At 38.6% G+C, this 72,089-nt stretch overlaps 1 protein-coding gene, 1 long non-coding RNA gene and 1 pseudogene across 2 annotated transcripts; 2 read left to right on the forward strand and 1 right to left on the reverse strand.

Annotated features, from left to right (window-relative positions):
* Nucleotides 1-1,024: 1,024 nt before the first annotated feature.
* Nucleotides 1,025-53,271, reverse strand: lgr4 (leucine-rich repeat containing G protein-coupled receptor 4). The gene is made up of 18 exons (XM_088333701.1): nucleotides 52,533-53,271; nucleotides 28,690-28,761; nucleotides 27,084-27,155; nucleotides 25,833-25,904; nucleotides 21,094-21,309; nucleotides 18,058-18,129; nucleotides 16,892-16,960; nucleotides 15,796-15,867; nucleotides 15,614-15,685; nucleotides 13,519-13,587; nucleotides 13,374-13,445; nucleotides 13,210-13,275; nucleotides 12,974-13,045; nucleotides 10,584-10,655; nucleotides 10,371-10,496; nucleotides 10,140-10,231; nucleotides 8,919-8,972; nucleotides 1,025-6,992 (listed from the first exon to the last, which is right to left on the reverse strand). Exons 1-18 carry the CDS (start codon nucleotides 52,715-52,717, stop codon nucleotides 5,596-5,598), a joined length of 2,922 nt encoding a protein of 973 aa, XP_088189827.1. The 5' UTR covers nucleotides 52,718-53,271; the 3' UTR covers nucleotides 1,025-5,595.
* LOC148366881 (uncharacterized) lies at nucleotides 14,267-16,395 on the forward strand. The gene is made up of 3 exons (XR_015850248.1): nucleotides 14,267-14,411; nucleotides 15,807-15,951; nucleotides 16,017-16,395. It is a non-coding gene; the product is annotated as an uncharacterized LOC148366881 (long non-coding RNA).
* Nucleotides 21,712-21,849, forward strand: LOC148366882 (U2 spliceosomal RNA; annotated as a pseudogene).
* Nucleotides 53,272-72,089: the final 18,818 nt, after the last annotated feature.

A 72,089-nucleotide genomic window follows, 5' to 3' on the forward strand; every position in this document is an offset into this window, starting at 1 on the left:
ATGTCTAATCTCTTTGCACACAATGTTGTTATGAAATGTTAGTTATTGGTCCATCTAAATTCCTTTGACTTGTTCTCAAAACTGCTCTGAATATTGACAAATGCAAGATCACCCAGAGTGACTCGGTCTAAAATTTAGGTGATATTTTTGACCGCAAGCTGTCCTTTCAAACCCACGTAAAGAATATTACTAGAACAGCTTTTTTCCATCTTCGCAACATTGCTAAAATTTGCCCTATTCTGTCAGTCAGATGCGGGGATTATAATTCAATCATTTACCTCACGTCTCGTACTGTAATGCACTTCTCTCCGGTCTCCCAAAGTCCAAAATCAAGAGCCTGCAGCTGGTACAAAATGCTGCAGCGAGGCTTTTAACCAAAGACAAGAAAGTTTGATCACATTACCCTGATTTTAGCTAACTTGCATTGGCTCCCTGTAAGCTTAAGATGTGATTTTAAGGTTCTTTTGGCATTATACAAACTCATGCATGGGCTTTCTCCCTCATATCTTTCAGGTTTAATTTCCACCTATGTTCCGGTCCGGAGCCTTCGCTCTGAAATTGCTGGTCTACTCGTGATCCCAAGAGCCAAGAAGAAATGCGTAGGTTCGAGAGCGTTATCTATTCGGGCTCCGGTGCTATGGAATGCTCTTCCCCCCCGAGATTCGATCTGCAACCTCAGCGGAAATGTTTAAATCTAGGCTTAAAACACACTTCTACTCTATAGCATATGAATAACCTATATTTTATGTTGACAATATCTGTGTAGTATTTTTATTGCAACATTCATTGCAGCCTGGTCATCCTTCTCAAGGTTTCTTCATTTTCCTCATGTTGAGGTTTTTTGAGATTTTCCCCTGCCCTCATGTATGTTTTAGATCAGGTAATGGTGTAATAATAGTGTTGTTTGCGATAGTCTATGGTCTGTGCAGCCCTTTGAGACTCTTTATGATTAAGGGCTAGACAAATAAACATGACTTGACGATGTTTCACATTGTTGATATCAATTACAATAAACACAATTCAATTCAATTCCCATTTCTTTGCAGATTTATTCACAAGTTTTGTTTATGAAGAGATCAAACATTACAGCCTGCAAAACAATGGATGGAAAAAAATAATCAAATCGAAAATATACATCTGCACATTTATCTATAAAACTAATTATAGGGTATACCTTAGGGGAGGGGGGTAAATCACAGTATACAATCCTGATTCCTCTCACAAATTGCATTGAACCGTATTGTCCGTATACAGGGCTCAACATAAAACCAAGAAGAGACAAATGAAGGGGCATAGGGCTCATTTGATAAGTACTGCTGCAAACATACACTGAGGTATCTTACTAGATTAGCATCCCAGTTTTGCTAGTTGTATTCAAATAATTAAGTCAGCTATAAAAAAAATAGAAATGAACAATCCTTACTACACATAAGACTTAACTACGAAAGACCTATACATTTTCACCACTTGTGATGTATGACAAACAAAAAGGACATTCCGGCAGTTGCGATAGACAACAAAATCATTCCAATGCTTACATGTGAAACTAAGGGAGAAAAACAAGATTCAATCAAAGACACAAGAAGGTCACAATGGTTGATACAACGTTCCATTGGCTACATTCCTGAGGACTTGCACGTACATGCTCATAAGGAGGAAATTTTCAGACCGTCAGGCAAGTCCTTAGCGAATGTCGGTCACGTTTAAAGTTTGAAAGAATGCACTTGCAGGTGAGACTAATGGGTAATAAGACCAAATTGCGTAGTAGAGCCTTGTTTGCCTTAATGTAGATACTGTTCATTTTCATCTGTAGCCCAGATATATTTCAAGAAGCCTTTTCAGTGTTAACTGCAATTGCTAACCATTTAAAGGATTAACTGCTTTTCTGTAGCTCAGCTTGAATGGCTGATCTTTGCACGCACTTATGTTTGATTAAATGCTCGTGTTTTTCACAAGGGACAGCGTGTATTATTTAGTACCTATTGGTGGTAAAAAGATGTTTAATGAAATCATTATTAGTTTAAATAATAAGTATTATATGAAATAGGAGGGTTCACACACCTTTTTCATGGCCAAATTCAAGCACTTTTAAGGACTTTCAAAGCCAATGTTACAATTTCTCCAGTACTGTCACGGTTGCCATGGCGCCCAATTGGCCCCGCCCATGTGGCACCCGCTGCAGCTCGTTGATAGATTGGTTTTCTGTCTATTTTAAACTCATCGCTCTCACGCTTCCTTTGTCAGCTGGTCTACCAACTTCTGCCCCGCAAGACGTGGGTTTCGACTCGGTCCTGTTCCTGTTGGTATTTCCTGTTCGGTATTGTTCCCGTTTATTTTGTCATGTTTAATTTCGGTTTCCAGTTTTGTTTCAGTCTATTTTTGTCCTGTTTATTATTTTCTCCAGTTTTCGTTCCAGTCTAGTTTGTCCTGTTAATTTTCGATATACTGTTTCATCATCTATCCTGTCTGTCCCGTCCCGTCCGCTATCGACCCCATCTGTCTGATATCAACTCGGGCAATTGGTATCGATTTCGTCGTCTCTGGCTTCCTGTCTTTCCACGCCAGACCGCTGCTTAACATAAATGACTCCCCATTTCCCGTAAAATAAAAGGCTTGTGTGAGTACATCACGCGTTTGGGTCCTGATTCTGTTCTGGTTCTTGACAAGTACCATTAAAAGAAAATATGCGGAGTCAACCTGCGATTTACATGTATGCATTTATCAAGACATATGACTTATATTTTGTTTAAATTGTGAAAATGTGTGTTTTTGACACACATCCCTCCCTATATAGGTGTAGGGCAGGGGTGGGCAACTATTTGGAGTTAGGGGTCGTATTGGGTTCAAAAACTTGGCCAAGGGGCCGAAAATGGAGCCCTATCCATTCTTTTGCATTTATGAATAAATATTCATGCAGATATCCACATGACATATTTCTTTTGACATAGATTACTCTCATCAAGCTGTTTTTGAAAGAATCGCAATTAAGAAAATTAATATATTGGGTCCATGTTTTAAACATTTAATTTCAGGCGCTTCATTAGGCTTACAAACTAATAATGACAGCCACCGTTAACCACAAGGGAAGAAATGGTAAGACAAAGAGAAGTCATCAGAGAGTAGTCATTTTAAGCAGACTTGTTGAGAAACATGGCAACAATTTTAAGCTTTTACAAGCACTTTACACCCAAAATCAAGCAATTTTCAATCCTTGAAAACATGTTAAAAATCTAGAATTTATAGGCATTTCAAGCACCTGTATGAACCCTGTATCAGCATTTTTTTAAAAATTGAGATTTGCATTTATTTTACCAAACCAAATTCCTACTGGAACCTGACATAATTGTCGTCTTGCTGGTATGGGTACCACCAAAAATTGTGGAAGGTTAAGCAAAAAAAAAACGGAGTCTCCATAGTTAGAATTCTGTTTTGTGCTCGGTAGCACGCGTTTTAGGTTGCACTACAAAACACAGTGACATTTAGTGGTCAGTTAATACAATGTCCATGTGCTACAAAGCACGAGAGAGAACACAAACTTCAGAGACTTTGTGACAAAAATGCACCATTTGACTTGTTTTGAGACACCTTTTGTCAGGTTTTTTTCTTTTTTGGGAGGTACCCGTAGCAGCATGATGGCCGACAACCATGTCAGCTCCTCGTAGGTGAGCCTAACATTTTGTAAAATAAACACACATTTCACAACCTATGAGCATTTTAAAAGAACTTATGTATTTTTGCTAATTATTCAAATTAATGTTGTTTTTATTGCCATGAGGCTTTTTACCTCTGGAAGACGCTAAATAATACCTACTGTCCCTTTAAGTGCCGATTTAGTTGAAATTAATAGTGCACGGTCATCGGCAGTTGACCAAGCAATGAAACGTCCGTCATTAAACCAAGCTGAGTGCAGACGACATCAACAAACGCAAAACAAACCCCCCTTTCGGGGACCAATCGTTGTATATTCCGTTTCGTAGTGAGTGACCGAGATGAGCGTCCTAGCGCAGGACACACATCCCAACATTCCTGCTGCTCAAACAATAAATAAGGCCGGCGCTTCGAATGAGCTAGCGAAGCAGCCGCTCAAAACAGTGATATCTGCTACTTGATCACATTCTTTGTGTCTGACTTAAAACAAGCGAGTGTTGCGAAGAGATCCACAAACCTCTTGTACCATTTTCACACTGTAATGGCGAATGGCACGTTCCAGACATTTTTCACTTTTAAGGTGGAGACCACCAAACGTATACATTCAAAAACTATTATTCTTGGCTCCGTTGATATAGAAAACGAAACAATCGTATAAAACGAACACTGCAGAGCGGCTTTGACATCTGCAAGGGATGAGAATGACTAGATTCTCTAGAATATAAGTCACTTTTTTCCCCATATTTTTAACTTGAGACAAATGATTAGGTACACCCCGGTTGAATCTAGACCTTTTTCATATTGTAGACCAGTGGTGGGCCAGGGGCTTGAAAGGCCTTCACTGTTGCTCTAAAATTATATGAATCATGTGATGTTAATAAAAAAAAAAGAAATCATGAATAGTTTTTAAACAATTCCAAGTTGTCCGTCTGCTTACCCCCTAGTTGCGCCGTTTCCAGATGTTTGCTATCATATTCAAGCATTTAACCCGCTACCACTTGTTGCAAAGGTCAGAAGTCTACCAGAGGCCTTCACAATCAATTATGCAGGCCCTGGGGCATTTAATAAGTGACAATCAAGCAGTTGGTTTAGCCAACCAGATTCCGAGTTGGCACAAAGGGTTTTCTAGTAGACGTGAAGAAACTTGAGTGGTTTCACAAACCATGAATAGCTAAGGGGGTGTAAACGGAGGCATAACAGGTGGGGCAAAATATCGCCCTGTTCACTGCTTCTGTCGAACGGACATTTTTGGCCCTAAATCGAATAAAATGTATGCCAGAAATACGAAAGGACAGGCTGTACTTTCATCATCAACCTTGATGGCCATAGAAAATATACTCTTGATGGATCTGAAACGCACAGAAAATCTGTACTATAGAGTAATTGAAACGTTTTCGAGGAACGATAGGGGGAAAGACTTTCTGCACAAATAAAAAGTAAAATGTGGCTGTATTCCTAAATATTGTAATTGAGGTTACTGATGTTTTTTTTTCAATGTTTCTATCTTATTGAGGGTTGATTCAGATGTAGCACTACTAAAGGCATAGGGGTGAAATGAACAGCCCACCACTGGTCTGGACGTTATTTGTGGACAAAGCAAAAAAATGTTTTTCCTTCTGGACAATTATGAGCTAAAACCCTGTTTTCTTGTAGCCTTTTTTTCAGGTTTCAGATAGCTAAGGGGCCGATTGGGGAGACTTTGACAGAGGGTTTGTCGTTAATGTATGCTTTTTATACCTTTTGGCCACGTTTGACTTATACTCCAGAGACATTCAGTGGGACAAAAGCCCGTATTCAAAAGCTCACAAGTGAGTAGCATCGTACAAAGCAAGAAGCAGGCACTTTTGTCATGAAAGTCAATGTTCCCTTTAAATGATCGCCTGTGTCCGTTTACACATCGAAGACAGACCTAAGTGCTTGCTGTCATCTTTCACTCCCGTAACTCTTTCAATCTTTGGCGCGGGGCATGCTATATGAGTAGTGTACTAAGGGAAAGCCTCGGCTCTGACAGAAGCAGGCCCGGCCGCACGCCTGTACTTGATCTGAGCTGTCAGAAACGAACGAGTCCCCCTCGTCGGCGTACTCGGACTGAGCGGACGGCGTGGCGCTCTCTGGCCAGAATCCCTCGGCGCGCTGGCAGGCCGTGGCTTCTGTCAAAAGGGTGGGGCAGCTGTGGGACTTCACAAAATGTCTGCAGGCCGCCGAGAATGAACAGGTCTTGGCATGCAGCGTTGCCTCGCACTCTTCGCACACGAGCATCTCTCCGCAAAGCTGAGTGTAAACGCCGCAGTCAACATTGAATTGGGCGGATGAACTGGCGCCCGTCAGCTCAGAGTCTGCGTCTTCTTCATGACTCTGGCCTTCGGTTTGTTTCGGGTCCCTGGCCCGACGTCTGCAGCTGCCTAACCTCAGCCAGTCCTCCCTGAAGGTCGGGCTAAAGAAAACGTACAGGACCGGATTGAGGCAGGCGGGCAGGGGAAAGAAAATAAGTGTGATAGACTTGGCGATCTCTGGGCCGCGGGCGGTGGAGCCTGTTAAAAGTGGGGCGAAGGAAAATGCGGCCACGGGGCAAAAGAAAATACAGTTGGTAAAGATGAGCCAGGCAACGTGGCGCAGGGCGCCCGTTTGCATCGGGTCCACTAGCTCCGTTCTCCCCAGGTGACAGTATAGTTGAGTGTACACGGCTGCAGTGAACAGATAGACCAGCGCGTTGAGTAGCACCAGGACCACAGTCACGCTCATGGCTGGACTCTCAGCCCCAGCGAAGGGCAGGCAGAGAGGAGACGCCGACTGTTGGCCAAACCTCACCAGAGGCAGGCAGGCGGCACAGGCAGCGAACAGCCCCAAAAGGCCCGCGGCCAAGCCGAAGCGCCGCTCCCGTCTCCAGCATCCTCCCCAGCCCAGGCTGCTACTCCGGGGCGTTGACCTCACTTTGCCCAAGATTTCCCGGACGGCCATGCTTCGTTCCACTGCTGCCAGTAGGAGCAACAAAACTGCCCACTCTGACGAAAAGACCGCCAGGGAGCCAGCGAACTGGCAACCGGGGCCAGTTTCCCACCACATGCCGAACTCCGCGAAGGATCCCCATGTGGCCGAATCCAGGACAGTCAACACGCCAACGTACAGGCCTGTGAGCAGGTTGGCCAAGGCCAGAAGACCCATTAGGAGCCGGGCTGGAGGAATGGACGGAGCCCAACGGTGGGAGTGGCCAAAGGTGCAGCGTGTCGGAGTGAAAGTGGCAACCAGTACTAGACTATTAAAAACCAGTGCCACCAGGCAGATGAACCAGACCGTCAGGCGAATCATCCAGTTGCCTAAAAGATGCTCACAAGGCTTAAAGGCACCTGAAAATGATAAACGGGAAAACAATTGTCGGATTTAAAAAAAAACAATTAAATTGGAAAACAACTCAAAGGTGTATACAATATTATGCATATGTGACATGTATGGCACAGTTCCACCCTTTAAAGCAGTGTTTCTCAACTGGTGGGTCGGGACCCAAAATTAGGTCGCAGATCTGTTTTTGAGTGGGTCTTGGGCCTTTGCCTTGGCAAAATAATGCTTAAGGAAAAATAAGTAGCTAAGAATGAATTACATTCCTTAAAGATGGATGCAGGGGTTCATAGCAAAATTCAAGAGCTTTTAAAGGACTTTCAAAGCAAAATTTCAAATTTCTCCAATACCATTAAAAGAAAAAAATCCAATGTGAATCATGTATTTTGCAGAGCTACAACTATAGCTGGGATTTACATATGGGATTTTGGATCTTAAGTTACTTGAAAATATATTTGCTTTTGAGAGAAATCTTTTTCCATATGCGTAAAAATGACATATCATATGTAGCTTACATTTTCAGTTGCAGAAAGTTCTTCCCGTTATTATTTACCACAATGGAAACACTACCGTAATGTTTGCATGGTCCCTAATAAAAGCTCAGAATTGATACGTAATCCTTGCACTAATAGACATTTAATAATTCCCTGTTTAGGTGTGTCATGCACCCGTCCTCTTGGATCCGACTCTAGGGGGGCGATGACGCTTCATAGGGCAATGTCATACAAACTAATGCTGGCTGCAGTTAATCTCAACGGAAGAAGACATGCAATGGCGTAGCGAATCCACCAGAGATATGTGTCAGCGTAAGATAATTATTTCAATTGTTGGCAAGCACTTCCCCCAAAATTCAAGCACTTTTTAATCATTGAAAAAAAAACATTAAAATTCAAGCATTTTCAATGATTTCAAGCACCTGAACAAACCCTTCATAAAATATGTATGGCACATTTTGCCTTGTTAAATAATGCCAAAAGGGGAAAAAAAGTGACTGAGGGTCAATTACACTCCTTAACAGTAGATAGCGATAATGGCCTGCAAAATCAGTTATTGCCATTATCAGCCATTATCGCTTTTGATACCATACAAATTACGATTAAGTTTGTCTACATATGTGGAGAATGGCCAAACGCAGAAACATTAGATATAGATCGTATTCATTTGAAGACAAAGCCACTGAAGTGAAGAGCTTTGAAATTCATTAAACCAACATTGTGTATTTTTTAGCAACTCGTTGTGGTAAAAAAACGTAAATCAAGAACAATTCTTTTGAATAATAAGTAAAATATGGGAATTATAATATAACTGTGCATTGTTTTCAAGAAATTTTGGGAGCTGCATGGCATTTTTTTCATTTTAATGTAGTTTTCTTTCTTTCTATTTCTAATGTTTTTTTTCCTTCTTTTGTCTTATTTTTTTTTCTTTACATTCATTTTCTTTTATCTTCTTTTCTTTCATTTTGATTGTCTAGCATGGTGCTGCTAAGGGTACACCCACAAATCTTAAGAAAGGAGAAAACAGAAGCAAATGTTGCTTTTTGGTCACTTTGTAGTTTGTATTTGTGTGTTTTGTGGCGTTCATTTTCGGTATAAACCGGAATCTAGTGGGCAAAGGACACATACTGTCCCTTTAAAATTGCAGCTAATTGAAAGTTGAAGGGAATATGACGATTTGAAGTCGTTTTGGGTTTTTTTTGCTCGTCATTTTGTTTTTTGAAGACGTCAATTAGTTATACTATCTCGTCTTTAAATTGCACATTCCTGTTAATTCAATAAATTTGAGATGCAGATTTTGTTTTGATCGCCGCTTGCAATTAGGGTGGGACGTTGGGTCCTCAAGTCAGACCAGTTGAGAGCCACTGCTTTAAAGTGCTTTGAAATAAATGTGAGGAAAAATATAATCTTTGCCCTTGTTACGTTAAGAAAATTACATCTTACCTGGTGTAGGAGAGCAATGCATGGTCATTGAAATGCGTTCCACCTCCTCTCCATCTGAAAAGAAGAGACATGTTACAAATGAAACACACAAAGGAGAGTTAAACATAGCTCAATGACTTATTTATTTATTTTTTTGCGTTTTCAGTTGTGGAAACTTAACCTTCGTCTCTGGTAGTTAGCTGATGTTAGCGTTTGCTTTTTAGCTGATTAATGACTGCGCGCTTCACGTTGAGAAAGAGACATCATGCATGTCACAGCAAGCAGCTGTCATCGCTGAGATCCTCATTGACATGCTCACATTTAGGCATTGCAATGAAAAGTTCTCAAAGAAAGGAGAGTGAGTGAGCAAAGGCTATAGGGGTTACTTTTTACCTGTTATTGTTGAAAATCATGTTACTTGGGTTTTCTCATTTGCATTTATTTCATGTTCCAAAAGCTTATGTCCCTTTAAACAACAAAAGTACAGTTTTTTTGCACTTTCTAAAAGACTATCCTATTCATTTACAGGTGTATACAATTGATTTGTATGCAGTTTTGTTTATTGTTATGTTATCTGACAAACACTTGGAATGTTTATGTTGAAACCGGAGTGCCCGAGTAAAACCTTGCAAGCACAGGGAGAACATTCAAAGTCCACACAGGAAGGTTCGATCTCTTAACCTCAGAACTGTGCTCACCCACCGTGCTGCGTAGAAAAAACTGATTTTACTATTGTTAAAAATTTTAGAATATTTTTTTTGTGCACTATTTCCTTATTTGTCCACAAAATTAAAAAAAAATTAAATAAAGAAGAGGAACTTATTAATGCAACATTTTTTTTAATCTGATAATTGTCGGATTAATCGATTATTGAAAGAATCGTTAGTTGCAGCCCTACTTCATATTGTCACAAAGTAATTTTATAACTCGCCAAAAAGAACAAAGTTCAGATTTAAGTTTTGTACTTAAAAGGATGAATGATGTTTGCCCATAAAGATGATTCTGAGGAGTTGAGTTTTGGTAACTTGTTCTTTGAAACAAAAAAAAAAAACAAAACAAAAAAAAAACAAAATAAATATCAATGTTTAAAAACACTTGAGATTACCTCTGTAATGGTATTGTCCATCCCTACTTAGAAATGCCATTAAATTAAGTTGAGCAGTTTGTATCAAAACACAAGACCAAATTTTCAGTTTACATGAAACATTTGAGGGCAACATGGGTGACTGCAGTGATACTCACCTGATCGTTTGACGTCACTTTCCTCACAATTGGTCACTGAGTCGCACCCCACAAATGCACAGCATTGGTAGGCATAAGGGACAGAAAGGGATCTTCAAGCAGAAGGGGTAAAATGTGTTTAATGTGTGTCCGAACACGTTTCGTACAATTATTTTCATCCATGCTAGGGTGAATAACATTGTGACATTTTGACAATACAGGCAAAGTATGGTAAATGGAGCGTTGCCTCACCTGAGTTTTGGTAGCTGGCTGACAGTCAGCACAGTTTTCATCTGTGGGTTTCCTGAGAGTTTCAATTGATTGAGGGCATTCAGGCCAGACGTTGGGAGTGCCGTCAGATAGTTCATGCTCAGGTCTCTGTGGGGTACGCACACAAGCAAGCTAATTAAAACATACTTTTAACCATTGCAATTTGTGCGTTTTAATCTCATCATAGTTACTTACAGGTTAGAGAGAGCAGTGAGGGTGAGAAAAGCATCACTGTGAACCGACTGGATTTGATTTCTACTCAGGTCCCTGTGGAAACCAAAGCAATGCAGGTATGAAAAATTACAGGCCGTCTACAAAAGTGGAAAGGAGGAGAGTAGAGCAGGAAGGAAGAAAAAAAGAAAGAAGAAAAGAAATGAAAAAAGAAAAAAAGAAAAATAGAAAATTAGAAAGAAGGAAAGAAAAAGAGCTTTCAATTTTACCCTGTTATCTATCAAAGCGCGTTGACAAAGAGAGTAAGAAAGCCTGAATCCTCCGCAAAGCAGAGAATAAGGTGGAACAGTAAGGGACAGAAACCTCTTTTCACAGACTCAGCTAAGGAGTTAACCAAGTATATGTGTTTATGCTGTGTTATAAAACGTATATTCCTGAGACAAGCAAAAGCATAGGGCACAGAAGAGGTGGTTGCTGTGAAGATCAGCAAAAATAAGAGTGAAGTACTTGTCTGGTGATTGATTCACTTTGCAAGTTTGTAAACACTCTAATGTTACAGTAACTGTGGAGTGAAATAAAAATAAAAGCTTTTTTTTTAATTAGAATGGAACAATTGGTGCATATTTCAGTCATTGGAAATCCTTTTGGGAACCGTTGATAAATTATTTGTTGTTTGGATCAGCAATTTCAGTTAAATATATTCCACAGCAAACAATGATGTTTGACAAGTAAAATGAACTTTAAAGGATTTACAGAAAGAAAATTTCCACTTTAAGTGCTTCATAAAAACATTTAGCGTACAAAGAGACAAAACGCTTTCTATAGCTTTCAATGGAGGTTTGGATTCTGGTTGAGGATATTTTGACTATTCTTCTTTACACTCACATCCAGTCATGTTTGATGGTTTCCAAGCGTGGACAGCCAGCTTTGAATCACACCTCAGGATTTCAATAATATTCAGGTCTGAGGACGGAGATGGCCATTCTAAAACGTTGTACTCGTTCCTCTGCATGAATGCCTTATTGGAATTTAAGCAGTGTTTAGGGTCGTTGTCCTGCTGAGGCAACCAGTGCCTCAACTTTGCTGTTGACTCTTGAACATTTTTTGTAAGTATGTGCCGATTGGCCCTTGTTATGTCCAATATAACAAAATTCAGTTTCATCACTCCACAGTACCTGATTCCAAAATTAAGTCGGCTTGTCCAAATTTGATTCAGCATACCTCAAAACGGATTGATGAAACTAAAATTGATGTGTTTTTTTTAAACATAACAAGGCACACTGCCCATTGCAGGTGAGGAACAGAGCATTGAATAAAATTGTGGCGGTATCATAATGGTTGGGGCAGAGTGGGCAGTGCAGGTACTGGCAATATTGTTCAATTTGAAGGCCGCATGAATACGAGACAGTATCAGCAAGAAGACACTTATCTAATGACAAAAATGAAGTTATGCCAGGGGCTGGATACTTCAACAAGACAGCAACTCTAAACTGTTCAAATTCTACTAAGGCATTCATGCAGAGGAACAAGTATAACATCCTGGAGTGGCCAGTTTAGTGCCTGCCCAGACCTGAGTATTATTAAATATCTCAGTCGTGAATTAAAGTGGGCTGTACATGCTTGGAATTTATCGAACCTGACTGAACTAGATATGTTTTCTAAAGAACAGTCAAAATACCATCAACCAGAATTAAGACATACATTGGAAGAAGATAAAGCATTTAGAAGCTGTAAGTTCTGAAAAATAAGTATCTACGAATAATGAATGTTTTTTTTGGGGGGGGGGGGGTAATGTATGCACCTGCTTACTTTTGTTATTTTTGTACACATTCTGAGAATCCTATAAACTTTGTTTCACTTCCCAGATATGAAAATGATCATGGGTGCCCAAACCTTTTCATACGACTGTATGTTATGCCGCAAAACGCTCAGCGGCTCTTAGAGAGGAATTGTTCCCTTGCCCTCACCAAAGAAGTGGAAGGGGGCCAAAAAATATAGTGAAAGAGGAAGAAGTTAGAACGAACAAAAGACATAAAGAAAGAGGCAAAGAAATAGACAAAAAGAGAAAGAAGGAACAAAAGGTTTAACCAAGAGTGAGAGAGATAAAGAATGAAAGACTGAGGAAAAACAGAAAAGCAGAAAAAGAGAAGCAGAGTGATGGAAAAGGTGGGTTTTAAGAGAGGGATAAAAGCCCAATAAAGATAGAAAAAAGGAGGGGGAAAAAAACAATACAAAGAGGGAAAGGGAGATAGAAAGCCAAAGATAAAAAAAATAGGTAAGGACAGGGACAGGGAAAGAGGAGTCTAGCAAGAAAGCGAGATAAACCAAGATAAAGATAAAAAAAAAACTAAGTGACAAAAGAAATAAGGAAACACAAAGAAAGAGAGAGAAAGTAAGACCTTAAGCTAACTTACAGTAAACGCAGAGCAGTAAGACCTTGAAAATGTTCTCTTCCTATTTGCTTTATTTGGTTGTGCTGAAAGCTTCTGTTGATTGAATAAGAGAAGCAAGTAAGACAAACATTGTTTTAACAAGAAGGGAATTAATTTGTCCATTTTTTAGAATGTTCTCAAGCTCCAGAGTTCTTGTTAATAAACAAAATAATAATAATGATGATCAAAAAAAAAAAAAAAAAAAAAAAGAAACTCACATCTCTTGCAGTTGGACGCAGCCCTGCAGGGATGGTAGCTCCTTGATCTCATTGTAGGACAAATCTCTAATGAGAGCAACACAGGCAGCTAATTAGTTCACTGGAAAACATCTGAAATGAAAATGTGACATTAAAGTCGGTAGTGGAAAATGAATGTTTCTCACAGCGTCTTAAGTAGCTTGAGATCGTCACACAGATCAGCGGGGACGGACGATATCTTGGTGCCCGACAGTGTCCTGGGAATGCAAATAAACTCATCAGTTGCCGCTGTGACGCACACCATCCAATTATTCATTCAGGATTTCTCACAGGCTCTCAATGTTGTTTGTCCACGTAAGGATTGGGAAGTCATGCATCATGCCGGCCCCACGCAACATCCTGGGGAAAAAAGTGAGAAAATATAAAAGGAAGTAACGTCATCGCCATGCCTTTTGTTTTTCAACAAAAATACGAAAGCAACAAGTTATGCAATGTGTATTGTGCAATGTGATTTGGTACAAGATAGTTTTTTCAGTGATTTAAATCTAGTATCAGTATTGTCAATGCTAAGGTCTGGCTCATCTCTGAAGAGCGGGATGACAACCAGATGTTGAAGGTACTGATCAGGAGGCTTCTCCTGCGACCGAAAACCATCGAAACCAGTACATTCTGTTTCATGCAGGGCAGAAAACCCCCTACCTATAATAATGGCCTAAAAAGGGGATGGGCGCCACGAAGCTGTTTTTGCCCAAGACACCCCACAGGAAGTGGTAGCCCAATGACCCTGGCGATCAAGTGATCCGGAAAATGTGCATCTAATTTTAAAAGAACCATTTTCTTGATATATTTATTTACGTAATTATATACCTTATTTTAAATCATTTATTTTCCATTGTTGAAGGAACCATTTTATTCCTTTTTTACATCTAGTGAAACTATTCATACATACAAAAATACTCACAAAAATATGCAAAATAAAGAGTCCATTACCGGACTAAGATCCTTTAATACGTCACAAAGGCAAAGAACGTCATTGCGACAAAATTTAGTTTTCGACATAAATATTATGGCCACGAGGAATGCAATGCATATTATAGGGTGTGATACTATGAAAAAAAGTTTTCACAGTGATTTAGGATATGGTAACAGTATATGTCATGTGCCGCTACCCGTCAATGCCAAGCGGAATGCTTTATATAGGAAAACAACAGCGACCAGATGAGGTAGGTGCTATACCTGACTCACAGGGTTCCCCTAGGATTTTTAGATTCAGATTTAAGACGTTTTAAGGACTTTTCAAGACAACATTGAATCAAATTTAAGACCAATTCTTGCACCTATTCTGGCATAGAGACGAAGAAGGTGGGCGGCAAGTCGTTACAGACGCTTGCGCCTGACGCCACTGGGCCGCTAACCGCGGGGAAGGTATTGCCTACCCGGTGGCCAAGATTTGGTTTGTAAGGGCTAAGTCTGGACTAAAAGTGGGACTAAGGCTGCCGTGAGCAAGACCACGTGGGCGCTGGCGCGACTCTGCCGCCGCCGTCAACGCGGCGGTAGGGGCCGGGCAGTCAGCTGGGAACCCCCCCCTCTCATTCCCTGGTACACCATGAACCCAGTTATAATTTAATCAACCACAATGGGTTGAACTAACACAGCGGGTTAGACTGACTAAAAGTAAAGCTCCAACTAAATGCTGCGTTTTCAAAAACGCAAAAAGCTGGATTTTATGAACGACACATTGCATTTATCGATCAGAGATCGATTAAGTCGGGGGGAAATTAAAAATAATTCCACAACACAACGTTCCATACTTTTGTTAGTTTACTCACTATACAAGTTTTAGATCTATCACACAGATAAGATCAAGAAAAATTAAGACATTTGAGAGTTATATTTAAGACTTGCAAAAAAATGTAAGACCTTTTCAAGGCTTTTATTAGGGGTTATCAAACTTTTTCAAATTTTTAGGACCTTGGGGGAACTCAGAGACTTCTACCAATTGTAGCCATTGGAAGCAGTACTATCTGTTTCATGTGGGGGATCAATCCCCTACCGAAAAATCCGGCCCGGAAAGGGATGGGTGCCGCCAGGCACACCACAGGCACAGGTAGTTGTGCCTTAATGACCTTAATGGTTAAGGGATTCGTGAACATGATTATAATTCAGCATTACAGCATTATGTGAGTTCACTTTTGAAACTGCTTTAGATATTTAATTTCACGTTTTTTGGGGAAAATGATAAAGAAATGATTAACACAATTCGCAGTCACACTAACACGAATACATACAGTGTATATCTTTTGATCACCCAAAATATCTCATGATCCTTAAAAAAAAAAATAATAATAAAGTGCTCATTTTAGCAAGGTTTTTAAGAGCCCTGACTGCATTTGACAGGACATTGTCAGAAACAAGTGCGACTTACAAGGAATGGAGGTCTGATAAATTCTGGAAAGCCGTGGCACCCACAAAGGACAGTGGGTTGTCGTAAAAATGTCTGAAATGAAACACAACTTTTTATTTCATCATGAAAGGTTCCCTCTTTTAGATGGTGTGAATACAATTTATTAGGTTTATTTCTTCTGATCAGTTTATTTTTGATCTTACATTGTTCTCAGATGGGGGTTGTTATGAAACGCTCCTTCAGGTATGGAAGCAATATCGTTGCTGTGGAACCCCCTACAAAGAAAACAAAATACACATCACTCATAAATGTCTGGTAACGTAATCCCTCATCTCACAAGGATTACGCTCCAAAAATAGGTGAGATCCATGAAAGTGATATATATTATTTTTACAATTACAATAAAATACACATTTGTTTTCAGACTGGAGAATTTAACAAATAAAAGCAGTGTCTGATTCTACACCAACAAAACAAGAGCAGCCAGATGATGAAGGTCCTGTATCTGAGTCGGACCCAAGAAGCTATTCCTGCTTTTCGTATCCTAGCATGAACGTAAAAATACACTGTACATGTAAACCATTTACTATTGTTTTTGTTTTCAAACAGATTGCAAAACAGATAAAAAAATGCAAAGCACTTTTCAGGCAAGGATTTCAACTTAATGCTCCACAAAAGCATTGTGTGCAATAAGAAAATGTAAAAAGTGCACTTGGACTGTTTAGTCAATCAGAATGCAGCAATTTGAGTTGTACTTCGATGTATGTAAAGCGCATAACCAGTTCATTGAATTTAATTAGAGAAATCAAAATTTGGCAGTTGAACAGTTTATTTTTTGCAGTGCTGATGGTATTCATTAAAAAAAACAAAACATTTTCATTTTCTGATTCAAAAAAACTCCCCAAAAAATCATTTGTGTTCACACTAGTGTTGCTGATATCCTGGCAGGATTACCTCATGTGCAGTCCCTTTCTCAAGGTTTCTTCAATTTCCTCATGTTGAGGTTTTTGAGTTTTTCCTTGCCCTCATGTAGGTTTTGGATCAGGGGATGGTGCAATAATAGTCTGTGGTTTGCAATATTCTGTGGTCTGTGCAGCCCTTTGAGAACCTTTGTGATTAAGGGCTATACAAATAAACATGACTTGACTTGGCATGTCCATGTTCATAAGTAGAGTAGCATATCAACTATGAAAAACATTTTTTGACTGAGTTGGTTTATAAGAACGTTAAAAAAAAATCTATCATAGCTAAAGGCAAGAACAAATCAGAATGTTAATAGGGCAAAGGAATTATACTTACAGTTCTTTTAGCTTGGGCAAAGCTTCTATTGCTTGGGGAAAAATATGCAGATTGTTGAAGTTGAGGTCCCTTCGATAAAATAAGACACGCAAACAGTTATCCAACATATTGTAGTCAACATATTGTAGACAAATACAAATCTCAAAACTGTAAATATTCTGTTATACAATATTAAAAACTAATATTAAGACTGCAATTAACACATATTGTATCCCTTTGGCAAAACATAAGGCTTATTTCAAGTGTCGTTTTTCAATCTAAAAACCCATGGTAAAACCAATGTAATATACACTTTAAACTTACCTGTTTTTTTTGTTCCCAAGTATTGTCTTGGTCAGTGGTATATACCTTCAAACGGGTCTAGTTTTAATGGGTTAAGATATTTTAAATATATTTTTGATAGTAAAATTTAAATGAGAATTAGCCAAATTGGCTTATCAAGTCAATGTTAGTTTATTACTAATTTTAAATATCTTCTCCTAACCATAATATTAAAATGAGCAAACCTATTTACCGTTAAAGATAAAATATATAAATCCTACTTTAAGAATTATTTTTGTTTTTAACTGGAGAAACGAGATCAACGATACTTAGAACGAGCAACATTTTCACATGGGGTAAAACTTCATTTTTTGCAATGTGGTATCAATATCCACAGCAGCTAGCAGAGTGACAATACCATAATTGTTGTGGGCACAGAGCTGGACTGTCTGACAACTGTAGCTGAGGGACGGGCACTGAGCGAGCTGCGGTCAATCATGGACAATTCACTACATCCACTACACAGCATCATCTCCAAACAGAAGAGCAGCTACAGGCTATTTTTTAATACATTAATATACACGAAAATGCAGTTGGCATTAATTTAACCATAATATCTGTGACTTCCATCTCCTTTCAAATAAAGGAGTTTTCCATGCAGTGCAACTATGGCAGTCATTAAAGGATTTCATTGCAGTGTGGCAGGAAGAAGTAAACGTTAGGAGGGCATATTTGATAAGAATCATGTACTTTGCTCTATTTATCCTCAGCAATTACAAGAGGAAGTGAAGACAATGATGTCTGGGGGACAGAGCAAAAGTGGGGGTCTGGGTCATGGGTATTAAGTTGTTAACACATGCAGACACATATACACTCCCTTGCATAAATATTAACTTGGAACTTACAGTGTTTCCAGATTCACAAGGCCACTAAAGCATTTGTTGCTTATCTCCTTAATTCTGTTATTGTGAAGATGTCTGAAAGACAAAAAAGGAATCCTGTTAGCAATGTATGTGTTTTTGCCTTTGGGCCTTTTCTGTTCCCTACTTAGTGGACTTGCTCTTGAAGCATGACTGTTTAAAATTAACATTAGAAGAATCAGGAAATGCATCAGGGAATCTAAATATGCCAAGTTTAATTTCTCTACTTGGCAAAACTTAATACAAACATGTTTTTTTCTCTGCGGTAACTCACAGACATGCATCCTTTATCTGCCTGAGGTTACTTTGGTAAAGCATAGAATGTTCTTAGGCACTCGTCCCCTTAATTACCCAACGTCTTCAAACAGGTTGATCCAGTTGCATGTCTTTAAAAACATTTTAAAAACATTATCCCTTCAATTAAATGTGCTGTGCTGTCCTTTATTTACCTTGAAGGGTTGTAGTGTGTGAAATGAAATGATCTGCATTTATATAGCGCTTTTCAAGCCAAGACTTCCCAAAGCGCTTTACAGTGTGCTTCACATTTCCCAATAGCCTTGCATCCATGTAAGGCGCTAACCTGCTGATTTGGGGTTTTAGGGGTTCAGTGTCTTACCCAAGGACACTTCGACACGTAACACGAAGGAGCCGGGATTCGAACTACGATCTTAGATCCCAAGACGAGCGCTCTACCTCCTGAGCCACTGCCGCCCCGCAGAGTTTGTACACCTTTTTATGGCCAAATTCAAGTATTTTTTTAAGGACTTTCAAAGCTAAGTTCCTAATGTATCCAGTACGTTTTAAAGGAGAAATCTGGTGTAAATCATTCTATAGCCCTGTTGTTTGAGGTCACTGAGCGTTGCCTGTATGAAAAAAAAAAAACAGGAAATGTAATAAATCCTAAGTCAAACATTAAACCATCCGTTATCAATTTACTGAATGGGCATATAAGTTGTAAATTAAACTCAGTATTTGTGCCCCATTTCATCGTTTGCTGCCTTCTCTGAAGCGTCTGTGTTGAAACAAATTTCTTGTTATTTATCTTACTAACAGCACTTGACGATGTCAAACTGCATAGAAAGGAAAATCAATGCTTCTAAGTTAAACTTATGTGTAAACTGAGCTACAGTAAATATGATCTAGTCATCTGAACGGTGATTTTTGTCTATTTTTATTGCCATACTAAAGTGTTTGCCTCCTTCTGGAATTCTGTGTTTTTTGCATATTAATCACTCACAAAGGTTATAGGATTGTCAATTTTTATAGCACACATTTACAACCCACAGAAATAAAAAACACCATTTTTGAAATGTTGATTCTATTTATTTAGGCACAACAAATATGTAGGCCTATCTAGCCCGTATGCGAAAAATGAATAGCCCCTCTTTGTTAAATCACAAAGTAACTGAGACTAACCAGTTTTTAAGACAGCTGAGTTGATTTCCACAGGCAACATCGAAAATTGATTGCCACTACATGTGTTGAATGAAGAAATCACTTAAATGGAAGGTCTAAGTAGGCTACAAAATTTCAAGAAAACAATCCAGGATCCAAAGAAATTCCAGAAGAAATAAGAAAAAAAGTCAGTCCGGAAAAGGTCACAAAGCCATTTCTAAGCCTGTTGGGCTATCAGTGCCATTATCCAAAAATGGAGAAAACTGGGAACAGTGGAAACCTTCCCATGAGAGGTCGACCAATCCAGACCACTCAAAGAGTGTGACAACGCTCATCCAGGAGGTTACAAAAGAACCTCGAAAAACATCCAAGGAACTGCTGGCTTCAGTTAAGGTCAGAGTATTTGATTCCACTATAAGAAAGACACATGGAAGAGTTCCCAGGCGAAAACCACTGCTGTCACAAAAGAACACAAAGAGTCATTTCACATTTGGTAAAAAGTGTCTTGAGTATCCTCAAAACCTTTGGCGAAACATTCTGTGGATTGACGAGTCAAAAATTGAACTTTTTGGAAGGCTGTGCAGCCCCTTGAATTTGGTGTAAAAAGGGCGCAGGATTTGAGAAAAAGAACATGATGAAGTTTAGAGTTGTTCCTTGCCCGCATGTTGGTTTAAGATCAGGTAATTGTGTCATTGTAATCCTGTGCAGTCCTTTGAGACATTTTTGTGATTAAGGGCTATATAAATAAATGTGACTTGACTTGACATGATGTCAACAGTAAAGCATGGCGGTGACAGTGTGATGGTCATGGGCTTCTTTGCTGCCACAAGACCAGGACAAATTGCTGTGCTTGACCGAAGAATGAATTTTGGTATTGACAAGATGATCCTGAATGAGAATGCCTGGCCTTCAGTTCGTGCCCTCAAATTCAAGTGGTCTTGAATCATGCAGCAGGACAACGATCAAAAACACACCATCAAGTCCACCTCTGATTGGCAAAAACCCTTCAATATGTCAGTTATGCAACAATTTTGCAAAGAAGAGTGGTCAAAAGTTCCTCCACGTTTTGAAAAACTCATTACCAATTATCGTAAATATTTGATATCTGTTATTCCTACCTAAGGTGGCTCAACTCAGGGGACAATTACTTTTTCACAAGGGTTTTGATTTTTTGTGTGCCTTAATAAATGGAACATTTCAAAACTGCATTTTGTATTTATTTGGGATGTGCAATATTAAAATTGGTTTAATGTTTTGAAACCTTTGTGAGTTAAATGTAAAAAAAAAAAAAACACATCGGAAAGGTTTCAAATACTTTTTCACGGCACTGTAACTTGATGGTATAAAATGGTATTTTACCTGTTGCTAAACGTTACTAAAACATGTTCTTGTGCAATTTTTGGGGGAGTGTAATAGTACAGTAAAGCAAGTAGCATTTGCGCCTTGTACATGGTTATGTACTCTGACATGGTAAATACAGAAATAGAACCAGCTACAAAGACTGCGCCCAATCACACGGAGCGCCCTATGGTCGTGAAAATACGGTAAACCGCCGTGGTGTTCAAAAACCAATTTACTAAACTAAATTTATCATGGCAGTTTCAACATTAGCGTGATAACACTTACAGTACAACTAGACTGGTGAGGTTTACAAAGGCGTTGTCTGGTATGTACAAGATGCGGTTCAGTGCCAATGTCAACGCTTGTAAGTTTGTCTGGTGCCGTAGAGAAGCGACAGGGACCTCCGAAAGGTTGTTGTCATCCAACCAGAGATGGCGCAATTGCTGAAGATCCTCGAAGCTGTCGTCTGGAACTGTGGTAATATGGTTTGCATCTAGTCGACTAAACAAAAAAAAAGAAAATGCAGGACAATAATTAAGAGACAGAAATTAAACTCAATACTCGGTATAAATGTTGATTTCGCACAGTGGAGGTTAGTATTTACATAATAATAACATACTTTAACTCTTTGGTCATGATCTGATCGTACCAGGATACTAAGGTGACAATTCGATTTATATAACGATTCTTGATAATTGCTTTTCTACAAGTATTGTGATTCAATGATGATGATTTCTTAAAAAAACAAGCAACTTAAATCATACACTTCTGGGACAATAAACCATGAATGAAGTTAAACAATGCACACCAAGATGTGTCCATACTTTGGATTTAAAATTTATGGGCGCCAGCCTTAGTTCTTGTTGCTCACTTTCTTTTTGGTGACTTTGATGTGCTAGGTCCTTAGCTTGGCCCTTTTGTGTACTTTCTATGAAGTCACCATCTTTGATTTTTGCATTTCGGAGATGGAATATGAGCTTGCTCTGTCCACTCCACGCATCGGCCCGGTATTGCAGTACCTCCGGGAACGGTGCATTCGCAATGATCGCAGCATGGCTTTAGGACTAGGACCTTAGCTTGGCCTTTTGGCTGAGAGTAAGTGTCCCGGCTCCTAGGCTTTGTAGCGTATTATGAACTGACCGATAACGGATAATGGATAATGAATAACGAAGATAGATCAATAACCCTTAAAAACCCCAAACCCCCCCCTCCATTTTCTATTTTCGTTTACATTTTTACGAACCGGATATGACTTCACAAAATCGATTATGGGGAGAAACATTGATTTTAAGAAACCCCCAAAAATTAAATCAATATATACATATATACGTGAATTGATATTTTTGTCCCAGTCCTAACACATATACATATACACACACATACATACATGTACACAGACAAACACATATATACATATATATATACATATATACATATATACATATATACATATATACATATATACATATATACATATATACATACATATATATATACATATATACATATATATACATATATATACATATATATACATATATATATATACATATATATATATATACATATATACATATATATATATACATATATACATATATATATATATATACATATATACATATATATATATACATATATACATATATATATATACATATATACATATATATATATATATACATATATATATATATATATATACATATATACATATATATACATATATACATATATATATATATATATATATATATATATATATATATATAAATATATATATATATTATATATGACAAAAAATATTTAGTTAAAGATTTCTGAACAGACAAATTCAACCTAAGCGGTTGAATTGCGCTTTGTTTGATTTCTTGAGTGAAGCACAGAGCTTTTACATTTTCGAAAGTAACTATTTTGTATTGAATGTTTGGAGGGTACAGTAAGTGTTTTAACATCATCACCAAACAGTTTTCTTCCTTATACCCCTCCCTCTCAAATGTGTCTCACTCTCCCTCTAAATTCCGCAACTGTCTGGACGGGAGAAAAAAAAAACTCTTGATTGACCTTTTCCTCACCGAAGCTTTATACTAAGTGGGGCCCGGGTCAACAAGAGCATTTCACTTCAACAAGAGATGCTTACTGTGACAGAATCATAAAGTAAATAGAGGGAAAACAATAATGGGATCATGTAGAGGTAATGGCAAAGTGTGAGATTATTTTTCTTTTCACATTTCTCTTAATGCAGCGAGTCACTTTGTACTTTATTCTGTGTCAAACACAGAAACGTGAAAGATACATTTTATAAGGGACGAACACAAATCAAGTACTCATTGCCAGGTTGCAATATGGCAGCAGAGCCATCAACGGTATAAAGGACTCTTCCCACACTGGCTACTACCGCTTTTACCTGTTGCCCTGGTATGCACTAAAGGGCTTGGTGACAGCTTCTTGGCCAGAAGACATCACAACAATTTCAAACATTTACAAGCAAAATTAAATCAACTTTCAAATCTTGAAAACATCAAATTCAAGCATTTTCAAGGATTTTAAGCACCCATAGGAACCCTGTTGATGGTCCACAGTTACTTTTATTGCTAGGTCAAGCTTGGGTTTTAAGTCCAGGGCTCTACAGCTACACTAAAATCACCACTCATAGCACCAGTGCTGGTTAGTTAGGACTGGGAACTTCACAATTGAAGGAATTGATTTAATAGTTTCCTCTTGTCAATGATTCCTACACATATTGCGGATGTGGTTGGCGGGCTGATCGAAGCAGGGCTTTTAAATATGAATTACTCAAAGTTCGTGCTATTTATAAAATAATAGTTACAAACTAGTCAGCTGTTGCATTCAAGCAAGTAAGTCACAAAATAAAAGTAGCTGATGGTTTTTTTTTTTCATTTTAGTTTTTTTTTCACTAGACAGCGTTTAATTTGCGTTAATTGTTTTGTTTTTTTACTACAGTAATTGTTGGGTGAGGTTTATTTGGTATGTTGACATGCAGGGACTGGTCTGAATGACATCCTTATTGCGATTTCGGACAAATCTGAATCATCCCTTGACATGACAAGAGTAAGGTTTTTTTTAGCATAATGGAATAGTTTACGTTTTTAATTGCATGGATTTCCGATTTTTTTATTTTAACTAAAGTGAACCAACCAGTTCTTATCTTTTTTTTGAAGCAGTCCTTCTTTTAACCATGACTTGTTATGTTTTGCTAGCCCTCTTTCAGGATTTTCTAATTCCTAGGGCTGCGGCAAATGACATATTTGTCTAAATACAGCATTTTTTTTCTACCACCTTTGAAATTTGAAAGAAAAATTCTCATCCGTGCACCTAATTTTTGCACTTGATTCAATTTTATTACTGAAATGTTAAGTCAAAGACCTAACGAACTATTAGCTTACCTGTGCATTGTTCAACAGGTTCTAACCTAAGAGACTGAAATCAAACTTTGTTGCGGTTGTTTTACCCCCTTAACGTTCCAATAAAATTCGCCTAAAAACCTACTCTAAGACGTACCCAAAGTAAATCGAATGCCGTTCTTGAACTGTTTGGAGAATATGGACGGCTTTGGTCTCTTTTGATTGGTAACAACTTGAAGTAGCGTCCCACGCTGAGACAATCACAGCAAGTGCTACTAACATTGAGTAATCTGAGTTGGAAATAGAAGGTGTTTATTCTCGCCTTTTTTTTTTTTTTTGCAATGAAATGCCTGCAGATTTGTGTAGCATGGGCATCTTAGCTGGAAAACAGGTGAGACCATAGCTTGAAGCCTTACGTGGTAGTCTATCAAATTTGATTAAAATCTAAGGGTAAGTTTAGGCATTTCCTAAAGTGGCCATTTGGAGACGACTCGTTTGCAGCACTAAAACCTTTGCAAATGTGTATTTTACTTTGGCCAATTTTTTGAACATCATCAGTTGTAAATAATCGACTTCTCTTTCCAGATGTCAATCAATGATTGTTCACACTTGCGTGTAATAATGGTGCGTGAAAATGAATCACAAGTGGCTGTACGAACGTTTATTTTGGGGTCTAATTTGAATACACGACACTGCTCATCATTCTTTTACAAATATCATTAGCTAACCAATGTGTCATTCATCACTTGAATCGGTTTCTACTTGACAAAATATATTTATCAGTACAGGCCATTATAGGCTAATGCGGGCTGTGGACCGTAAAAAAAAGCCTGCAATTGGGCGAAAGTGGTGTCAACTAATAGGTCAGACACTAACAGCTAAATAGGTAATAATAATAAGTATTTTACAAGTCTGTCTCTTAGTAGTAAACGGAAATTATGTGGCGAAACAGACAGATTGCAGCAAAGAACATCCAAAGATGCAGAAATCCTTCTAAGCGGATTTTTATACCTGTTGGCGTTATCGTGTGTTTTGGAGTAAATATCTTACATGGTTGAATTCAATTGATGGTCCTGGATGTAACGAGTCTGTATTTGCAGACAACCATATAATGAGCTGACTAACAAGGGACTTATTGGTTAGATATGGCTTTATAGTTTCAGAGTTTAAGCTTTCCAATGATGATTCAGTGACTAGTGACATCGTGAAATCACGTCTTTGTTTGTAAACAGGCGGCGTTAAGGGGTTAATAAAGGGAATAAAATGTTAATTTAATCATGATTTCTTGATTAATTCATGACCTGATTTCTTGACCATTAAATTATTCTTTAATAACGTGTACACTGGACAATATATGTAATATTAAGCTCATATAATCATAGTTGCATAAAATGCCAAGGGGAATAAAATTGACGATATATTTGTCCATCACGATTATTTGTGTGACAATTGTCTCCAGAGATTTCTAATCATGACAGCCCTACTAATTCCAATTTTTTTTCCAGAAATAAGTAGAAATAATAGACCAGAAGAAGCCACAAAATTAAGTTGTGTATTTTAAAACATCATGACACTCATCATAAAGAGTAAGAAAACAAATAATTTAATACCTATTGTAATTGATTACTAAAATCGGTGAGCTATTCGTTAGCAACTCACAGAGACTGGAGGAAATGGAGATTCTTCAGGGCACCACTAGGTACGGTCTTAAGTTGATTATTCTGAAGCATCCTGATGACAAAACAAAAATATATCAAATTTAGTCAAACATATGATTAAACCAACTATGCAGGTTTAACACAAACATTGCAACCAAATTTAGCTTTGTTAAAAAGTCTTATAAGATCTCTTCAAACTGTTGAGGAACAGTACCTACTTGAAATATGAAACGAATCACAAACTAAACAGAAGAATAGATGCAACCAAAAAGTGTATATATGTTTTGCTTTGTATTCCGGATACAGTATACAGCTCTGACATAATATTGCAGGGGTGTGCCAAGTACATCCCACGGGCCACAAGTGGCTGCCAGGGTTTTTTCACCCGGCCCGCCAAACAAAATGGTCAAACTATAAAGGCAATATTTATAATACTAAATAAAAAAAAATTGGAAATACTATAATAGAAAAATACTACTACATGGATATTACAAAAATAGCAGATTATTACTCCAAAAATTCGACAGCAGAAATAAACCAAAAATATTAAAAAAACAAAACTAAAGTAATGCCACAAAACCAAATATCAAATTTGGTACTTAAAACAGGGAGCTAATATATTATTTTGTTTTACTGTCGTCGTTTGATGAAACTAATCAAATAGAAATAAATGTGTAAATGTCTGCATGTATTCATTCATTAATGAACAAAATTGGCTAAGTCTCCAGGACCCACCAGTAATTTTGTAGGGCGGCATTACACAAACATGTGCCAACATGGGAAATAAGTTTGTGTCTACGTCAATAAGCAATTGTTATTTTAAAGTGATTTGACTCCAATATGCAATGCATTATGTTTAAATAATAACGATCTTTAGTGTCTTCAACAAAGACTCACTTCAATTTCTACTGGGCTTTGAATATCATAGATGCAGTAGTGTACTGCAATATTATGTGCCTTTCACTCTTGAGTCTTTGGAAAAAAATACTACAATGTGTAGCCAAATATGAAATGTGCAAAACTTATCTTTGCACAAGCAGTTAAAAAAAACGTTGTTGGAACAGGGTTATGTCACTAAATGAATGCTATGGGAAATCACTAACTAACTAAGTACCACAAAGTTGCACCACAACATAGTGAAATATTTACTTGCCCCACCCCCGTTAGTGTAAAACTTCACACTGTGGCAGAGTGTGTTTGTATCTACATAAGAGTGTTGACAGTGGTGGCTGCATAGAGGGTGCATGCTTACAGGACTTTGAGCTGATGCAGTCCAGACAGGGCCTCTGGGTGGATGAAGGACAAGTCATTCCCTGCAAGTCTCCTAACACAACAAAATAAACATCAATCTAGAGTAATGTCAAATACCATTTTTTTATTAGTGAATGCTGTTTGTCGTCTGAGGGTAAAAAATAAGTGCTTTTACAATTCTCTCTGGGCACCCCAGACAGGGTTCAAGCTCTCACACTAAAGTTGGGGCAAGGGGTGTCAAAGACGCATCTGTCACGGTCTGTTGTCACTTTGTCTAACACCCACACAAGATTAGAACTACTTCCAGATATCCCCATCCCCCCACATTTCTTTCCGAGTCTCACAACAAGAGTCATTCATTGGTTTTAGACACTTAAACAGTTGAATATCCTTTAAAGATTACTGGGCCATATTGCAAATATATAGAAGCAATTCATTTCTCTTTCAACAGACTTTTTCCAAATTATTCTCTGTGTACCTATAAAAGTCTGTTGAGACACCTCCGTTTCCCGCTGCCAATAGACGTTCTTCAGAAAGTGTGTGAGTATGTGCAAGGGTGACTGTGACACACAGTCAAAGTACACCATCAGGCCTGAGAGATTAGCAACAGATTTATCACCTTGCAATATGAGTCCTACAGGACTAAAACCTCTGAAACAAGAGCTGAAGGGTGTGAGCTCCAGAATCAAGGCCGACTGTGTTAAAGGAACACATGCATGTCTAACGTCCCGAAGGAGAGGAACAGTCAAAACAAGTTATTTTCCAAGACACGTTTTTCATTGGAAATACAATGGAATATCACATTTTTAAATGTTGTCCAAGTACTAATACTTCGTCCTGCAACTGTATAATCATACATTTGGAACTATTTTTTCCTAGAGGTCCAATCTTTTATTTCTTAGCAACACCATCATGTAAGATCATGGCTTTCGGCGACACAGACGCAATAGCAAAGCCGAATTTGCATTTTGATTATCTAAGAATAACAGGCAACCAGTTCAGGGTGTACCCTGCCCACTGCCCGATGATTGCTGGGATGGGCTCCAGCACCCCCGCGACCCTACTGAGGATAAGCGGTGCAGCTGATGAGATGAGATGAACATTCATTTTATTTAATAAAAGACAATGTTGTTCCCTCAACAACACATGTATGCAAAATATACTGTTCACAGATCCATTAACCACTGGGGTCGCCAGGGCACCACTTCCTGTGGTGTGTCTTGAGCAAGTACAGTCTGGTGGCACCGATACAAAAGGGATATAGAGGTACCATTTGCGGAGCGGGTGATCATGGCCTAAGATCTGTACCGCTTGTTGTAAGTGTACAAAATTCTGAACTTTGGTGAGTAGGGAGTTTTGTATACAGGTTCTATGGATACCTTCCCTGACTAAATCTTTGCATTTTATATGCTTAGCTTTACTCATCGAAGAACATATTTTAAACATGTTTTTCCTCAACAAGGCGAAAAAAAAAGAATGGCTCTTGCGCTATACAACTTTGCAGCATCAACTCAAATAAACAAGTCCATACTTTGAGATCCAAGCCTCATGTCTGCTTTGTGCCTTAATCAATTTGACACAAACAAAAGAATAATCTTTTTACTCACAGCTCCTCCAGATAAGGAAAGTTGTTGAAAACATTTGCTGGAAGCTCGGTGATGTTGTTCATGCTTAGATCACTGTAAAGATGAAATGAAAACAACAACAGCTTTATTAGAATCGTATACAGATACATTCTGTTAAATTAAGAGAAGAGATGTACAGTTTCCCATACCATATAAAAACGCCGGCGGGCCGCTACGGTGTAATTGGTCCCCACCAGAGTTTCATAAATCAGTATTACTTAAAAATAGAATCATATTTTTGTTTATTATATATATATATATATATATATATATATATATATATATATATGTATATATAAATGCGAAATCAATCCAAATAACTTTGATATACCTCTTTGTACAAAAGAGCAAATGCGCTGGTGTGCTTACTTGCAGGCTTTATTGTACTCTCCCTTGCTGTTTGAGTTAATATTAATTAACATGTTTCATCTCTGCCGCTGCTCGCACATTTTTATTGTCCTCTTATATTTTTTGGGTTTATTGGAAAATAAACATGGTTTTGTCTCCACGTCTACCTTTTTACATTCGCTTTGGGTGACATAGAGTGGGGGGCACCTGAATGATCGCAATCTCTTTGGTAGTACCTGTCAACCATTTTTAGCTTATTTAAACCCTCAAGTTTTTCATCATAAGCAACTTTAAAGTAAAAAACTGCATCGCTGAAAAACAAACGACACAACAAAATGTTAAGTACAAATATTTACTTTTCAGTGCAACAAGAAATGCAGTATAACATAAAAGCAAACTTAGTTTTTAGTCATAGGACATATAAAGGATTCCCAAACAACGTTATATATATATATATATATATATATATATATATATATATATATATATAATGTATTTGCAGATCTACAAAAATATTGTAAAATACAATATATTTGAGCTTTTTATACACTGAACAGATGTAAAGTGAAAAACAAAACTGAATCACTGAAAATAACGCAAAACAAAACATTAAGTGCAGTGCTGTGGGGACTCAAAGTGACCAAAATTCACAATTTTATCTCCCAATTTCTTGCCCAGCCTGTTTGAGGTTTTTTGGTTACCCTTAGCAGCCAGATGGCTGACAATTAGCTTATGTTATTGTAAAATAAATTCAAATTTCTCAGGCAACAAGTACTGTTTCTTAAATAAAAGTTTATAACATAGTTCTTTTTAAAAAAATATTTTTTCTACCACTAGGAGGAGCTTAATAATACAGCTGTCCCCTTGTAGCCATTAAACGAACCCTTCCTTGACTGAAAACAGTAATAAAAGTAAAGCACAATGTCACTAGCAGACAGAAATTAAAAGGTTTCAATGCAAAAAAAAAACAGAACTGTCAATTTCTGCATATTAAAGTTTTAATTATTTATTGCATTTATGTGCAGTACAATTTTGCCATGCACTAAAGTATTAAAAATAAAAAATAAAAACCGATGAATGAGCCCAAGTTGTCATTGAAAACTGCCATCAATCAACCTATGTACTGAATCTATATCCCCCTAGTGGGAATATGCCAACAATATTTAATTTTATTACTGCTCTTAATGATTGTGTACTGACCAAATATACTAAAACAGAGAAGGTCGCGGGTGCCGGAGCTTATCGATATCTCAATATGCAACAGCAAGAAAAGTCTTATGAGCTTTCGCTTTGGAGTCCCTTAAGGGTCTGTGTTAGGACCTTTATTATTTTTATTAGATATGACTTGTGTAATCTATCATCAAAATTAAGACATTTTGTATTTGCTGACCACGCCCCAATACTGGAATTGAGTACAAATATACATGAATTGCAGGCAGAAATTACCATAGCACTTAACAAAGTCAAGGAATGGTTTGATTCAAAAGGAATTATCAATACATTTATAATAAAAATTTATGGTATTTGGAAAATACAAAAAATACATTGGAATACAAATAAAGATAGGTAATGTTAAAATAACAAAAGTTATAAAGTTTAAGTTGTTGGAGTGATCATTAGCCTTGATATTTGATGAACACCCCAAATATGCAGACATATATTTGACCAAAAAAAACCCTCACATAATGAGCAGTTAATTTGACCTTATTTAAGTGTGATTCCCCAAATTTCGTCAAGGTGTAAAATTCACGTATAACATTGAAAAGCCATTGTGTCACCCGAAAAAATATTAATTTATCAAATGATTTAGATGATGACCTTAAAAATATCTGTAATTTATATCTATTTTAAAAAATATATACAGAATGTATTTTAGATAAGTATGCTAAAGTGGTGGTGGCATGGTGAATGAGTGGTTAGCACCTTTGCGCCACAGTTTAGAGGTTGAGGGTTCAATTCCTGTTATTGCTGCCCCTGAAAAGAGTTTTCATGTTCTCTCCATGCCTGCATGGGTTTCCTCTGGGCACGCCGGTTTCCTCCCACATTCTTAAAAACATCAATGTCTGGTTGATTCGCAGGTCAAAATTGTTACAAAGTGTATCATAGATACAAAGTGAGCGAGTGTCTGTCTCTGTGTGCCCTCCACCTGGCTGGCAGCCAGTTCAGGGTGTCCCCTGCCAACGTCTGAATACATTTGGCATGCACCCCAGCACCCCGCGACCCTAGTGAGAATAAGCGGGTTAGAAAAAGGATTGATGCTAAAGAGGATTAATATACCACAAGCTCCTTTGGGTATAATATGTTCTTTGTCTTCTAATTTCCCTTTTGTGGGGTAAGATTCCATTTTCTTGTTTCGATTTTGAACATGTCTTCCCAGCAAGGAAAATAATGGAATGGATGTAGGCACCTAAAATGCTTCATCTTCAGCCTTGCTTTGGGGACGTATTTATTATATTATTGTATTGTTAATGGTTTGTTTGCCTTTGTTAGTTAGTTGATGTGTTTTTTTTCTGCAGTGCCTCAATAGAAAGCAAAAACATGACTTTGATAGTCTGTGCAAAAAGGAATATCTGCTTCTTAACTATAGGAATTTAGCACCAGAATGTTTTGTACTTAAGGCTGCAACTAACCGCTATTTGAATAAACGATTCTTACGATTAATCAATGGATTGGATTTTTAGAAAACACATTTTTAATTTTATCCTATATTCAGATCTTATAAGTTTTGGACGGATAGAAAAACAGTGTACAACACAACAAAATACTCTATTATATGAAACAATAATAAAAAAATACTTAAAAGGAAACAAAAGTATGCGCAAAGTAAATGTATGTTATAAATCCGCAAATGTGTAAGATACTTTTTTACTACCACCTTATGCAAAGATATTACTATATTTAGACTTATCACGCATAAAAAAATGAGAAAGTGCACAAAATTTTATTTGTATGTGTAGCAAAGAATATAAAAAATGTAAACCCCCTTAAAAACTGTTATCAACAAATTTGTTTTTTGGGGTAAATCTTTGAATATGATCGACATTGCGCAAATAATATACAATATGCTTAAAATGCCGCCCCTTGTGTTGAGATAATAATGTCATCATTATTATTTTACTTTTGAATTTATATATTTAATTAATTTGCGTTCGTTTTCTTTCTCTGTATTTCTGCACCACTTTCTGCTCCCTTGTTAAATTTGTAATGTTTGACCGTTTCATTCCAATTTTGTTTGCGATGATGTGATGTTCAAAAAAATAAAGAAAAAGGTAAGCTACTTCCATAAAAACGGTCTCAAGGCGCCTTCTGCCGGACCAAAGTAGTACAACAAATTTACAACTTAACAATGAGGTCCAGTACACTTACCGGCATTTGCATTGATTATCGTGCTTAGTGGCTCATGGATTGTGCAACGCGACGAATCGATAAGGTAACTAGTTGCCACGCTTTTAATAGTCGATTTATCGATTCTTTGTTGCGGCCCCAGTTGTACTGTGAATGGGTCTTGTAAACCACCCATCAAGCATTTTGCCACATGTGCAAAAGCTTTTAATAAGGCCTGGCTTAAAGTGGATCAACTCTGAAAATACTTGCCTAGATTTCGCAATTGATAATTTGAAGAAATTGTTCATTCTTAAAATGGACAAATAATCTAATTAAATTGAATTCTTATCCACACCTAAATGTTTGGCTTTGCAACTAACATTTGCCTGACCTACTTTTATGCAATGGCTTCAAAACAGTTGTGCTTGATTATTTTACCGCTGGATAATACTAAATAGTACACACTAAAACTTTTTTTTGCTTCACTAAGGCCCGAAGGATCTTTCCCTTTTCAATCCATCTGCAAGATAAGCATGTAGCAGCATGACAAACATGCACTCAGGAATGTATTTGTTTCCATACAGAAATTAATATCACGTGTGTTTTGCTACAAGTATTGAATCTAGACACTGAAAAAAATCCATCCAATTTTTTTTATATCAAAGCCATTGTTGTGTATGAAATCCCAGACAAAATAATACAGGTTACACAAAAAAAGTACAATATTTTCACATGAAAATTTGAAGACAGGTGAGAACGCCAAATAATAATTTTGATGAAGGATCCATTACGCTTCAAAAGAGAAGTAACCATGAATTTCAAATACATTTTGAAATAAAGCAGCTGCCTGCACAACTTTATCCCTTCAATTGGTTGTCTTGAATTCCATTCTCAGCTCTCTAGGACCTTTGTGGGCCCCCGAAATCCAGCAAGGATCATTTTGCCCTTCCTTCGCAGTCCCGATTAAACAGTACTCATATACCGACGGAAGCATTACATAGATATCCATCCTAGAATATCTAGCATCTCTACAAACCACGTTCTGCTCAGATTTACCCAACAATCTAGTGACTTTGTAGACAACAGCCTGATTGTAATGTTTTTTCTACTCAGGTAGAGAGTAACCATTACTGTGGAATGAATCTGAAACCACTTGTAATTGTTCAGGCACATTCCTTAACTCATTTCTTGTACGTTCAGATTTTTGTGATTACACACAGAAAACTATTGTGCGAGAGATCCAGATGACTGTCCCACTTCCTCCATCCTTGACTGTCTAGCTGCTTTACTCATCAAGGTATTTGGCCCGTGTCTTATAAGTTAGATTGGAGAGGATACTCAAAATCCAGCCAGGTTTAATAATGACAATTTCAAATGATATTACAACATGGTAATGGGAAATATCAATCCCATGTGCATTTTATGTGAGAGAGGAAGTTGAAAAACTAAAAATTGAAAGACCTCTTTGGAAAAATAGAATTGTCACATTCATCTCAAAACTAATTTATTATATTTGGTTATCAAAGCTAGTTTAAGTGTGATAACTCTGAAAACAAACTCACATACAATAAAGCTGACACTTTGTAATGGGAAAATATGCTTATAACCTAATTCCTAGCAGTTACTTTGTTGAATGGACTGTGGCACTCATAGTCCTGTCAAACACATTCCATTGTTCTTGATAACAAAAGCAAGCACTGTGTGATCCGTACAGTATTAAATATTAAAAATAAAACCTACTCAGCCGTTCTAAAATTGCTTGAATGAAGTATTCCCTTCAAAAAGTGTTAAAGCATACAGTTGCATTCTGCTAAAATTAGACTAGGATTTTAAAACTGTTTTTGTTCAGTAACTGAAATGTGTTCATCATAAGGGGGGTAATCCAACATGTAAAACCAAATTAAATGTAAAACCACAGAATCTACATATTCATGGTTTGTACATCTTTTTCATGGCCAAATTCAAGCGCTTTTTGAAGAATTTCGAAGCGTATTTTTCCCCATTTCTCCAGTACCATTTAAAGAAAAATATGTGGTGTCCATCTATCTATCTATCTTTCTATCTACCCTGGGCATATCCCTCAAGAGGGGTGACCGACAGCAGGACAAACACATACACAAAAAAGGGAATTTGGGCGGGCCACAAATAAATCTGTAATTTATTCATGAGATTTTTAATTTTACAAAGATATTGGTGAAATTGCGAAAATATGTGTTATTTAAACAAATTTCTCCCTATATACTGTAGGTGCTGGGTAAAAATGACAGTAATATGTAGCTTACTTACATTTACATGGCGCGAAGCTCTTCCAATTACAATATACCACTGGGAAACACCATCTTCATTATTTGCACAGCCAATAATGAAAATACATAATAGTCACATAATCCATGCACTAATACACATGTCAGAGCGCCACGTTTAGGTGTAGGATCCACCCGTCTTCTTGGGTCGACCCGTAAGGGGCGATGGCGCTTCGTAGGTCAATGCCATACAAACTAACGAGGGCTGCCGTTAATCACGAGGGAAGAAATGGAATGGCAAAACAAAACCAACAGAAAGCAGTGTTGGTGTAATTTTAAAGCAGACTCGTTGTAAAACATGGCAACAATTTCAAGCACTTACAAGCACTTCTCCCCAAATTTAAGCACTTTTCAATCCTTGAAAACAATAAAATTCAAACATTTTCAAGGATTTCAAGCACCCGTACAAACCCTGCATATTGTAAAAGCATTTAAGGGTGAATAACGATACAGGTCAAATGTCTAGTCGTGTTTATTTCTATTGCCCTAAATCACAAGAAGTCTCAAAGGCTACCAAAATGCTATTACACAATCCCCTGATCTGAAACTACATGAGGGCAAAGAAAAACTCAAAAATCTCCACATGAGGAAAATGAAGAAACTTTGTGAGGGGGCTGTACATGAGGTAATCCCCCTTCCAGGATATCACAAAATGCCAAAAAAAATGAAGTATGAATATCTCAACGAGGAAATTCAAATGACTAGTCATAAGAGAATGTTGTTTAAAATATAAAAAACAGATAGAACACAAATTTTCATGACTCACTTACGTGACATGAAAAGTGTTTGGGATAAATATTGTTGTGTCAACTTTTGCTGAGTAAAAAAATTGTATTCCAAATATTAAAAAAGTACAACGTTGATGCATTTATTTATATGTTCATTTGTTATTTTTAATTATTTGGATAATTCTACATTTTGTTTGATTGAAGAGATTTTTTTGTCAATGTATCCTCTTCAATGTGTGTTTTGTGACTGAATTAAGATAAATTCTATAAAAACTTTGCTTTAAAACAACCGGGATTCAATAGGTTCAATATATTTGTTTCTGTTATTAGAATGTATTTTCTTTAATATAGTGTGAAAGGTATCAAAGTTGTTAAAGGGACAGGACAAAGATAAGCTTTGGCTTTTTTTTTTTTTTACCCGGTTTTCATTTCAACTGTTTTTTTTTAGTTTGTTGGGTATTGAATTAATAGCAACCTTTTTACTGAAATGAAAAGAGGGAGAACAAATAGAATGTCAACAAACAGTTTGAGCGGCCAAGGCACAAAATACCCTGCTGTTCGTCCTCGGCTCACAAGGCCATGTTAGCTCACATTTTGGATGACTAACACACAATACCAATACAAATTTTGCAACCGTGCTCATACTTGGAAGAGAAAAGTAACACACTAAGGTTCAGAAGTGCAAGGTAACACACTAAAAAAGGTGAATACGATGAGAATTAAATATACAGGGTTAGGGCAAGAAGACACAGAGACAGAGAGGCTCTGGCCATCCACCAGTTACTCGTTAATAGTGTGGGCATCGCTAATGCTAACCAAATTAGCGACGTAAAAACGAGACCCAATGACAAAGAGATATGTGTGGTTACCGTGGAATGGACAGGCATTATTGTTTTGGACTTTACATGAAAGTATGGGTACACAATTTTTCAGAGTGGCGCCCAGCTGAACAGTATGTAATCCTGTGCAGTCCTTTGAGACATTTTTGTGATTAAGGGCTATATAAATAAATTTGACTTGACTTGACTTGACTATATGCTGCATTGTTAACTCATACAATGCCAGACGTTTCTCTCAAATGAGAAGAGACATTTAGTTCATTTTAACATTTTTCAGCTCTACGTTAAGAGTGTTAAAAAGCGTGTATGTTTTCAGTGATCAACCCACAACCAGCTGTTAAAACACTGCAAAAACCTCAGTCTTTTTTTCATCCAGAGAGATACAAGCAAATATTGACTTACTCAAGATACACAATTTCTAGGTAAAAGTAAAAAAATAGCAGTAAAAAGATGGCCGAAGAAAAAATATAAAAATTCCTTCATTCATTGTCCAAAAACTTAATAATGTATATAATGTAAATTGCATGAAAAGTGTTGGTAAGTCAAAGGGAATAGTGGTTAATAACAATTTCCTTGGACAAGTCCTGCTTACTTTTTTCAACGGCAACTTTGAGGGGGAAGTGAGAACGTTGAATATTTATAACAGAATGAGGGTGTCAAGATACAAGAACAAGTATGTTCGTATTAGTATGTTATATGTGTTGTATGTGGTTGTAGGTGCGTATTTGTATGTTGTATGTGGGTATCAGTATCAGCATGTGCATATTAGTATGATTAGAGTTCCTACAGCTTATGGAAAGATAAGTTCACGACATTTTAATGTCTTTTAAATCAAATTTAAGACCAAGTTGCCAAAACAAACGTATTTCTTGCACACAATACATTATACCTTGTGCACATTACCTAGCGCAGCTTTTGAACACGGTGAAAAATGTTTATCGGACAGCCACTTCTCAATGAATGTTCACTTTTCCATGGTACAAAGCAAACGTCTCTGTCCGAAGTTACTATGTGTATTGTGGGTAAATACAAGACATGTGTCTGCTCTGAAAGGCCTGACTGACTTTTTTTTTTTTTTTTTAACTATTCTATATAATTACCTTGTAATATACACTACAATATCTTTATTACTCTATTCATTTTACATCATCATTGAGAGTTCGCGTGTCAAATGATTTCTTGTATATATCATGTTTATGGTTTATACTGGCTGAATAAAACTTCATTCCTTTCTTCCTCATATTAAAAAAATAATCCCAGGAGTTTTAGTCTGTTACCACTTAAATCAATTACCGTATTTTCCGCACTATAAGGCGCACCTAAAAGCCTTTTTTTTTTTTCAAAAGCTGACCATGCGCCTTATAATACAGTGCGCCTTATATATGGATCAATATTAAGTCACAAAGTCTTGCAACTAAGGCAAGCAGCCACCGACTAGATCTTCCCCCGGAGGTGAAGTCGTCCGCGGTGTATGCTGGGATTTATATACCGGCGTTTCATTGGCTAACCAATGTGTCAATCATCATTTGAATCAGTCACTATTGGCTAAAGTTATTCGGAGGTAAAAGGGGCAGATCCTTTTCATCATTTACAGATGGCTTAGGTGAGCTATGCGGCTTTATATTTTCCCAGTATCTTGTTTTAGAACGATCTTGATGTTTCTGTGATGAGTCTATTTTTAAACTAAATTCAATTCAAAGTGTTTATTGTCAAATGCACAGTAAAGAACCCAGTTTCCCTGCACAATAAAATTCTTACTTTGCTGTCCACACAGTTGCCAGCAAAAAATAAAATGGAAACTAAGAAATGTTTGGCGTTTCTTGAATCCCAAGACTTTTAACCTTCCGAATGATATTTGGAATGATGCATTTGAGTGATTGGTGACATCGTACAGACACTGTTTCCGTACATGCCTGAGACACGTATTTGCTTCTTTGCAAGCTTTCGGAATGTTAAGGGGGTAATAAGTTTGACTTAACTATCTGACTGTTTTATCGACGTTCCCATTGTAGCGCCTTATAATCCGGTGCGCCTTATGTATGGAAAATATAGGACCAAAAACTATTTTTTGGGGGTGCGCGCTATAGTGCGGAAAATACGGTACACGTAAATACTGCCACGCGGTATGAATAAAATGGTCGACATGATAAATGTGATAAATATAGCATAGCTATAGCCACAATATTTATAGAAGAAAAGTATTGTCTGGGTTAAGATACTCAATCTGTCAGATAAAACATGAAAAAAAAAAATCAAGAAAATATATTTAAGATTAACACAATCAAAACTCACAAAAGGTATGCAATTTAGCCTTCAAATAGGACCAAATGGCTGTTGGGAGACATTAACCCAGATTGTAAGAGCTCACACAGCTGCAATATTTCTCACTAATCCATCACTATTCCCAAACCCGAGTACTTCACATACAAAAGGCAGAGGGAGTGGTAGAGGACAACTAAAGTTCAAGTCACTGAAAGAACAAATGAGGGAAGACAGTGAATGGGGAATAACAACCTTTCATAGGCATAAGAGTTTTCCACTTAAATATGCATTTAGTAAGTTTAGTGTTCAATCTACTTAAAGATAATCCCAGATTCTTAAACTTGCAAAATGTGAAGAAATAATACATGGTTTTACATAAAATGCATGTACATTCCATCAGTGTATTCCAATTAGGCATTGTGTCGCAGGTGGTAATGGTAAATTGTCTGCATTTTAAGGCTGCAACTAGGGAATGTTTTTATAATCAATTGATTATTTTTTCGATTAATCAGTGAATCCAATTTTTTTGTCTGAAGTTCTGCAACACTTTCTGCTCCCTTGAAAATTGTTAACTTTTTTAATGCTTAAACAGTCAAACGCCACAAAGTAGAAACTTTCATGCCAATTGTGTTTGTAATGATGCAATGTTGCAATATAAGAAAGATATTTAAAAAAGGTAATATAGCTTCTTGTAAAAAGAGTCTTGGCGCCCATTGCCGGACCACAACTCTAAGTGTCACAACTAAATTGTATGCACTCTGCGTTGATTTAACATACACAAAGTCTCATAAACCACGTAAAACAATGATGAGCTTAATAGCTGCCAACCCATTTAATGATCGATTTTACTCGGTTTTATCAGTTAGTTGTTGAAGCACTACTGCATTTATAAGGGCAAGCAGCCAAAAAGGGGGAAACTGGCCCAAAAAAAAAAAAAAAAACATACGGAGAGCCGCCAACAGAGTGCTAACAAGGACTCATCAACTTAAGCGACTGTAGCCTTGGCAGAAAAATGCAAGGCTGGCCGATCAAACAACACACAGTGAGCATCCTGGCTTACCGGGTACCAATTGCAAAAAGTGGCATGAAATCAGGAAAGCCCTCAGCAGCCTTGACGCTAACTGAAAAAAACTACATTAAGCATGACACACACAGTGAAAAAAACAAATGGAAAGCCACAATGGCTACCTAAAAGGAGGGAAAGGCCAACAAGGAAAGCATATCGTAATGGTAATGGTAGCATGTAACCTTGTCCAAGTAGCCTTTGAAGTTTGAAGAACGTAACTCCGACAAAACAGTAACACGACCCCCAGTGACAGGGTGAGCAAAGTTCCAATTTCTCCAAGAAGAATGAGAAGTATGCAATCACAGATCACTACAATCGCTGTTCATTTTGGAGCTCCTCTCACATGATACGTAAACTGTTGGCTGGGTCCCCTAACCAATAGCGTCGAGGGGCACCATTTCCTGTGGTGTGTCTTGGGCAAGTACAGCCTGGTGGCGCCCATCCCTCTACAGGCCAACATATGTTTCCACCTGGTCTCTAACCGTGGACAATTCGCGTGATTAGCGAATGTGCTAACAATTTTGAATGTGTTGTATTCCTTCATTGAGGTCACAGCTATAAGGCAAAAAAGCCAGATGGGTCAACTTTCCAAATTGGAGTAACTTTCTAGTGTGCATAGGCACGTGGAATATTTGGCAACATGTTTGGGAATACCTTTAAGTGTAGTGAAATAGCCATAAGTATACACCTAATATGTTCACCAATTCATACAAACAACATCAGCGGGGCGAGGCAAACAGCTGCTTGAAATTAATATAATGTTGAAACTCTGCTTCTTGTTAATATTGCAACACAGGACTCAATAATAATAATAATAAACAGGGGCCTTTTTCATTAAGCAAATAGCATGGACAAAACTTTTTCTTCTCAATCTCTCGTGGCATATTGTATTTTAATGGAATACAATATAAATACCCTTCTTCTGTATACTTTTTCTAAAAACGTCACTTTAACAATGGTTACTTAAAATAGGCTAGTTTTGGTTCTGCTAAAGAACAATTAAAAATGCTTTGATTTTAGATTAATGTCCATCCAATGTGTATGTATATAAAAAGGAGTGTAAATCAAATGATTTCAAAATATGTTCTGTATCTTTGAAAACTTTTTGATCAATGCGTTATTTGGAGTTGACAGAGGAGAATGGTAATCATTGTTCAGATAATGGGCCATGAAATATGAGAAAAAAACGCACATTTATCTATCAAGTATCTGTAGTGGTGTCAGTGAAATGCATTATTATCATGTTAAGAAGGGTTTAAGATACTCTTTATACAGGATTCGTACACATTTTTCATGGCCAAATTCAAGCAATTGTTAAGGACTTTTAAAGCCAATTTGTCTAGTACGATTAATAGAAGAAATCCGGAGCCAACCATGTATTTTGCCAATCCACGAATATATCTTTGATTTTTAAATCTTGTGTAAATTGTGAATATAGTTGTGTATCTAAACAATATGTGTGTAAATCTGTTTAAGACACATCTTTTCCCATATAGGTGTTGGTAAAAATGTTAATATGTAGCTCTTCTTCTAGTTACAATTTACCATTGAGAAACGCTATCTTAATTTTTTGCATGGCCGATAATAAATATCCATAATATCCAGAACTATATCGATAACTAATGCCAGTTGCAGTTATTCATGATGAAAGAAGAAATGTCATGGTGAAGCGAAGCCATCAGAGAACAGTGTCGTCGTGATTTTTAGGCAGACGTTGTGAAACATGGAAACAATTTTAAGCAATTACAAGCACTCTACCCAAAATCCTGGCCAAGTTCTAATAATAGTGCAATGAAAGAAAAATAGTGATTTGTAACAATAGAGCAATGAAAAGAAGGGAAATAACATTAAGCACCAACACCAATCACCACGGTATATTTTCAATTTTGTGCAATATCATTTAGCAGCAACAAAACACATTTTTGCTGAGTACTCAATGTTTTCGTACTAATAGGAGGCACTAAATATTACACACTGTCCCTTTAAGCCACTTATTTTTTTTCTGTTTTATGAGCATTCAACCAATGCACTATTTAATTGCTTGTCAGTTATTTATCAACTTATTTTGCACCTTTTTAACACGATGATGCAATACAACCCTTTTTCTCCCCTAGTTTCATTTTCGTTTTTTGGCCAAGCGTTACATATTTTCGGTTTCAGCACAACATTTACATTTCAGTGTATTATTAAATAAAATGCTGCCAGGTATTTCAAGCAATTCCTGATTTGCATTGATTGGCATCTAAATAACTGCCATTCATTTTCACTCCTTCAAACTTCGTCATTTCCTGGTTTAAACTAATAAACTACTTTGATACTAGTTCCAAGTAAGGATGACAAAAGAGGTTCACTTCTCACTACCTTGTTCATTTTAACCTATCAGTGGGAGTTTGCTAGAGCTAGCAACATACAGTAAATGCTTTGTTAACGTTCAGACACACCTGTTTAAGAATGCGGCAGCTAGACTTTTGACTAAGACCAAAAAGTTTGAGCATATTACTCCTGTACTGGCCAACTTGCACTGGCTCCCAGTCCACTTAAGATGTGACTTTAAGGTTCTCTTATTAACATATAAATTTTTGCATGGGTTTGCACTCTCTTATCTCTCTGATTTGATTTCCTCCTATGTTCCTGCACGGAGTCTGCGCTCGGAAAATGCCGGTCTACTTGTGACTCCGAGAGCCAAGAAGTCTGCAGGCTCGAGCGCGTTCTCCATCCGGGCCCTGCCCTGCCTCCGGAGATAAGGTCTGCAACCTCAACGGAAGTTTTTAAATCGAGGCTTAAGACATACTTCTATTTCAAAGCTTATGATTGATGCCCACCTCATATACTTTATTGTCCTGTCTTTTTCCGACTGCCTGCCTGACTGATAGGAAGGAGAAGGACAATTTGAGATGAGTCAGCGGACCAGCGTTTGACCTGAAGCATGTCAACTCCTGCATTTACAAGCTGGCAGAGATGGGAAGCTGCGTCGTGGCCGTCAAAGATTTTCTGGACTAGTTTACAGGCTGGGGGCGTCGTTGGTGTCATGCTCTTTCCGGACATTTTCAACATCTTACCTAGTGTTTACTATTCTGTGTACAGTAATGCTAATGGTAATTCAGCCTGGTCAATCCTGGAAGGGAAATTACCACGTGTGAGGTCCTTTCTCAAGGTTTCTCTTTTTTCCTCACACTGAGGTTTTTGAGTTGTTCCTTGCCCGCATGCGGGTTTAGGATCAGGTAATTGTGCAATTTTGTAATTGTAATCCTGTGCAGTCCTTTGAGACATTTTTGTGATTAAGGGCTATATAAATAAATCTGACTTGACTTGACTTTAAATGTTACAAGAGTTATATTTTAGAAAATGTCCCCTGAACTTGTTCACTAAATTATTTTACGTTCAGCTTTTACTGTTTATTACAGTCATTTTCCAAGAATTCCAAGCTTAACTTCTTTCGTTTGTCAACGGGAATTATTCGAAAGTTCATGTGATTTAAATCATGTCATTTGAATGTATTTGTTTTCTCAAATCATTTGTGGCCCAGTTTTACAGATCAGCTATATATAGGAAATTAGTCGACTCAGATTTTACGGATATGCGAAACTGCTGTGTAAACAAACAAAATATTCCAACGCAAACATGCAGTGCAAATATTTGCGTTAAAAAGAGGCCCTGCATCATTCAGTTATTTTTCTGTCATCCTTCATGATATCATTGTGGTGAGTTGCTTTAATAATTAAATTCCTAACACAGCTTTGCCAAAGGTGTACTTATAGTGTTTGTAGAAAAGCAGTTAAACAAGTTAATAATTAATGCCGAGCAATTGTGAAACAAACATGAAAGCTTCCTTCTTGAAGCAACAATCATCGGTAGCAGAACATGGCAGTGGTGAGCATAAGGACAAAAAATTGCTTTATTTTCTTCATTTTGGGGAACGAATGGGGGAAGATTAGTTGATAAATGCAAGTACCACATTGAAAAACACTGAAGAGGCAAAATTATATAATTTAAAAAAAAAAATAAAAGAAAAGTTTCCACCAAGTTCCTAAAATATATTGTAAATTTCAATAGCTCTCGACAGGACATGATTATTTACAGGGCTGGACTAAACTGGATCTAACTGCACAATCTCCAGTAGGGGTGGATAAATTCAAATGTCGATATTACCTTTACTAAGCAAGCACTTGGATGGGATCATTCCTCGTCAGGGGATCTTTACTTCGCTCCACTACCAATTTTCTTAACGCACTGTTTCTTTATGTAGATAGCGCAGGCAGGAACACTTTTGGCACCTCTCCCCATCTGGCCTGCTGCTGCATCCTGCCTACCTGTGTATATGGGGTTATTTATGGGTGTTGGGTTTTATCTCTATTTATTCTGGATATTTTTTCTGTGGATCTTTGCATTTTCTTTTAACTGTCAATGGATGACTGGAAGCTCTAAACCACGTTCCGTTATTCTTTGACAATGACAATTCATATTCTGAACTCTACCAGACAAGAGAGGGCCACATATATGCTGTATCCCCTACCAGGAGCTAAAATGAGGCAAACAGGAAGTGCAGCAGGGACTTTTTTTAACTACAGAAAAGATCAATGCCAGGTGTCATTTGTGTGGTTAAGTGGTCTGCTACTGTGGCAACACCATAAATTGACATAAACACGTGAGAAAAACTTTAACCTTGCAAAGATCAAGGAGCTGAAACTCAAAATGTAAACATGTTACTGTTACTGGAAAAAAAAAACTGCAAATACGTTGTCACTATGGCAACAAAGCCAATTAAAGACAATACTTCATTTGCATTACGAAATTTATTTTCAACGTACTGTGCAATGGAAGCTTTTTCAGCTGTCTGCTTGACATTCTAATCCCATATTTGTTTTTTGGTTAAATTCCATCATTTTTGTTTTGACTCTTGGCTTTTGTTTAGAAACAATAGTAAGAGGAATAGGGCAGCACGGCGGCGCAGTGGTTAGCGCTTGTGCGGCACAGTTCATGTCATGGGAACCTGTCGTGGGTTCAAATCCAGCTCCAGACTTTCTGTGCGGAGTTTGTATGTTCTCCCCGTGCTTGCGTGGGTTTCCTCCGGGCACTCCGGTTTCCTCCCACATTCCAAAGACATGCATTTCAGGTGAATTGGCCGGTCCAAATTGTCCCTAGGTGTGAATGAGCGAATGAGTTGTCTGTCCCTGTGTGCCCTGCGATTGGCTGGCAACCAGTTCAGGGTGTCCCCTGCCCACTGCCCGATGATTGCTGGGATGGGCTCCAGCCCCCCGCGACCCTACTGAGGATAAGCGGTACGGCTAATGAGATGAGATGAGAGTAAGAGGAATACTTTTTTATTTTAAAGTTTGCACTGTAGTATAATAAAAAGAAAAAAATATATATCTCCTACTATCTTTGTGCTGTGTTAATTCGAAATTACAAAATAACCCAAGGCAGAAAAGGTTAAAATATCCAATGATCACGGCGTTCCCAGGTAAATAGTATTGGTATTGGATCAGTATCAATCAATACCACCCTGTATTTACTTGGATTGGATTGATACCAGTATTACCAGTATCCTCTACCCCTAAACTCCACTGCTGATTATTGGAGACAGCTTATTAGGTAAGGTAGTTGTATTTTCTGTGACGGCAACCAATGTTGTTTAGTCAAGAATATCTGATTGGTCACTCTCTGGAGTCTGCTGTGAATGTCTTAAAGTGATTATGGTAAATTGGCTGTAAACAGGTTATTTTCGCGTGATATGAGGCACTTTAAATGACTTCCAGGTGAACTAATTCCCGAATGCAATTTTAGTTAAATCTATGTCTCCTGTACAATTGTCCAATTCATTATGCATTACAATATAAACCTTTTAAATACTTTAATAGAACAAGTGATATAAAAGTCGTTTACGACTCCTGACCTCCATAAGATACATAAGGCAATAATAAAATGTAAGTTAGCCTGTGACATGTCAACTACCAAGCCAAAATGGTGCCTAATAGTTTAGAGTGATACACAGAAAAATAACACCAGTTGGCAAATTTGAGGCTTTTAGCAGAGACAAGAAAGTTTGATCACATTAACCTGATTTTAGCTAATCCGCGTTGGCTCCCTGTCAGCTTAAGGTGTAGTTTTAGGGTTCTGTTAGTATTATATAGTATATTTTTCGGATTTAATTTCCCCCTATGTTCCTGTCTGGAGCCTTCGCTCTGAAAATGGTAGTCTACTAGTCACTAGTGATCCTGAGAGCCAAGAAAAGATCTGCAGTTTCAAGAGCCTTTTACATTCAGGCCCTGGTGCTGTGAAATGCTCTGCCCCTGATATTTGATTCGCAACCTCAGTGTAACTGTTTAAATCTAGGCTTAAAAACAAACATCTATTCTGTAGTTTGTGAATGACCTATATTTCATGTTTACAATATATATGTATCGTTTGTTGATTCTACATCCATTGCATCCTTTTAATTTGATTTTATGTTATTCTTTAATTATTTTATATTTTGTTTTTAATTTTACTGTTTGTTAATGCAGCATTCATTGCAGCCTGATCATTCTGGATTACCTCATGTGCGGTCGCTTCTCAAGGTTTCTCCTCTTTCCGCATACTGAAGTTTTTGAGTTTTCCCTTGCCCTCAAGTAGGTTTTAGATCAGGGGATGGTGTAATAATACTCTGCAGTTTGCAATCGTCTATGCAGCCCTTTGAGATTCCTTGTGATTAAATACACAAATAAACGTGACTTGACTGTTATGACAAAATAACAACCACAAAAAGGTATATACCAGCAAATACTTCAGGACAACAAGTATATTAAGTGCAACAAAAAAATGATTACTTTTACGTTTATTTATTTTGTATAGCCCTAATTCACAAAATAACCACAAAACTACAAAAACACTACTACAGTGGAACCTCGGTTTTCGAACGCCTCTCAGTTCGAACAAATCGAAGTCCGACCAAAAATTTCGAGAAAATCTTGCTTCGCTGTTCGGTCAAAAAATCGGAGTTCGAACGCCGGTAATGCGTGAGTGCGTACGCTAGGGTGCGATGCTCCGAAGAAAGTCAGTGCAAGCAGCAAAGTTGCTACAGGTGAAAAAAGAAAAGTAGTGCGTACAACTATTGCATTTAGGAAAGAAATAATAGCCAAATATGAAGGTGTGCGAGCGCCTTCTGCTGACCACCACAAAGGTAAGAAATACTATTCATAAGATTACGATAACGCGAACGTACGATTAGCCTGGGTTAGCTTTAAGTTTACGTTAAACATTCAGGGTGTTGGAACGGAGCCCAACATTGAGGGTGTTGGAACGGAGCCCCCTTTCCAATGAACCGCTCACCACTTGTTGTAGAGACCCGGGTGCTAAATGACTTGTAAACGACCTGATTTTTTTTATTTTTACACGTTCATTTTAGCGTTATCGTTCGTACGGAAGATTACGATAACGCGAACGTACGATTAGCCTGGGTTAGGTTTATGTTTACGTTAAACATTCAAGGTAAACATTCAGGGTGTTGGAACGGATTAAAACGATTTACATTATTTTTAATGGGAAAAGAGATTGCGGTGATCGAACAAATCGGTTTTCGAACAGGGTTCTGGAACGGATTATGGTCGAGAACCGAGGTTCCACTGTACAGAAATACTACATTATTACAAAACTAAAAATCTGATTTAATACTTTTAAACAGGCGCCAAATGTATTGATTCGTTTTCATTCTGAAAAGAAAAAATAAAACAAAAATGGTGCCAACTTTGCCACTACCTGAGAACAGACCGGGGAGTGTCAACAGTGGAGAAGGCTGTCCAGAGTTCATTGGTGCCCCGACGACCCATGCGGTTAAGGGATCCGTGAACCACGAAAATATTCATGAGGAGGAGCAAACCTCAAACCAAAAAACAGCCTGGAGAGATGGGTGACGCCAGGCGCTACTTGCCTAAGACATCCTGACAACTATAGCGGGTAAGGTATCCGTGAACTGTAAATACTACAGTAATACTACAAAATAAAATCGAAATACTATCGAAATACTAGAAAAATACTACGGAAATGCTAGAATATCCTCCTCCAGAAATACTACAAAAACACAACAAAAACGCATCGACAGTAATACTTCAAAACTATCACATTTTAGATGGGAGAGTTTCAAAACTAAATTGATGAGACTATCCATCCAGCCATTATCTGCAGCGCTTATCCTCAGTAGGGTCGCGGGGGTGCTGGAGCCCATCCCATTCATCTTCGGGCAGTGGGCAGGGGACACCCTGGTTACCAGCCAGTTAGAGAGCACACAAAGACAACTCACTCGCTCATTCACAATTTGGACCGGCCAATCAACCTGACATGCGTGTTTTTGGGATGTGGAAGGAAACCGGAGTGCCCGGAGGAAACCCACGCAAGCACGGGTGAACATGCAAACTTCACACAGGGGGTGGGGGGGTTGCGGTAGCTGGACTTGAATCTTAATCCTCTGCAACCACCCATCCGCCGTACCAGCTTGTCTTATTAAAAACAAGTCAAGTCAATAAACAGAAATAAAACATGTAGATGTCTGCAAGCATATTTGTTCATGAATGAGAAAAATTGGGTAGGTTTCCAGGACCAGCTACTAAGGCATTTTTTTTAACCCAATGCAACTCAAAATGTTTGCCCACCAACCCTGATGCCACTTCACAGACTTTATAGAGTAAATCCTGAAAATGAGAAATATTGGAGACACAATCACACCAGTGTGCTGTCAAACAAGACTCACAATGTTTTGAGCAGACGTTAGCTACTCTCTCCCCAGTCTGGAGGACATTGCTCGCTTACGATACTGAATCAGAGCATTTAACATAAAAATTCATAAAATTATATTCCCACCTCTGCCAACACCTCTATGACCTGTTGCCTTCTGGTAGGTGCTGCAGGTCCCTTAAAACAGAGTAACTGGCTAGGTTTCCTACAGTTTAAGGCAAGTTAAGTTCAAATTTAAGAGCAAAAAATCATGTTTGAAACTAACATAACACCACATTAATTAGGGGCATGTTGAAACAAATATTTTATTTTATTTTTGTAATCGCATTTTGGTCAAGTTTAAAATGTTCCATCAGAAAAATATAGCACTCTCTAAAGTTTAAGACACAGAAAACACAAATTAAAAAGGATGTTTACAGTACATATCATGGCTACTCAGTCAAAACTGGCAGATAACCACTGAATTCCAAAGATCTTCTCTGCTACATTCATGAAGCATTGTTATCGTGAAGCATTAGAATGACTCTACATCTTTTAGTTTATACGACTATAAATCTCATCAATGTGTTCATAGTTTTAAGACTTTGAGACATTCTAATGCCAAATAAGGCCTTATTTTTAGAATAATGAAATGAAATGATCTGCATTTATATAGCGCTTTTCAAGTCAAGACTTCCCAAAGCGCTTTACAGTGTGCTTCACATTTCCCAATAGCGGCCGTGCAGCCATGTAAGGCGCTAACCTGCTTATTGGGGGTGTTAGGGGTTCAGTGTCTTACCCAAGGACACTTCGACATGTAACACGGAGGAGCCGGGATTCGAACTGTGATCTCTCTTGATCCCAAGACGAGCGCTCTGCCTCCAGAGCCACTCCCGCCCCCAATAATGAATTAAATGCTGGGCGGCACGGCTGATGAGTGGTTGGCAAGTCCGCGGCACAATTCTGATGTCATGGGATCGAATCCAGCTACTACCCTTCGTGTGTGGAGTTTGCATGTTCTCACTGTGCTTGCATGGCTTTCCTCCAAGTCAGGTTTATTGGCCGATTCAAATAGTCTCTAGGTGTGAATGAGTGAGTGAGTGAGTGAGTGAGTGAGTTGTCTGTCTCTGTGTGCCCTGCGACTGGCTGGCAACCAGTTCAGGGTGTCCCTCCGGCACCCCCGCAACCTTACTGAGGACAAGTGGTGCAGATAATAGGTGGATAGATAGAATTCAATGCCTTTTAAGACTTTTTAAGGATCTGCGGGAACCCTGCAGGCTCAGAGAGAGTTTGTTCCCCAGTGCCATCACTACCCTAAACAAGCACGCAAAACTGAAAATGTACATCTTGCAACTTATTATGCATTTTTTGTTGTTGCTGCTAAATGTTATTGTACTACTTCGCACAACCGTTGGGATGCACTATTCTTCCATCATAACTCAGGCCAGTCTTTAAGTTTACGGATCCCTTAACCACCCAGGTTGTAAGGGCACCACTTCTTGTGGTGTGTCTTGGCCAAGAACAGCCTGGCGTTGCCCATCCCTTTCTAGGCCCGTGTTTTGGGTAGAGGTTTGATCTTCCACATTGTATAATAGAGTATATAATATATAAATAGAAAGATCTACTTTGAGTGTTTACAACCTCGCAACTCTCGCAAAAAAACGAGGGATTACTGTAATTGTTTGATTTCATTTAAATTTTCTGCCAATACACGGTCTTTATTTGATACATGCAGTGCTTTCAAATATTGAGAATAATTTTTCCGAATGCATTTAATAGAGCTATTTTAGGTTGAAAGAGCTTCTTGAAAATGTTATAACTTAAAAGAGACTGCAAACAACAGAGAAGCGATCACTAATACTTTTAGTGTACATTTATTCAACTGAATTATCTGTATGTGACTATATGTCCTAAGTCGTCATTGTTTCGCGTTTTGTTCAGTTGGAGCCAGTTCGTGTTCCAAAATTATGTTTCATGGTCTTGTTATCGTACCACTTTTGTTTCCGTTTTATCAGTGTGGAAGTAAACAGGCTTTGTATACCTTTTTCATGGCCAAATTCAAGCACTTTTGGGGACTTCCCAAGCCAATTTACCAACTTTTCCAGTCCCATTATAGAAAAAAATCTGGTGTGAATCATGCTATAGGTTGCAATAAATGTTGTATTTTCTTTCATATCTTGTTGAGTTAGAGAGCCGGTTAGTGTGCAGCGTAATACTTTGCGTAGTTTGAGGTGTTAAAAAGTTGAGAAGTTATAGATTTCTTCTATTAAAGGATGTGTTTAATATGCCTGAGTTTAAGGAGCCTTTATGCTTTATTTTCATTGCACCCATCTTCTTTTATCAGGTCTGTTCAAGGTGGGACAAACCCCCAAAAAGATGGAAAAATAAAATTATTCGTGCGGGTCTAAGAAATAAATGTAAAATATGCGTTACTCTTCTACTATCTCCCAGCTTAAAGTCATGATTGCAGGCTTAGGTTTTCGAGTAACACTACCCAGGTTTAGTCTTTATTACATATTTACTCGGAGTGCCATGTCTAATCTCATAGCATACAATGTATCACAACATTGATATCAGTGAAAATAAAGACGATTCAATTAAACATGATTCAAACAACAACAAAAGTGATCACCAGTACAGTTTTGTACATTTATTGTATTGTACTATCTGTATATGACTACTATATGTCCTATGTCGCCTTCCTTCCAAGTTTTGTTCAGGTAGAGCCACATCATGTTCCAACATTTTTTCATGGACTTATCGTGTTGGCACTTTAGTTACCGTTTATCCACATGCAAACACATATCCTACGTCGTCTTCCTTTCATGTTTTCTTCAGTTAGAACCCGTTCGTGTTGTAAGAAATGTTGTGTTGCCTTTCTTTCATGCATTGTTAAGTTAGAGCCGGTTGTATTGTCGATTTAGAACTAGTTAGTGTTCAAAATGCGACTTTGAAGACTACTACTTTGTAAATATTTTGCCTTGTTATCTGACTGTGTTTTATCTTATTTTCCCTTTGGTCTTTATACAGTAATATGTTTACACTTTACACGCTTGACAACGTTGATATCAATAACAATAAAGACAATTCAATTGAATTTGATACAAACAACAACAGAAGCAATCACTAATATGTTATTGTACTATGTGTATATGACTAATATAAGTCAATGTTCTCTTCCATTAAAGTTTTGTTCAGTTGGGGCCAGTTCATGTTCCAACATTTTTTCATGGACGTATCGTCTTGGCACTTTAGTTACCGTTTATCCACGTGTGAACACATATTCTGCGTAGTCTTTCTTTCGTGTTTTCTTCAGTTAGAACCCGTTAGTGTTGTAAGAAATGTTGTGTTGCCTTTCTTGCATGTATTGTTGAGTTAGAGCCAGTTGTGGTGTTGATTTAGGACCAGTTAGTGTTCAGAGTAGAGGTCTAAATCTAGTGAAAGCTAGAGCTATTGTTGGTGATAGGAATGAGTGGAGAGGTGTTGTAAAAGGATAGTGTGATGTTTGGGCGCGTTCTAAGGGATGAGCAGGGCACCTGTATGATGCGGCAGGGGTAAACCAGTGAAAATTTCAGGCCCTGCTGTTGAACAAAAGAGTGTGTTGTGTCACCCTGACCAGAGTGACAGGGCCGCTTTCTTGTGTCCTGTTTCATCTGGAGGGACGATAGCATGACAAACTTAGGTGCCGAGGTGCCTAGCTTGTTTGGGTGTTTGGGCAATTGGGTTGGCCATCGTCCAAAAAGTTTTGTGTGTGTTTTTGCTATTTTTTCCCTTTTATTTTCTTTGTTATTGTACGTCTGTGTCTTGCTGTCGATCACCCCTCTTGAGGGATATAGATAGATAGATAGATAGATAGATAGATAGATAGATAGATAGATAGATAGATAGATAGATAGATAGATAGATAGATAGATAGATAGATAGATAGATAGATAGATAGATAGATAGATAGATAGATAGATACTTTGTTCATCCCCGAAGGGAAATTCACATTTCCAGCAGCATCCCTGAGCTGAGAACAATCGAGAACAATCGAAAATAACACGGGAGCTGCTGGAGTGGCTGACCAAAGTAGATAGTGTTCAGAGTGCAACTTTTAAGACTAATACTTTGTAAATATTTTGCCTTGTCATCTGACTGTATTTCATCTTATTTTTCTCTTGAAAGCCTTTACAATATGTTTATACATCATTTATGTTTTACAACGTTGATTTCCATGACAATAAAAACAATTAAATCAGTGCACACAAATAGCCTGGTGGAAACTTACAGGTAGAAGGTGAAAGTGCTGAGGTCGGACGGGACGGTGGTCAGTCCTCTCCCGGAGCAGTCTGCACCTCCATCTTCATCGCAACTGCATGTCGGCGAACAAACAGCCGGAGTAGTCTGTCCTTGGCCGCTTGCTCCAGGACGGAGAAAGCAACACAAACACATCCAGAACAACTCCAAAGTCATTTCCCTTTCAGTAGACAAGAGTGACTCCGATAAAGATACTAAAAAAAGACAGCTTTGTCCGTAGTTTTATCGACGTCGACCTCTCATTTGGTGGTTCGGCATGAAGCTCGAATGTTCGACCGAAGTTCAGCCTTCGCGCCCTTCGCACGAGAAAGAAAATGTACGCTTGAATTAAAGAATAAACGCTAAAATACTAACATGGTCCTTGAAGACATGCGTTATCGCTTGAGTTCATTACACGATGCCTGTGCGTCGCCGGAGTAGTCCGTAAAGTTGTCGTTGTGGCGACTGCCGCGGTAGCTTACCTTGCAGCCCCATTAAACAAGAACAAACCGACTTCAGCCTCTCGGTGCCAAAATGCTAAAAGCTTCGCTCGAGTGATTCTTACTAAAGCTTCCGAGTCAAACAAATCGTGTAATCATCTGTCGCCTCGTGCGGCTAGGCGCTCGTTTCCTTCCGCACGCTCCTGAATCCTAATTCCATGAGCGTGAATCTGTGCACTGTGTGCAGGCACCCTGCCGGACAACCTGCGGCGGCAGCTGGGCCTTGCCAGTCTGCTCGCCTGCCTGAGTTGTGTCACGCTAAAACAGGGGTGAGGAAACTACGGTCCGCGGGCCACACGCAGCCCGGCAGTCTTTGGAATCCCGTACCTATCAACATCCACGGCTCCATGCCCTTACAAACTGTCGTATTTTCCCTTACAAAATACAAAATCATCTTACACCATATTTTTTTCAAACGTGTTTATTTATTTAGTTTAACATCTGAAATGAGATGATCTGCATTTCTATAGCGCTTTTCAAGTCAATGACTACCCAAAGCGCTTTACATTGTGCTTCACATTTCCCAATAGCGGCCGTGATCTGTGCAGCCATGTAAGGTGCTAACCTGCTTATTGGGGGTTCAGTGTCTTACCCAAGGACACTGCGACATGTAACAGGGACAAGCCGGGATTCGAACTGGGATCCCTTAATCCTAAAACGATCGCTCTACCTCCTGAGCTACTGCCGCCCCGTTATATTGTACATGTGTTTCGTTATATCATATATATTGTTAATTAACATTTTGTTGTGAGATACTGAGTTGCTCGACATGAATGAGGTTTATCATAAAAAAGCGGCGGGCGAAAAGCGGCGGGCGAAAAGCGGCGGGCGAAAAGCGGCGGGCGAAAAGCGGCGGGCGAAAAGCGGCGGGCGAAAGGCGGCGGACGTGCGCGGGACCCCCGTAACTGTGTCGGTGTCGTGCGTATCGCGCCCGAAAGTACCCGCGCTGCAGGTTAGGGGCTCGCGGGAGCGACCGAACGGCACCCGCAATAAAAACCCTGTCGTGAATTTGTCTCTGATCGTCCCGGGCGGACGTAAAATCGCCCAGCTGTACGACTCTTAGCGGTGGATCACTCGGCTCGTGCGTCAAAGAAGAACGCAGCTAGCTGCGAGAACTAATGTGATTTGCAGCTGCGATTGGCTGGCAACCAGTTCAGGGTGTCCCCTGCCCACTGCCCGGAGATGGCTGGGATGGGCTCCAGCCCCCCCGAGACCCTAATAAGGATAAGCGGTGCAGATAATGAGATGAGATTTTTTTTAAAAATTTTTGAAGGGGCGTCGCTATTTTGCAGATTTTCACTTTTAGAGGGTGGTTTTGCTTCCGATTAAATGGGTCTAAAAAATAATTTAAAAAAAAAGTTTTTGTTTTTTTTTCTTTTTGAAGGGTCGTCGCTACTTCGCAGATTTTCACTTTTTGCGGGTGGTTTTGTTCCCCTTTAACCGGGTCTAAAAAAATAATAATTTAAAAAAGAAGGTGCGCCGCTACTTCGCGGATTCTCACTTATCGCGGGTGGTTTTGGTCCCCATTAACCGTGATAACTGAGGTCTTACTGTAAAGCCAAAAACTCAGCCCCAGAAGAAATATTCAAAAGAAGCTAACAAAATTGATGATGCTACAAAACGTAAAAATAAACGTACATTAAAAGTATCGTGGAAAGAGGAGTTCACGTGGCTTGTAGCAAACGAAAAGTCCAAGGTGTCCCCTGCCCACTGCCTGAAGATGGCTGAGAGGGGCTCCAGCTCCCCGCTGTAACTCTACTCAGGATAAGTGACGTAGAAGATGGATGGTTTCATAATAATATATTAAAATACATTTTATGTGATCGCCACGCTTGTCTGGGTTTTCTCAGTGACTGGTGAAATCGTACGGACGCCGTGTCTGTACATGTCTGAGATATGTATTTGCTTCTCAACAGTCCGACATCGGGCCGCCGGAACGTTAAGGGGTTAATAAAGGTTTGATATATGACAAAAAACTATTTTTTTGGGGGGGGTGCGCCTTATCATCCTGTGCGCATCTTAGTGCAGAAAACACTGTACTGTAAATGTCTGTTATATATATCACCCATCATCAATGGAGACTGGAGAGAGTCCACTTATTCAAACTCCTGGGCATGCACATCTCCGATGATGTCTCCTGGTCCAACGACGTCTCCTGGTCCGACGACGTCTACTGGTCCGACGACGTCTCCTGGTCCCACGACGTCTCCTGGTCCGATGACGTCTTCTGGTCCGCCAACACCAGGGCTGTGGTGGGAAAAGCCCATCACAGATTCCACTTCCTGAGGGTTCTCAGGAGTAACAATCTGGAACACAAGTTGGTGTTCTTCTACAAAGCCACTTTGGAAAGCATTCTAACATACAGCATCACTATGTGGTGTGCTGGGGGCATAGCAGTGGACAAGAAAAACATACAGAGTAATACACAGGGCCTAAAAGATCAGCAGCTGCTTTCTGCTAGAGGAACTTTCCGGCTTGCGATACCGTGGAAGAGCAATCAACAATATCAAAGACTCTTCTGTACCACCATTAAAGAGAAAATGTAGATAAAAATATTTGAAAAGACTCTTCCCACCCCTGCCACCACAAACCAGGTCAGAGACAGTTTCTTCCCCAGGGCCATCACCAGCCTAAACAATAACGCAAAACATATCTTGGAATTTTGGGGCTTTATTTTTTGCGTCTGCTGAATGAAACTGACATTATATACTATTGCACGCAACTGAAAATATATAGTACAAGCAGAATCGCCCGGTGTTGCCGGGCATTCTCCTTGGGCGAGGTTGTTGGGACCGTGGTTGGTTGAAAAAGTGCCAGGGATTCACTTGGTAGTGCCAAAGAACCACATAGCCGCCTGCAGCTCCAGAGCCATATGAACACCGGAGAATCAAAGGCTGGTTTTACCCAACCAAGAAACAGCTTTCCTGATTGGAGCACAAGAAGGTTTATTGACTATTTCAAAAGGGTTCGAAGAAACGGGGGATGGGGTCCAAAAGGTTCTTCTCATATTGAAGGTAGACTTTCTGTGGTGGATGACAAGAAGAGCAAACTGTAAAAATCAAATCAGGCCTGGCTTCCAATGGTCCCCAAAAGTCAGGGTTCCGTCAAGTCATGACTTTTCTTAACTCTCAAAAATAAAACGGAATTCTTATTTTTATTTTATCCCCCAAAAATTTCGGCCATTGGCCGCTTCCCCCAGAGTTTTGGAGAACTTGGTGCTCTCTCTTCCCCAGCTTAATAATAAGTTTAGATTGCACAAAACTGTGAAAATATATACATTTTGTTTTTTTTTGCTGCTAAACGTAATTACACTTCTTTTTATTGCACTATTGTTATAATGCACTGTTCTTTCTCATTGTCATAATACAATAGTACAACAAAACTCAAAGGGTTTTCATTTTAGTGTAAAAAAGAAATATAGAGAGCGGCCAGCTAGTTGCAAGCTAGCATCAAGGATCCTTAGGTTGACCCAGGCCTCTGTGATGATTAAAATACAAGAGTCACGAATATAGCGCTTTCCCTTGAGTTGTAGCTCCAGGTCATCCATCTCATGGATAAATGGATCTGGCGTTGATGAGATACAGGCTCGGCAAGGGTGGCTTGTTAGAGTTGTTTGTAGCCTAGTGACCTGCGGCCCCTCTATCGCTTTCTCTCCCAACGCCACCTCAGTATCTCCCAGACCTGATAATAATCTGCAGAGCACTTGGTGGTGATCAGCGTTTCTATGCGCTTTTAAGACTTTCTTCAGAGTTAGATTTAATTGATAAATTTCTTTTCAATGTAACAAGCCGCTAAAATACCCAGGCACGACTACCCAACACACGCACACACACAAAGCCCCCCCAAAATCTGCCCCAGTAATGGCATTTGCTGTCTGCTGCATAACATAATGTAGAATGCGTTCATATCAATGACAATGAAGACAATACAATTCAAATCAAAATCTGCAAAGTATCGAAACAGTGAAAAGTAATTTTAAGATGCCTTGGAAAAACTCATGAAAAAAAGCCAGTCCAAACATTAGCAAATCTTTTCAAACCATGACTTGATGTGTTCTTTTGCCAAGTACAAGCAACATCTTATCACATAGGAGAATCTAGAGTCAATTCGCGTTCAAACCTTTACTTTAAAATCCAAATTTAGCCTGAAATGTAGGTATTACAGCCACATGAACAAACTTGTTTTAGTAATGCTTTAATTGCTGGCTGCCAAATACCTTAAATGTCTTTTTAATGTTTGCTTTTGGTACAAGTAGAATAAAGCAGGGAAAACAACATTACTAGCGTATTGAACTGTGTAAGCACAAATATGTATATATATATATATATATATATATATATATATATATATATATATATATATATATATATATATATATGTATATATATATATATTTATATATGTAACCGCGGTGTACGTGTCCCACCAAAGATCCACATTCACTGGATGATGAGGTTTTTATTATTACAGTTTCTGCAAATGGATGAGTCACAACATTAGCTTTTCTGCTGGCTTTGATCTCTTTGATCTCATTGCAGTTCTCTCTGGTAAGACTGCCAAAGCATATCAAAGAGCTTTCTTTTCACTTTACATAAAATACATTTTAGAATATCACAATACATTTTTACATCTTTACATTTTAACAAGATACTTTTAACAAGAGATTGTATAGTGGATTTTTAACTTTTAAATGGATTCAAAATATTTTTCTTTTGTCTGAATTTTAACCAACATCATCCTTTTTTAATGTATATGAGAAAATAGAAATAAAAACAATAATGAGTATAAAAACGGGTACAAGTTACCTGCAAATGAATAAGTCACAATATTAGCTTTTCTGCTGGCTTTGATCTCTTTGATCTCTACAAGGGGAATTCATAATTTAGTAAAACAGAAACAAAACCAAAATAAACCTAAACAGCTTGACAATATCAATCACATTACTGTGCATGTTGAGAGATTTGTCAGCTGGGGTTATAATGTTTAAAATTAACTTCTTTTGTGGAGCACCAAAAGATGTGTCTTACCATTGCAGTTCTCTCTGGTAAGACTGCCAACAAACCCCGCCTCCCGGTCACATGTCAGAAGCCAAAACCAAACCCCACCCCATACCAGCAGATGGCACTGTTGGACTCATCATTGCAGGACATTTACCAAAAACTATACACATATTTCAGCAGGAATTTCAATGAAACAAAAGTTATTACTACACCCGTTACATATATATATATATATATATATATATATATATATATATATATATATATATATATATATATATATATATATATATATATATATATATATATGCGTGTGTGTGTAGTTATAAAAGTTGTTATTTTTGTTACATCGCTGCTTTATTTTAGTTTAACTCTTTTGTACTGAAATAGGTGTAATAAAAATATTTGTATTTATTTATCTATACTGCTCTAGGTGTCATTGTAGTTATCTAATAAAAACAGCATTTTAGTCAATTCTTTGTTCTGTTTTAATTGTAAATGTACACTAATTCATGAGAGTACAGGTTCAGTTATCAACTTCAACTTTATTTTCAAATATGCTCAATGCACAACATTCGGCAAAGATTAAAATGATTGCCTCCTATTCTCAGCGTGCAAACTGTACAAATAACCAATAGCAGCAAGAAAATATAGCAGGAAGTTTTCTTTTGTTGTATTTATATATGTCGGAAGGCGGAGATGTGGGAAAGGGTAAGGCACGGAGAGAGTTCAGAGTCCTGATAGCCTAATGGAAGAAGCTGGCCTTAAGCCTGCTGGTTCTTGCTCCAAGAGACTTCAGTCTTTTACCTGACAGCAGCAGGTTGAATAGGCTGTGAGATGGGTGGGTGGGGTCACCTGCTGTCCTGGTGGCTTTGTGGGTGAGGCGGGAGTTGTAGATGTCCAGGAGAGGTGTGTGTGGGACACCAATGACCTGGTCCGCTGTTCTTAGGATGCGCTGCAGGGTCTTTGGCCACGACACAGTGGAGGCGCCATACCACCCGGTAGTGCAGCTAGACAGGATGCTCTCGATGGTGCCTCTGTAAAAAGAAAGCATGATGGGGGTCGGGTCACTTGGTTTCCTGAGTTGGTGGAGGAAATAGAGGCATTGATTGGCTTTTTTGGCCAGGGATGGGATGTTATGGCTCCAGGACAGGTCCTGGCTGATATCGCACACGCAGGAACTTGGTACTGCTCACCCTCTACACTACAGCACCATTGATTGTGAATGGGGTATGCTCGTTGTGCACCCTCCAGAAGTAGACATAACTTGGTCTTCTCCACCTATAGAGCCAGCCTGCTTACTTCTCTCCTGTAGGTTGTCTTATTGCCGTTGTTGATGAGACCCACCACAGTCATGTCGTCCGCAAACTTAATGAAGAAGTTGGAGCAGAGTGAAGAGGAGGGGACTCAGGATGTAACCCTAAAGGCCCCTGTGTTCATTCTGATAGTGCCGGAGGTGTTTCTGCCAACCCAAACTGCCTGTGGTCTCGTTGTGAGGAGGCTCAACAGCCAATTACACAGGGAGGTGTTGAGTCCTCGCCGATCAAGTTTGGGATGAGGTGCTGTGGGATAACCGTATTAAATGAGCTGAAGTCAAAACCCATCATTATGACATGAGGGTCTTTGTACTTGAGGTGGGTGAGGGCTGAGTGGAGAGCAATCGAGATGGCGTCGTCGGTCGAGTGGTTACTCTGATATCCAAGCTGGCAGAGGTCCAGGGCGGATGGCAGAGCGGACTTGATGTGCTGCAATGTGCTGCATGAGTCGCTGCTCGATGCACTTCATGATGATGGGAGTGAGTGCTACTGGGCAGTAGTCATTGAAGCTTGATATTTAATGATCAATATTTAATGAGCAAAAAGTATCGGATCGGATCGGTATCGATCAATAATACCCTGTATTTACTTACTACAACATAAAACCCGGCATTACACCCCCCCCACCGCTCAGGACAAACTGCACTGTTTGTAAACCCATACCAGAGTGAAAAAATCAACTTATTTTGGATTTTATACACCCCGTGCCAAAAATACTTGAAGAAAAGAAAGATCCCTCACTCCCTTAAAAAAACAAATTACGAGCAGGGTGAGAATGTACAAAACCATTTGATAAACCTTACCATATAATACATTCTTTCCATCAACCAGACGATATTTTTTATTCCAAATTGTGTTGAAAAACATACATAGATTTATTACTGCGTTTTGGTATTTTATCATTGACTAAAATGTAAAAGTGATGGTTATTATGAAGAGGGAACAAATGATCATGGCAGGTCTTTCATGCAGAATCCCAATCAATCCCTAACTTGTACACAATAGTGGATGTACAACTGCATGCTGCACTTTAAAACTTACTTACCCTAAAAATATGTTTTCTAAGACGTAATGGCAGATTTCTGACTGTTGCATTTAGAGTACCTGTAATAGCTGGATTGGTCTGAAGGGAAACACCACCCCACAGTGGTTAAAGTTTCTCAGTGCTTCAGACTATTTTCTTCTCGAATGCCCTTTCGACATACGTAGATCCACGTAGAGTAATGTACATTGGTTGCCTTTTGACCCTTTCCAAATGAGATGCCAGATAAAAAAATGATTTTGGAACTTCTTGGTCATCTTTGACACCAGTACTGAATTTCTAACAGCCTTCTCTGGACAATTCCCTTTAAAATACTGTATTTGAAATACCACTCTCATGCTTTAGTGCAGGGGTGTCAAACTCATATTTACTCGGGGGGCACACGATAGAACAAACATTCTGTCGGGGGCCGGACTAGTAGATTAAAGAGAAAGAGAGATAAAGAAATAACAGAAAGAGGGAGGGAAAAGGAGTGAGGGAAAAGGAGTGAGGGTGGGACAAAGAAAGAAAAAAAAGACAGAGTGTGAGAAACAAAAGATAAAAAGTCGTGAGAGAGGGAGAAAAGAAAGGGAGAGGAAGAAAGAAATCCAAAGAGAAATGGAAAGACAGAAGGAGAGAAAAGAAAGTGTGAAGGGTATGAAGAGGGAAAGAAAAAAGAGAGAAAAGGAAAAAAGGAAGTTAGAGCAAAAGGGGGTAAAAGACACACAGAGAGAGAAAGAGACAAAGAGCAACAAAGGATGAGAAAAAGAAAGACACAGAGAGTGAAAGAGACAGAGACAGAGTGGGAGAAAAAGGGTGGAAAAGAAAGAGAGAGAGAGAGACACAGAGAAAGAGAGAGAAAGAGAGAGAAAGAGAGAAAAATAAATACAAGTACAGTGTCTTTGTGAGAGGCACCTGGCTTTGGCAACATCAAGTTGACATATTTCAACCTGCAGCTTGTTTTTCTCTCGCGCTTCTCTGAGTGTTGTCTCGCGGGCCGGATTCAATCCCTCAGTGGGCAAGATCTGGCCCGCGGGCCGCCTGTTCAACACCTGTGCTTTAGTGCCAAATGCCAATTCTAAAAATAATATATTTGTTGTTGTTGAAATGTATTGTACAAGGTTGTAACAGTAAAGTAAAAAAGGTTTTACAGTATTTTGGTTTTATTTTAAGTTGATGAAAGGGGTGGGCGATGCTCGGAATGTTGGTATCTATCCGATTGGGTAGTATCATACGATACCGAACCTAAACGTTTTTGCTTGGAAATGCCATGATCATTGACTAATTGAACCTGTTTTCCGTTGAGTGTGTTCATACTATCTATAAACACAGTACAAATACTTTAGCTAGCAAAATGTTTCATTTTTATTTTATTTCAAAACTATGTTGCAAACTATAAAGGGTATGTAGTATTTAGTGCCTCCTAGTGGTACAAAAGCTTTACCTTCGGTAAAAATAAAAAATAAAAGTTGATTTAAATACAAGGCAAAAATACATGAATCATATAAATCATACCAATGTTCATTTTTATAAAAAATAAATAAATCATAATTTCAGATTTTTGTATTTTTTTACATAGTGGAATCCATACCTAAGGTCGCCGCCATATTTGTCGGCCGTCTTGCTGCTCGCTGTGGCTCTGGTTTGCCGTTGCATTTGACAATAGTGCCATCTATAGTGTTCAAATATTATACACTTTAAAAGAAAAAAAGTGAAAATATTACTCATACAACTGTTTCAGAAATAAGCCAATAGTGTCAAACAAAAAAGGACCAATGTAACCAAAATACCAATAAAAGAAACGAAAAAGCTCTAGGTTTGTGATTAAATCACAATCCTCTGGGGAAATGTTCCTCAATTAGGCCCACTTTCTTGAAGATTGTGTGCAAATGTGTTTGAAATTTAGGACCTGCAAGACCTTCTCTGCTTGCCTAAAAAATATCTGAATCCACCCATCAATCCATTATCTGCACCGCTTATCCTCAGTAAGGTTGCGGGGGTGCTGGAGCTCATCCAAGCTATCTTCAGGCAGTGGGCAGGGGACAGTGTTCCCTCTAAGCTGCGCGCGTACGCAATTGCGCACTGCTCGCACATTCTCAGCGCAAAAGAAAATCTAGCCAGCGCACAAAAATGAGGGATCAAAATTACTAATTAAGAAGCGACTCAAGTCAAAGTTACAGTGCATGAAGGTAAAAATACACAGGTTCCCCTGACGTTGTGTCCTAAATGCGGTATTTTGAAGTTGAGTCGAAGTAGAACAAAGTTGAGTAAAGTTAGTAGAGTTTGTGGAGAACCGGCTTCTTCGGCTCGGCTCACTAAAAGGAACCGGCTCTTTTGGGTCCTAAACGGCCCCTCAGGTTGTTTTTGCTTCTTTAATCCCAACATGACCAAATATTATTTTAAATTATGCACAAAATGACTTAAAGGAATGGTGGAATAGAACAAAAAAGAAAAAAATACCAAAATGAAAAAGTAGTAAAGTGAAAAGCTGAGAAAAAAATTAACAAAAGGAAGAGAAAAAAAGAAGGAAAAAAATAGAAAAAAGCCAGAAAAAAAGAAAAGAAAGAAATGTAGGAAAAAAGTAAGTAGAGAACAAAAAGAAAAAAGTAACAGCTCGAAAAAAATAAACACAATGAGATTTTTTAAAGGAATTTTTAAAAAAAGTAGAAAAAAAACACAGAAAAAAGGAAGAAAAAGTTTGTGTTGCATTCAAATAATTTCCAATTATATCAAGTGAATCTTGTTGCCAACATTGTACTTCCACTAAAAATATGATTAAGTACAGTTCTGTATCTTACAACCAACTAAATAAGCCCCCCAAAATGTTAATATTATGCGACAAAATATGTCAGGAAATAAAAAGAAATGGATATATTGTGAAAGAATTGTAAGAACAAACAACGTTTGTAGGCCGTACAACCTTTGCAATAGTACATGAGTCAATTCGTTCAAAAGAGAAAAATAATTTTGCATCGCCGGAAACTCAGCAAAATGTAACTTGATGTCAAGTTTTGGACATGTTTGATAGTGATTTAGTTGCCACACTTGGGATTATGGTTGCTCACTGTTGTTTCAAGCTCACCGACTTTCTGTAAACACTCAGACCCGTGGAAAATTAGAGGGAGCATTGGCAGGGTACACCCTGAACTGGTTGCCAGCCAGTCGCAGGGAACACAGAGACAGACAATCCGCTTGCTCATTCACACCTAGGGACAATTTGGACCGGCCAATTCACCTGACATGCATGTTTTTTAAATGTGGGAGGAAAAAGGAGAGAACATGTAAATTCCACACAGGGGGTTCGATCTCGCGACCTCAGAACTGTGCCGCACACGCGCTAACCACTGCGCCATATATATAGAGAGAGAGTGAGAGAAAGAAAGAGCGAGAGAGAGAGATAAATACAGCTCCAGTTGTTTTGGAAGCGGTACCTGGCTTTGGCGACATCAAGTGGACAATTTTAAAAGTGCAGCTTGTTTTTTGCTTGCTCTTCTCTCTGGGTTGTCTTGGATCGAAATAGGACCCTTGGCGAACCTGATCAGGGTCACAGGAGGCATGTTTGACACCCCTGCTCTGAGGACATACAGCAAAAAAAAGAAATCTTAATAAGCTTTTTCTCTTATTAGGTGTCTCTTGGAACAGCCTGATATCTTCTAAAGGGAAGCCTTTCAGCAAAGCTAAATAGAACTTCAAAGAAAATTGGATCAGGTTGTACTGACTTAAATAATTCCGGTGAACATGGGGACCCAGAAATTAAAGATATTAAGGCATTTGCAAACTTTAATCATATTAAAAATGACTCTCAGTCAAAGATATATTTGAATTTCTTCTAATTTTGAGGTCACCAAAACCTTGTTTTCTGAACTGGCATGAATGGGGTACATAAGGAATTGGTTAGATATAAATGATTCTGTTTCCATTTGACTTCTTTATTGATTATCTCAACAATTACTTTCGAAAAAAGAATTGTTTTTTTTATTAAATATATTCATCCCATCTCATCTCATTAGCTGCACCGCTTATCCTCAGTAGGGTCGCGGGGGTGCTGGAGCCCATCCCAGCAATCATCGGGCAGTGGGCAGGGAACACCCTGAACTGGTTACCAGCCAATCGCAGGGCACACAGGGACGGACAATTCGCTCGCTCATTCACACCTAGGGACAATTTGGACCGGCCAATTAACCTGACATGCATGTTTTTGGATTGTGGGAGGAAACCGGAGTGCCCGGAGGAAACTCACGCAAGCACGGGGAGAACATACAAACTCCGCACAGTAAGACCTTAGAACTGTGCCGCACACGCGCTAACCACTGCGCCGCCCTGCTGCCATTAAATATATTTCCTTGTGAAATGTCACCAATTTACCAAGCCTTGAGCCATGCTAGTTGTGCAAGTCAACAGTACAGTGTGATTAAGGGTTATTATTATTTTTGTCCAACTTGGAACTCATTAATGTAGTGTTAGCAAATAGCCAACAATTCCCCAGAATTGAAGGATTGGAAATTATATCTCCCCCCCAAAAATCTATCTTAAGACGAATTATTCAATTAATTTGGTCACCTTGGGTAAATTAATTTTCACTGTCTGTACTGAGGGCAAGGGCAAGGGTGAGGAGCAGGGGTACAGTCAATGTTGTCAAAACAGAGCGTGCGCTAAATGACCTATTCACAGCACCCTTTCGAGTACTAACCAGGGGTGACCCCGCTTACTGTAGCTTCCCGAGATCGGGCGTTCACAGTGTGGTACGGCTATAAACAGGTCGTGGGATATTGAATCCTATCCCACTTGTGAGCAAAAAGCTGCCTTGCTATTTGTACGTCAAACTAGGGCCTACTATGGCAGACGGGCACTGGTGCACCCAACGAAAACGGCACATCTGCAATAGTCAAATAAGAGTACAGTAATTCCTCGGTTACTGCGGTTAATAGAGACCACAACCCCCAGTGAAAAGTTAAAATCCACGTTGCACCTTCATAAAAGCCCCCAACAGTCAAACTTTCCCTGAGATGACGTCCACAGTGACTGAGTGTATACGGCTGTAATAAAATAACAACTATAGATCCACAAATAAAATTTCAGAACACCGAATTGCAGTTAAATGAATGGTCTTTATTGTCATCATACAAAAGTACAATTAAGTCTGAAATGTTTTCTATCCCAGAGTAAGAAAGCGATTTAGAAAGCGGCTTGTTAGCTGCACACTAGCATTGGGTATCCTTGAACTCAGCCAGGTCTCTGTGATGGTTAAAATACAACAATCCCAAAGTTTCCCACAAATTGTAGCTACAGTTTTTGGCTACTCTACCCACCTCTGGTTCGTTCGAACCCAGGTTAAGAACCCTTTTTCTATTGGCTTAGTGTTAGCCTAATTCTATCCCCATACCCAGCCAAAATGATCTGCGCTCGTCATGCAAAACACAGCACACAGAGAACAACATTGATTTTAGATTTTGAATAAAATTGAGGTCATAACTCAATTAAGTAAGAGACTAAATTTGTTGTCTACACAAATTTGCTACTATTGAACTCAGCCTTAGGGTCGAATAAGAGAAAGGTAAGAAAAACAAACTTGCTGAGCCATTTTTTTCAATTATTTTGGAATCATATTTCTGCTCAACTTCATTACTACTTTTTATTTTGCACTATTGTTATGATGCATTTGCAGTACTTTGAAAATATTTTTGTGTATTTGTGCTAACATTCTTTTTGATCTTTTTTCCTCTTTCAAGTCATTATTACATGTTTAACCTGGAGTTCCATGACTAATCTTTATATGAACAGTTTTCAGTACGTTGCTATCAATACAAACAAAGACAAATCAAATTCTAATTTTAAAACCTGAGTCACAATCACCTCTGTGATCTAATTCTAAAAACCGGCCCCGTCATTCTTCTTTTCTGTGATATTGTAGCCTCAAGCTATATCCTTGTATTGGCAAACGCATCAGCACAGTGCCCCCTGTTCTTTCGCACCATTTTGAGACATATGTCTGATGTCTTCTAGATGAACACCAAGTGCCTTTTGGAAACCATCTGTCCTTGTAGCGCTTTTTTCCCTTTCCAAACAATACTTTTTCTCCAGCAAAGTGCAAAAACCTCAATAGTTTGTGAGGTGGTTGAAATCATTTCCTCTTTTCTTAACACTGTTGTGATACAACATTATTGCTATCTTTTCATCATCATATCACGGGGCAAAGTTTGATTGATTATGAATTTCTATAAATTGCGTCTTCAAGCAATTGTTTCAACTGAATAAAACAAACACCCTGGTTCAAAATAGCAAAAATAAAAAAATAAAAAAGATAGAAGCCTAAAGCAAAGGGTTCGCCGTTAGAAAATCAATTACAGAACAATTTTTCTAAAGAATATCCATATTTTTATCAAAAGAATATTATGCAGTGTATCAAATAATAAAGGGAAATAATACATGCGTATATTTAGAGTCACATTCCATTCACATTTATTTGTATAAGCCTTAATCACAAGATGTCTCAAAGGACTGCACAGGATTTCCAATTACACCATCGCCTGATCTTAAACCAACACGCAGGAAAGGAAAACTCAAAACCTCAGAATGAAGAAAGAGGAAACTTTGAAAATGTCACAGACCATAAAGAGACAAAGGACCCAATAGCGCTCGTTTTCTCAGTTTTTATTGATAAAGAGGGAGAGTAAGGCTTGCTTCCACGATCTGATGGCTGATGGACAAAAGGAGCGAGCGGTGCGGAAATGACACTTCCGTGTCTGGCGAGGAGGATCGGATACAGGCGGGAATAGCAAGTCGTTGGCCGGGACTGGAGATCAAAGGCAATGTCGAGTTCGTAAGCGGGGTCAGTATCAGGAGGCAGGCCAGTAACGGGGCGAAACCGGTCAGGTAACAGGCAGGCAGAACGGGGCGTAGTCAGGTCTGGAAACAGGTTGGCAACAAAGATCAGGCAGAAAAAAGCAGGGCAGGAACGGAGTCGGACGAAAAGGCTTACTGAGCTGAAGGCAACAGTTCGCATAATGATCTGACGGCTTCCAAGAGGCAATCATGACAGAGAAGGGGCCTCACAAGTGATAATACTCCTACCAGATGACCAGGGTGCAATAGATTTAGCATTGGGTAATAGTACACAAAACATAGTGAACATCAATAAAAGAAAACAATAGGTATTATGTTAAAATTTGTCCAGAAGGTGCATGACAGCTACGCCTCAAGCTTGTAAAATAGTCAGAAAAGGGCATAACAGCAACGACGCAGCTTCCCATCTCTGCCGGCTGGTGTGTCGTGGAAATAGCAATTTCTTCTGGGGGCTTCTAAAGACCTAGATACACCAAGCGGATGTCGGATATCTGAAAGTGTCGAAGCCCCAACATGGGTCGTCTGATTGGTGTGAAAAATCAGAGCATCCTCATCTGAGAGCATCTGGATCATTTTTCTTGATTAGCACTGCTCAAGTGAGGTCAGAATGTTGTATTTTACGCACGATGTTTTTCATTATGTACAACACTGTGTTACATTTTTGTTCAGGTCTTAAACACGGTAAAAAAACGTTTGGACCAAATTTTATTCTTTATCCGCCTGTAACTTTTTTTTCAGTGCTTGTATTTCGTGCCCTTCAGTAAAAATTTTCATAGAACATTGGACATCCCTGTGTATTTTCGACTCCTAGCTGACTCAAGTAGTCGGGAAACCAGCAATGATGAAAGTAAATGTATATACATGTGATACCAGACTCTATTCTCAAAACTAAGTCTTCTGGGGAAAAAAAGCTCTAAAGAATTTGGGGGGTTATGTGTCGGGGAATGGCTGAGGTAATTGGTTAGGCAAGCATGTGGTCTTCCCCTGCTTCGCCAGACCATTTAACTTCACCAGGGGCAAAGTTTCAGAGAGGTCAGTGCCTACCTTGAGAACCAAAAAGAGAAATGAGAATGAAATTAATAGACGCTGAGTTAACCATGGACTCCAGTATTTATCTTCTAAATAATATTGGGGGGAATTATCTCCCAAATCATGGTAGGTGCTGGTGTGTTTGAAGATCCAGGCATGCAAGAAACCCATATCAAAATGGTATAGGACCTAACAGGTCAACATCCACTCCACAAACCAATCAACTTCTCATGGCTTCGGTAGCTCCAGTTCACGCCTTTCTGTTTTTGAGTGGTTAGTGCGTTTGTGGAACACTTCTGAGGTCATGAGATTAAATCTAGGTACCAGCTTCCTGTGCGGAGTTTGCAGTTTCCTCCGGGCACTCCGGTTTCCTCCCGCATTCCAAAAACATGCATGTCAGGTTAATTGGCTGTCCAAATTGTACCTAGTTCTGAATGAGCGAGTGAGTTGTCTGTCTCTGTGTGCCCTGTGTGGCTGGCAACCGGTTCAGGGTGTCCCCTGCCCACTGCCCGAAAACACCTGAGATGGGCTCCAGCGCCCCTGTGACCCCACTGAGGATAAGCGGTGCAGATAATAGATGGATGGATAGATGTTTACACTACTGTATTTGCACATGCTGACAAAATTGTCGAAATATTGTGCAATGGAAGGAATAGTTGTCGTTTTCACATTATTAGATTTGTATTTTCATTACTTGCTTTTGGGGGGTGGAGGGTGGTGTTTTACTCTCTTGGTTCTTTTTCTCAAACAGTTGTAATATAAATCTCATCTCATCTCATTGTAATATAAATATTTGTACTTATTTTTTCATGTTGTTTAAGTTTACATTGTAGTTATTTATTAAAAATTTAACATTTTGAGTGCCTAAAATATTTCTGCTGCAGTTATCTTAAATATAAACTATCTAAAGTGTTGTTCAATTATTCAATCAACATGACATTTCCAAATAAAAAGTATAGGTTTCGGTATCTGTTTTTACTACCATGCATTTACTTGGATCGATACCAAAATTCCCAGGATCGCCCATCCGTAATTTCAACAATAGAATGAAAACACAGAACTGGATAACTTTGCTGCAATTACAGATTGTAACTTAAGTTCGGCGCTTCAGTTGATTCATTTTCATTTCCTCACACTGCACGACCTTTTGATATTCCATGTAAAGAACTAAGTGTACTACACTCTTTCTCTTGACATATGTCTTGTTTTTATAGTCCTTTTTCGTCTTTTCACCTTGAAGAGTTAACCCGTGGTCCGCGAAGGAAAAGAGAAAAAAACCGTAATGATTTTCTATCGCTTGTCATGATTCACCAGTGGCTTATGTAACACAAACCGTCATAGTTTTCTAAGCTCTCCTCTCCTATTCGCTCTCTTTGTGTTGCTCTTCTCAGTCTGTCTTTCTCTCCCCATTTTCTTCACCATCTTGTTATGTCTCAAGGGTAAACTGAATGTCCTCTTCCATTTGGCTGCTATTTTGGTCTCCATGTCAACAAGACTTGAGTCACTACACCCTCTCAAAGCATGGGCACGATCACTAATGCATGTTTTTATCAATAAACCAATTAAACGATTTTGTAATAGCTACAGCACTGTTTTAAGTCAGTCCGTCATCTTGCTAGCTTAATACCAAGGAAATGAATAAAAGTACAGTAATCCCTCACTAAGTTGGTACTTGCTTATTGCTGGTTTACTGTTTTGTGGAAAATTGTGGAAATTGAATTGAATTATTTTGATTGTCCTTGATATTAACCATTGTGCATTGTGTTCAGCAGAGAGTACGCAGTAAATGCTACCACAGGGGTAGGTTGGGGAGGGCTTTTTGTGTAGGGTGGGTGTGACTGTGTGTGCATGACTATTTATGCATTTGACCAATCACATCTCAGTTGTTACTTGTTATCAGGCTCCGAAATCTACTTGGAGGCCTTCATAAAAGTCCTGAGCGCTGGGTATCTTTGTGAAAGCTATTGGTTCAACCAATCAGATTCCGAATTGGCGGCTGAGCGCCTGCTAGCAGGCCTCTGGAAACGTCACCGGTTTCACAAACTGTAATCCACCAAAGTGATTGTGCCATCAGCCGTTGAACTTGAAGAGACTGAGCCGCACAAGGAAATATATTGTGTTGATTTTATAGCTGAAGGTCATACAACCCTGAGCAAGCCATTCGCAAGCGAGAACATAGTTAACATACTTTCGGCCATTAAAAAATGTTGACACTGGAGGATAGAGCAACCATTGCAATTCGAGGATACATAATCGTCGTCAACACGTCAAGCAGTGCAGGGAGACCACACAACATCAACCCGTGAGGGTCATATTATTTGGTGAGTTTGTATTTATAACTCGGCACGTAGCTCAATATGATATTTTGTATTAAACGTTATGATAGCGACCAGAGTGTACTGCTGTGGTTTGACCCAGAATTGCCTATGTCATGCCATTGTTGTGTGATGTTAAGTGAACACCTTTATATTGCACCTGAATATATGGTGGATTCACAATTACTGTTATTAGGTTGTTAGTTTTAACGTTATTGTTAATAAAGTTCTCATTATGATGTTGTCATTATTTTTATTTTATCTTATAAAGAGTACAGGGTGGAAACATAAGTTGGCCTGGAGAGGGATGTGTGCCACCAGGCTGCACTTGCCCAAGACACACCACAGGATAATGGTAGCCCTAGAACCCTAGTGGTCAAGTTATCCAGACAACCGAAAACCAACAAACCAACCAACAAAATTGTTTAATACTGACCTTGCTCCAGGCCGTAAAAAGATTGTGGCACATTTCATCGCTTTGTGCTTTGGGTTTGGGTACGCCTCCTTCCAGGGGTGTCGAACGGGTTTGGAACTGGGGACAGGTATGTCCAATATCCACACACCTTCCCTAATTATCCCCAACCCTTATTCGGATATTAGGGACAGCACATGTTGTCGGGCCATTTTAATTCCTGCCGTGCCAGGTTTTTGTTATTTTGTTTCTGGTTTCTTGTTTATACATTTTGTTAGTGGTTTAGTTCCCTCTTGTTAGTTTGTTACTTTGTTCCTTGAATTTTCCATTTCCAGTTTTTGTCTTTTTTTCTGGTTTGGACTTTGAGTCAGGTTTGGCTTGGTTTGGACATTTTGTTGATTTGGTAAATCCTTTGTCACTTTATACCTCCTTTTGTTATTAAATATCGTCCTTCTTTTTGAGCACCCCTGCCTCAAGTCCCTGTTTCCCTCACATTAGTGCATCACCCCCAAAAAAGTAACACCGTGGTACAGTAAAGAATGGTCCTCCATAATCCTCAAAGGGGCTAAGTCTGGGACCTGGCTGTTCATCCAAACTGAGCAATTGTGGGTGAAGAATCCTAGTGAGGGATTTCTGTTGCTTAACTCCTGAAAAGCAGTCGAGAGATAATTCCACAAAGTTAACAATCACTGCTGCACACTTCCAGTAGAAGCTTTATGGTATGGTGGTCATATGAAAATTCATTTTCAGCAAAAGACAGTATAAGACCTGCAAAGCGTTTGCCAAAGAATTCATAAAGGACTCCCAGACTATAAGAAATAAGATTTTCTAGTCTGATGAGACCAATTTTGAAGTTTTGTGTTTTAATTTTAAGCAGTACTTCTAAAGAAAACCAGGGTTTGCCAATCACCTACCCAATACAGTGAGACATGGTAGTGGGAGCATGGTGTTTGGGAAAGGTTTTTCAACTGGTTGCAATCAAATGAAAGATGAACGCGACCGAGTACAGCAATAACCAGAAGAAAAACTGTTCATATTGCTCAGGACCTCAGATTGGATCAAAAGTTCACTTTTTAACAGAACAATGACCCTAAGTACATCGCTAAAAAAACA

The sequence above is a fragment of the Urocampus carinirostris genome, chromosome 4, assembly GCF_059441175.1.
Source record: "Urocampus carinirostris isolate Australia breed hairy pipefish chromosome 4, RoL_Ucar_1.0, whole genome shotgun sequence".
In the NCBI taxonomy this organism is placed as follows: domain Eukaryota; kingdom Metazoa; phylum Chordata; class Actinopteri; order Syngnathiformes; family Syngnathidae; genus Urocampus; species Urocampus carinirostris.

Coding starts and splice junctions, on each gene's coding strand:
- lgr4 (XM_088333701.1), bottom strand. CDS start 52,717: ATGACTTTGGAGTTGTTCTGGATGTGTTTGTGTTGCTTTCTCCGTCCT. Junction 8,973..10,139: donor AAGTGACGTCAAACGATCAG/GTGAGTATCACT, acceptor TCTTCTTTTCAG/ATGGAGAGGAGGTGGAACGC. Junction 6,993..8,918: donor GCATTGCTCTCCTACACCAG/GTAAGATGTAAT, acceptor TATCATTTTCAG/GTGCCTTTAAGCCTTGTGAG.